This window comes from Microcebus murinus, chromosome 16 (genome assembly GCF_040939455.1).
Source record: "Microcebus murinus isolate Inina chromosome 16, M.murinus_Inina_mat1.0, whole genome shotgun sequence".
In the NCBI taxonomy this organism is placed as follows: Eukaryota; Metazoa; Chordata; class Mammalia; order Primates; family Cheirogaleidae; genus Microcebus; species Microcebus murinus.
Genome location: NC_134119.1, coordinates 27,456,557 through 27,528,262, shown reverse-complemented (window position 1 = coordinate 27,528,262; position 71,706 = coordinate 27,456,557). Strand labels below are relative to the sequence as shown.

At 45.7% G+C, this 71,706-nt stretch overlaps 1 protein-coding gene across 2 annotated transcripts; it reads left to right on the top strand.

The window, feature by feature from the left end:
* The first annotated feature begins 27,524 nt into the window (after nt 1–27,524).
* STK35 (serine/threonine kinase 35) lies at nt 27,525–68,613 on the top strand. Of its 2 annotated transcripts, XR_012923719.1 has the most exons (5): nt 27,525–28,106; nt 28,698–29,295; nt 39,871–40,620; nt 64,049–64,159; nt 64,415–68,613. XR_012923719.1 is itself a non-coding variant. In XM_012755169.3 (4 exons), exons 1-3 carry the CDS (start codon nt 27,810–27,812, stop codon nt 40,581–40,583), a joined length of 1,608 nt encoding a protein of 535 aa, XP_012610623.1. In that variant the 5' UTR covers nt 27,525–27,809; the 3' UTR covers nt 40,584–40,620; nt 64,049–68,613. The 2 variants fall into 2 exon arrangements, 1 of the variants encoding a protein (XP_012610623.1); XM_012755169.3 differs by having other exon boundaries at nt 64,049–68,613.
* The last annotated feature ends 3,093 nt before the right edge of the window (nt 68,614–71,706 follow it).

Here is a 71,706-nt window from a genome sequence, read left to right as displayed (position 1 = left end):
ACTGATGCTGACCGTCAGCTGGAATCTCAGCTGGGAAATGAGACAGAACACTCGCATGTGGCCTCTTCATGTGACCGGTGGCTGAGGTGCCAGGGTGAGGTACCCCAAGAGAGAGAGGGTACTCTAGGCAGAAGCCACCTTGCCTTTTACAGCCTAGCCACGGGGACATCAGGCAGTGTCACTCCCGCCACAGTCTGTCTGTCACGGCAGTCACAAGGCCCTCCCCAGGGCCAAGGGGCCAGTCACAGAGCCCTCCCCAGGGCCAACGGACTTACCTTGTGATGGGGAGGGGTGGTGTCCAGACGAGCATGTGCAACCAGAAACACTGCTGTGATCATATTTTGAAATACAATTGTCCACAGACCCATATATTCAGTGCGTACACCATAAAATCTGGACTATCATATAAAAAATAGTCAGTGATGGTGATTTCTGGGCTAAGAGGCAGTCTTTGATTTTCTATGGTGTTTGGATTTTTGTAACAGCCATACAAAGCACTATGATGACAGTACTTTTCAAAGGCTTGGTGTCTATTCTCAAGAAGCTTATGCTGCAGGTGAGTGCCCTGATCATCACCTGTTTCTTCTCCCGTCTCCATTTCTGCCTCTCTCTGCCCACTCTGCACCCCAGGAGGCTGAACTCTACACATTCTACCACCCGAGCTCCCTTATCCCCCTGACCTCTGGTTGGGATCAGCCAATGGGAGCAGGGGAAGGAAAGCAGAGGATGAGAAAAGACAGAGGTTGGGGTGTTTATTCTTCCCTCCCAACCTGTCCTTGGTCCCCACAATGGCTGTGTTCCCCTACAGCCTGTGGCATCTGCTGGGCAGTCCCTGTTTCACACCTGTTTCACAGAATTATCAAGCTAATTCTAAAATTTGTATGAAAATGCAATGGACATAGGAATAACCTAGACAATCTTGAAGAAGAACATATGCTACTAGATATTGATGCTTAATATAAAGTTAGAATAATTAAGGCAGTGTGATATTGGCACAGGAATGGACAAATCAACCAATGAAACAGAATTGAGAGTCCAGAATTGGACCCAAACATATATGTTCAGTTGATTTACAGCCTTCTCTGGTTCCAGTGGCAGTGCCTTCCTCTGAATCCTTCAGGCCCACCAGTGGTATTGGTTTGTGTCTATGGCTAGACCCGGGGTGCTCCATCCCCCTGTGGGTTCCCTTCATCCTATCTAATCCTCTCTTCGATGATGCTCTTTAAGTGTGCTTTTTGTGTCCTAGCAGGTCCCCCTCGGATCCAAGGCACTGATGGAGACAAACACACAAACCATGACGTTACGGTGTGCTGATCGCTTTGAGAGGCACGTACAGGAAAAGAAAATCTAGGCTTTCTTGGAAGAGTCAAAGAAGCCTTCCCAAAGAAAATGATACTTAAATTGAGACACAAAAGATGAGTTCGTGTTCATCAGTTTGTGAAAAAACTGACTTTTTTTTTTTTTAATGCCCCTTATCAGCACAAGAAAAAGGGACTTTCAACCCTGTGAGGTTTCCATGGATGAGTAAATAGGCCCAGAGAGGTTTGGCAACTTAACAAAGGTCACACAGTGAATAACGCACATTCAAGCATTCTGCTTAATCTATCACACTGCAAAGCAAGTTTGTTGTTTCAGTTGAGATGTTTTTGGCTGCAAGTAACCGGAAAATATGGCTAAATAAGTTAATTGTATTATATAATATAATAAGAAAACCAAAGTAAGACTACTCCAGGATTAATTAAATTAAATCAGATGCTTACTATCAAGAATAAGGTCAAAGTGTAATAAGTGGAGAGATAACCATGGATTGGAAGACTCAATATTGGTAAGATAATTCTCCTCAAATTGATTTATAGATTTAATCCAATCTCAGTCAAAATCCTATGAGGTTTATGTGTGGAAATTATCAAGCTAATTCTAAAATCTGTATGAAAATGCAATGGACCTAGAAATAACCTAGACAATCTTGAAGAAGAACATATGCTACTAGATATTGATGCTTAATATAAAGTTAGAATATTTAAGGCAGTGTGATATTGGCACAAGAATGGACAAATCAACCAATGGAACAGAATTAAGAGTCCAGAATTGGACCCAAACATATATGTTCACTTGATTTACAACAAAGATGACAGTGCGATTCAGTGGTTCTGGAGAAATTTGATATCTATATAGAAAATTATCTGTATGGAAAAAACAAATGGAACATTACACAGTGATCTTTTTAAAAAGATAACCTACGGTCACACATAATTATAAGAAAGAATCTCAAAAACATGTTGAGCAAAAGAAGCCAAACACAAAAGAGTTCATGTTGTAGTATTCCATTTATATGAAGGTCAAGGACAAGCAAAACAATTTATGAAAATAGAAATTAGAACAGTTGGCTAAAAATTGGCAAAGGACTTGAACTGACAATTTTCCAAATAAAATGGCCAAAAAGCACATGAGAAGAGCCTCAGCATCACTAATCTTTAGAGAAATGCAAATCAAAACCACAATGAGATATTACCTCACACTCATTAGGATGGCCACTAATGTGTTCTTTTTTTTTTTTTTTTTCAGCTTAGAGAGAAACTTTATTCCTTGGGGCCATCCTCAGGGCCAGCACAGCAAGAAGGCAGCAGGCTCAGCCCTCAAACTTCTTCTTGCGGCCCTCTATGCCACTCAGTGCATCGATGTTCTTGCGCCAGTCTCCCACCTCCCGGTTTTCCTGGGGGGATGGGGTCAGAGGTTAGCGTCTCTTCCTGGTTTCCAGTCCCTCCAGTATCCTCCATCTTCCCTCCAGCCTGCTGGGCAATTCTCTGGATGCCTGTCCAAGTATCTGGTGCCCTTCTCATCCCTAGACAATCTCTGCTAATTATCCTTTCCACTTCCTGTCTCCCTCATGCACTTCCTGTCTCCCCTCCACTAATGTGTTCTTTAAAACATGTTTGCCAGCAGCTGGGCGTGGTGGCTCACACCTGTAATCCTAGCACTCTGGGAGGCCAAGGCAGGAGGGAGGATTGCTCAAGGTCAGGAGTTCGAGACCAGCCTGACCAAGAATGAGACCCCATCTCTACTAAAAATAGAAAGAAATTAACTGGACAACTAAAAATATATAGAAAAAATCAGCCGGGCATGGTGACCACATGCCTGTAGTCCCAGCTACTCAGGAAGCTTAAGCAGGAGGATTGCTTGAGCTGGGGAGTTTGAGGTTGCTGTGAGCTAGGCTGACACAATGGCACTCTTCCTCGGGCAACAGAGCGAGACTCTGTCTCAAAAATAAAAAAATAAAACATGTTTGCCAGGCATGGGGCACATGTTTGTAGTCCCAGCTACTCGGGAGGCTGAGGCAGGAGGATCTCTTGAGCCCAGGAGTTCTGGACTGTTGTGTGCTATGCCCATCCAGTATCCGCACTAAGTTCAGCAACAATACAGTGACCTCCTGGGAGCGGGGGACCACCTGGTTGCCTAAGGAAGGGCGAACTGGCCCAAATCAGAAAGGGAGCAGGTCAAAACTTCCGCGATGATCAGTAGTAGGACAGTGCCTATGAGTAACCACTGCACTCCAGCTAGGGCAACACAGCAAGACACTGTCTCTAAAAAAAATAAATGTTCCTGGTGAAAATGTCAATAGGGAACATATTATATTAAATAGGAAGCCCATTTTATAGGAAAAATTATCACGCATTACATGTCAGCCAAAACCTCAACCAATTTCCTAAAATGTTACTAAAACTCAATGACATGCCTGTAAGTTTTCAAAAACCATTGTTTAGAGCATAGAGAATTTTTAGAGAAGTGAAGCTACCCTGTATGATACGACAATGGTAGATACATGTCCTTATACATTTGTCCAAACCCATAGAATATACACCACTAAGAGTGAACCTTAATGTAAGTTATGGACTTTGGATGATAATGGTGTGTCAATATAGGTTCATCAATTATAATAAATGCACCGCTCGGTCTGTAATGTTGATAATGGGGGAGCCAGGCATGTGTCGGGGCAGGAGATGTAGGGGGGAAATCTCTACCCTCTGCTTAATTTTGCTGTGAACCTAAAAGTGTTCTAAAAAATAAAGTGTATTAAAAAAATAAAACAACCTATTGTGTTAGAATGTAAAATGCTTAACGTCACTTCTAGATCACCAACAATTAAAACGGTTGTTAAACTCTTGTTTTGTGTACAGTAACATGGTCTCTCTCACTGCCAGCAACAGCCAAGATGCACAACTCCTTTGTTGTCACCTGGTTGATTTTCTTTAAACTCTTTTCTATTTAACACATTCAGGTATTTTTTGTTAGGACATGATACACTTTTATCATTTGGTTTTAGAAATAGATAAAAAAAAAAAGGGGGGGGGATGATAACAACTGTATCAGGATTGTGTTTAGAAGCATATGCAAGAAGCTATGACCCAAAAATGGCAAAACTCACTAAAAGGCTTATGTCTCATGTGACAAGAAGTCCTGGGTATGCCTCCTTTTTCCTTCTTTCATCTCTGCTGGTGTGAAGACTTTCATCTTCAGGCTTTGTAGCCTCACAGTGGTGTGATGTTTGCTGCACATCTGGGCAACACATCCACGTTCCAGGCAGGAAGAATGGGCAAGGGGCAAACAAGCAAAAGGAGGCAAACAAACAGGGTCTATTCCTTCCGTAAAAGCATTCCTAGAGGTCTCATCCAGTGACACTCACTGCACTTCATCAGCCAGAACCCTTTGGTACTGGAGGGTATGGGTCACTCGGTTGCTTGTCTACACTTCTACATGTAATTCTGATCTTCTATAAATTTGGGGGGGGATACAATGAGAAACTTTTCCCCCAAGATAATTTTAAAATATTCTATTGGGTCCTAGGAATATAAATAGAAATGTTTTTCCATGTAAAGTTTTCCCAAAAAGACATTGTTATTGAGGGACACGTATGTTCTAGCAAGTTTGGGTATTATAAACTGAGAGTGAAAATGTCAACCAGAGAAATACTCCCCAGGATATGGCCGAATACTGTGGAGGTATGTGCTTACCTGCAGCTCTCCCTCATCCTTGGCAACAGTTGTATAGTAAGCATGACATCGTATGGACACGCCATAACTGATGTGTCTTGTCGCCTACTGTCGAACATTTAGAATGTTTCCAATTTTTCACAATTATAAACAAGGCTATATTGAACATCTTTATACACATACTTTTACCCATTTGTCCAATTACTTCTTTGAAATAAATTAAATCCTTGAAATGAAATTGCTGGAATGACAGTTCTGCAAATTTAAAATTTTGATAATATTGCCAAATTGCCCTCCAGAAAGGTTGTACCAACTCCACTACTTTTCCACTGCTGGAGCAATGAACATGCGTGACAGGGGCACCCCGGCCCGCTCGGATGGATAGGAGGATGAATGGCTCCGTTAATGCAGCCTGAGGAAGCAGAGAGCTTCATAATTCAGACGCGAATTACATTTGGAAATGAGATTAGCACATGGGCTCTGCCCATTCATCTCTCTAAGAGTCTCAAGGTTCCATTCCTGGGCAGACGAAACAATAAAACAAAACCAGTGAAATGAAGTCAATGTGGAACCAGGACATTTACCTTGACAGATGTTTCCATTTAGGACCAACTTTCAGGGCAGCTTGCGTAGGTCTGACGTGAGGGAGCGTCACTACCATGCTCCATCCAGCTTCTGTCCATCATGCGTCCTTCTCGCTAAAACACGTGGCTGCATCTCATCAGCCCCTTCTCAGAAGTATGTCGTGATGCCCCTCCCCAAACATGCTGTTCAGAGTGATGCCCAGTGTCTTAGTAGAAGAGTTGCCGTTGTTTCCCACATAATATTAACGACAGCATCAGCAATAATATGAAAGTTAGCACTTAATGGGGAGCTAATGTTTAACAGGTACAGAGTTTCAGTTTGGGGGGATAGAAAAGTCCTGGAGGTGAATGGTGGTGATGGTTGCACAATAATGTAAATGTACTCAATGCCACTGAATTGAGGACTTATGGATGACTACAATCATAAATTTATGTTATATATTTTACCATAATAAAAAATATTTTTTAAAAAAAGTCACTGGCTTACGGTTCAGGTAAGGAGCTGGAAGGTATTTCATCCTAAAAAGTAAAAAACTGAACAAGCTGAAAAAAATCAACAACTCTTCTCGGATCCATCAGAGAAGTGAGATCACAGGACATGCCGCTGTCCCCCAAATTAAAGGCAGATATATAGAATCACAACTTATCAGAGCAAAAATCCCTGAGTATAATAGAAAACTCTGTGGGAACTAGTAGCAGGGTAGGAAGACCTGAGATGTGATTGATGAATTGCTGGAGGCTCTGTGAGGACAAGTCTGAGAGATTAAAAACTTCAGGAAGGCCCAGCTATAGGGAGGCCCCATATTTTTTGTGAGTTCTACCTCCAGGAGTTCTATCAAGTTCTCACAGTGAATACTGAGGAAAAATTCATTCATACTTCCTGCAGGTAGAGGAGGAAAAGGAACCAACATGAAATACAGGACAGCATTTTGTTTTTCTCAACAAGGCCCACCCTTAGGAGAAACTATTTTGCCAGATCCTAACCTATTGGGGTTTATCAGAGCCAAACTCGAATAAGTGGGGGAAAGGGAAATGAACAACTCTGGCCCATTCAGGCAATTTCATCCCACCTAAAGGGGGATGGGAGACCAAGAAGCACTTGTGCAGTTAACAGGTCATGGGCACAAGGTGAAGCCTGAGACCTAATCATAGGAAAATAGAACAATAGAACATACCTTACCTTACCACCTCACCACTAAAGGCCTGTTTCTTTTATTCAGTACATTATGCTCAGCTTTCCATATAAAATTATAAGGCATACTAAAAGGCAAAAAACATAGTTTGAAGAGACAGAGCAAACATCAGAACCAGACTTAGATATGGTTAAGGATGTTGGGAATTTAAAACAACTATGATTAATATGCTAAGGACTCTAATGACAAAAGCAGACATCATGCAAGAACAGATGGGTAACATAAGCAGAGAAACTGATATTCTAAGAAAAAATAAAACAGAAATGTTAGAGATTAAAAACCCTATAGCAGAAATGAAGAATGTCTTTGACAGGCTCATTAAGAGACTGGACATGGCTAAAGAAAGAATCTCTGACCTTGAAGAAAAGTCAATGGAAACTTCCAAAACTGAAAATTGAAAAGAATAAAAGGACTGAAAACAAACAAACAAAAAAAGGTAGAAAATATCCAAGAACTGTGGGACAACTATGAAAGGTGTAATAGGAATACCAGAAGGAAAATAGACAAGGTACAGAAGTAACATTGAAGCGACAATAATTGAGAATTTCCCCCAAATTAATATCAGACACCAAACCACAGAACCAGGAAGCTCAGAGAACATCAAGCATAATAAATGCCAAAAACCCAATAACAACCAAAAAAAAAAAAAAGACAGGTATATTTATACTGCAGAAAATCAAAGATAAAGAAAAAGTCTTAAAAGAAGTCAGAGAAAGGAAACAGCTTATCTATAGAGGAGCAAAGTTAAGAATTACATCTGACTTCTCTGTAAAACCATTCAGGCAGGACATAATAAACCTTAATGCACATGCACCTCACAACAGAGAATCAAAATACATGAGGCAAAAACTGATAGAACTGCAAGGAGAAATAAATGAATCCATTATTATAGTTGGAGACTTCAATGCCCATGTATCAGAAATGGACAAATCCAGCAGGCAGAAAATCAGTAAGGACGTAGTTGAACTCAACAGCATCATTTATCAACTAGATGTAATTAGCATCTATAAACTACTTTTTCCAACAATAGCAGAATACATACTCTTCTCAATCTCAGATGAATATTCACAAAGATAGACTATGTTCTGATCTAAAAGACATCCAGGCTGGGCGTGGTGGCTCACGCCTGTAATCCTAGCACTCTGGGAGGGTGAGGTGGGTGGATTGCTCGAGGTCAGGAGTTCGAAACCAGCCCGAGCAAGAATGAGACCCCGTCTCTACAATAAATAATAGAAAAAAAAAGAAATTAATTGGCCAACTAATATATATAGAAAAAATTAGCCTGGCATGGTGGTGCATGCCTGTAGTCCCAGCTACTCAGGAGGCTGAGGCAGCAGGATTGCTTGAGCCCAGGAGTTGGAGGTTGCTGTGAGCTAGGCTGACGCCATGGCACTCACTCTAGCCTGGGCAACAAAGAGAGACTCTGTCTCAAAAAAATATATAAATAAAAGAGATCTAAACAAATTTAAAAGAATAAAAATTATACAACATCTACTCTCAGACTACAATGAAATTAAACAAGAAATCAATAACAGAAAGATAGCTGGAAAATCCCCAAATACTTGGAGATAAACGACATACTTTTAAATAACACATGGATCAAAGAAGGAATCTCAAGAGAAATTAAAAATTGTTTTGACCTAAATGAAAATGAAAATACATCTTATCAAAATTTCTGTAGGATGTAGCAAAAGCAGTGATTAGATGGAAATGTACAATATCTAATGCATATATTAGAAAAAAAGAAAGAATTAACATCAATAATCTAAGCTACCACCTTAGGAAACTAGAAGAAAAGAAGAGCAAATTAAATCCAAAGTAAGTAGAAAAAAATTAATTTAAAATAGAGCAGATAGCAATAAAATTAAAAACAGGAAGTCAATAGAGAAAATCAACAAAACCAAAAACTGGTTCTTCGGAAAGATCAATAAAATCAATATACCTCTAGCCAGGTTATCTAAGAAATAAAAGGGAAGATAGAACTTACTAAAATAAGAAATGAAAGAGGGGCCATCACTACAGAGCCCATGGACATTAAAGGGATATTCTGAACAATTCTATGCCCACAAATTTGATAACCCAGAAGAAATGGGCCATTCTTTGACAGACACAATCTGCCAGAACTCCCACAAGAAGAAATAGTCAATTTGAATGGGATATATTAAAGAAATTGAATCAATAATTAATAATCTTCAAAAACAGAAACAACCAAGCCCAGATGAGTTCCCTGGTGACTTCTACCAAACATCGAAGGAAGAAATTATACCAATTCTTTTTGCTTCTCCGAGGTCCTAGAAGGAGTTGAGCCCTATTTCCTTTAGGAGCTATCTTAAGAATGCACCCTTCATAGACTTTTCCTCCTTCCCTCTACAATTCTCCTTATTTCCCCACACCTACTTCCTGGGGCCACCTCCCAAATAAAACATCTCCCCCTGAGGTTCTTGTTTCAGGCTCTGCCTTCAGAAAAACCCAAAGGAAGACAGGAACTCTGCAGTGGGAATTCAGGCTGAAACTAAAAGTACAGGACAGGTCCAGGAGGGACACCTCTTATCTGGGGAAGCACTAGACATGGTGTAGTGCACAACTGACTCCTCCTGCCTGGGAGCCTGGCTGCTGCTGAGCACTGTGGCCATCCCTGCTGCAGAAACATGAATTTCCTGTGACTGCTGCCCCTTTAAGCAAGGCTTCCTCACCATCCTCATTTCCGGTGTCCCTTGCTTTTTCCCTAAAGTGTGGATGAGTATACCTTGATTGGCAGAGCCTGGGTCACATGACCATCCTATAGCTGCAAGGGAGGCTGGGAAATTATATCTCTTTTAAGGCTTCAGAATCTCAAGTGGTGTCTGCCTCCCCTTAAGACTCATAAAGTGGAGAATTCTCCAAATACAGCAAACAAAGGCAGGGGGTCCCCAAAAGGAATCATGTCTACTCCATCTATCCTGTGGGTTAGGGCTGAACCCACTTGAACACTTCAAACCCCTGTCCTGACATATGCTAGCATCTGGCATTGACTCAGAAGGTCAAGATGTTGCCTTGTCCTTGACTTCCCCTTACAAGTTCAAGTTCAATTTTACAGTATTCATAAGAGCCTGAGTGAGCCCAACCCAAGTAGGGAGCCTAAGGACAGACGCACAAAGAGTTTCAGTAATTGCCCTGTATTGCTCTTTTCCTTTTTTCAGTCAACCCACTCTGCCTTCTTTCTGCTGGGCTTTGAAGTGTAATTCAAAGGAGTGAGCTGATTTACTCCTATCCATTCCTGCTCTCAGCCCAATTAACCGGTGCTTCATCCCTGAGACTGGGGGCACAGGTGCCGCTGGGATGTCATTGCTCAGCTCTCCAGCCAGGCTGTTGGGAGAAGATGGGCTTTTTCACCTAGAGACAGCAGACACATCCTCTAAGGGAAATGGGGAAAGTTCACAGAGGGCTGGGGAAACACCAAGCGGTCACCTAACCCAGACAGGAGCTCAGGGGTCAGGACAGACTTCCTGGAAAACCCAATATTTCAGACAAGTCTGCAAGAGAGTAGGAGTTAACTCCACCTAATAGGAAAAATGTGGTCCAGTCAAATTAGCTGCATGTGCAGAGGCCTGGAGGTGTGTGAAGGCAAAATATATTCAAGGAACAAACTCAGGGAGAGAGCTTAGAGACTCAGTCAATTAGTGGTTCATCACTCTTAGGGGACCTGAGACCCCGTTGGACAATCTGATGGATTCTAACCCTGAATTGAGTCCACATGCACACCTACCCAGAAATTGGCATACACTGCCAAGCAGTGTAGGGATCCCAGGCTCAGAATCTATTATGTAAGTCAACCCTTCATTTGCAGAGGCCCAGACAGGCCCAGAGAAGGCCAAAGTGGCAGTTGCGGCAAAGCATTGCCTCTGCAACAACATTTTGTTTAGTCTCTTTCCTGCAGGTGGGAAACTTAACCTCAAGTGACTAATGATCTTTATTTCAAAGGGAGGCACGTAAAAGCTGATGGAAAGCTTTGCAAGCATGTAAAGGGCTTGACAACTGCTGTGTTTCATTGTAGGGCAACTGAGGGTCCAGCCTGATTTTTCACAGAGGTGTCCTAAAGGTCGTGCTTACAGGTCCTTTCTCAGGGGCAGTAGGTTTCTTAATCGGAAGAAGTTCCAATCCATTGCCTGTGCGGGAATAAGGTATGTTGCTTAACGAGCCTAGATGTAAATGTCCTGGAGGTGGGCTGGGCACAGGCTTGGGGTGTCTGGAGTGGATTTAATAAGAAGAGAAGTGCAGGCCAGGCCTGGTGGCACATGCCTATAGTCCCAGCTACTCGGGAGGCTGAGGCAGAAGGATCGCTGAGCCTAGGAATTCGAGGCTGCAGTGAGCTATGATGATGCCACTGCACTCTAGCCTGGGCAACAGAGCAAGACCGTGTCTCTAAAAATATATATATGATAAAAATAAATAAACTACAAAAAAAGAGAGAAGTGGACAGAAATAAAACTCAGCCCTCCTCGAATATGCTTAATGCTACTGAACTATATGCTTAAAAAGAGTTAAAATAGTAAATATCATGTTATATGGGTTTGTTTTTTTTTTACCACAAATTAAAAACAAGACAAACAAAAATCAGCCGTCTTAAAACCAGAAGTGTCCCTACTGGGTTTCCCATGAATTTGGAAAAACAAGCATGACAAACCATTTCCTTATAAATCTATTTACATGTAGAACTTAAACATTTTAATTCCTTCTAAACAATTTATTGAGACTATTACAAGGACTATCTAGAGTGATGCTTCTTAAACTGTGGTTCCTGGACCAGTAGCCTCAGTATCACTTGGAAACTTGTTAGGCAAGCAAATTCTTGGGTCCTCTCCCAAACCTACTAAATCAGGAACTCTGAGAGCAGGATCTAGCAATCTGTGTTTTAAGGAGCCCTCCATGACAAAAGAGTATTAGCTTTCTGATGGCTGATGCACCAAGTTTGAGACTCACTCATCTAGAACACTACGGGGGAAAAAAGAATGAAAGCAAGTATAGGCTGAATATCAAAGAAAGGATCTAACTCTACAACCTGGAGAAAAAGTAAAGGAAATCATGAAAGGGGAAGAGAAGGTGACTACCATGCACTGACTGCCTACCATGTGCAAGGAACCATTCTTGCCACTTCACATACTTATTTCATTTAATCTTCACAGATCCCATGAAAAGAAGGATTTATGTCCCCCATTTTACAAATAAGAAAACTGAGGCTTAGGGAAGATAAGTAGCTGAGCTAGTTAAGAAAGATTTCAACCAAGGTCAGCCTGACTCCTTAGGCCCTTTTATTTATTTTCCACACATTCCTCTTTTAAAATTCACCTCATCACTGAGAATATCACTGACTATGGAGGATCAGAGAAAACAAAACAATTTCTTCCTTGCTTGATAAAATCTTATTCATCCTTCAAAGCAGAATTCAAATGCCACCTCCTCTGGGAAGTCTTCCAGGTCTGCCTTGTTCAAGGTTAACCTTCCCATGGCACTTCACACATACCTGTCCTGGAGTACTTCACATACCTCATTGTAGAAGTTCTCAAAACTTTGGTCCCAGGGCTCCTTAAAAATAATGACATTCATAGGAAAATATGAACCATGACCTGAAACTCACACCTTATACAATAAATTAATTCAAAATGCATCAAAGATTATATGTAAAACATAACACTAAAAAACTTTTAGAAAAAAATAGGAGAAAATCTTTAGGATATGGGGCTACAGTGAAAGGCTCTTAAACTTGCCACCAAAACGTGATACATAAAAGAAAAAAAATTAGTAAAATGGATCATTTAAAATGAAAACCTTTTGCTTCACTCTGTGAAGAGGACAAAAATCACTAAGAAAATAATCTTTGCAAACCACATATCTGACAAAGCACTCATATCTAGAAATATAAAGAACTCTCAAAACTCCAGAGTAAGGCCAGATGCGGTGGCTCATACCTGTAACTCTAGCACTCTGGGAAGCCCAGGAGGGAGGATCACTTGAGCTCAGGAGTTTGAGACCAGCCTGAGCAAAAGCGAGACCCCATCTCTACAAAAAATAGAAAAATTAGCTAGGTGTGGTTGCTGGTGGTACGTGCCTGTAATCTCAGCTACTCGGGAGGCTGAGGCAGGACAATCGCTTGAGCCCAGGAATTTGAGGCTGCTGTGAGTTATGATGACACCACTGCACTCTATCTGGGGCAACAGAGTGAGACTATCTCAAACAAAACAAAACAACAACAACAAAAAACCACAAAAAAACCTCAAGAGTAAAATCAAGCAATCTAATTAGAAAATGGGAAAAAGACATGAACAGACATTGCACTGAAAAGAATCCACAGTTGGAAAATAAGACCATGAAAATATTTTTAACATCATTATCCATTAAGGAAATGCAAATTAAAACCATAATGAGATATCACTACATACCTATCCAAATGGCTAAATAAAAAATAATGATAACACCAAATCCTGGTGAGAATGTTGAGATTGGTGAGAATGGATCACTCACAAATTGCTGGTAGGAATATAAAATGGTACAACCACTCAGGAAAAAGGGATGGCAGTTTCTGCTAAAATTAAACATTTGCTTACTCTATAACCCAACACTTGAACTTTGGGGCATTTATTCCAATGACGAGAAAACTTATGTTCACACACATATGTTCATACCAACCTTACTCGTAATAGCCTAGAAAACAGAATAATCTAAATGTCCTTCCACCAGTGAACAGTTAAACATCTGTGATACATCACTACCAGGGAGTACTACACAGCCATAAAAAGGAATGAACCATGGATAACATGCAACAACTTGGATGGATTTCAAGGGAATTATGCTGAGGGAAAGAAAAAGGTTACATATTTTATTATTCTATTTATATAACATTCTTGAAATGACAAAATTAGACAGAGAGAACAGGGATTAGGGAAGGGGGAGGGTAAGAGTTGGCTGTGACCACAAAAAGGTAGCATGAGGGATCCTTGTGATGGAACTGTTCTGCATCTTCACTGTGGCGGTGGTCACACAAAGCTACATGTAATAAAGTTGCATAGAATTAAACACACACACAAATGCTCAAACATGCACATGAGTGCATGCAACACGTGAAACCTGGATAAGGCGAGTGCATTTATCAGTGCCTGTTTCCTGGTTGTGATATTGTACTAACGTTATGCAAGATTGGGAGAGACTGGGTGAGGGTGCATAAGATCTTTCTGTATTATTTCTTACAACTTCATGAGTCTACAATGATCTCAAAATTAAACGTTTTTAAAGGATTGAGGACTGCAAAGAGATTTTGTTCATGGGGACCCTATTAATTGATATCTATTTACTATATTAGAAATTAAAAGGGAAACATTTTACAAGTATTTCTTAATTTTAAAAACAATAATACGCCCATTGCATGTTAGTATCAACATTTTTACGAAATGTAAGCATATTTTCCAAACAATAGTGAGAAGAGTGACATTGTTTTATATTTCTTCAAATCTCTTTAATATCTGGCTTTATAGACAGCTGGATTCTCATATCTGCTTCTGCATCATAATGTGTCGTGACATTACACATAGCTTCTGGGAGTTTTCTGGAGGTATACTGTTGCCTCTTAAACAACATGGGTTTGACGTGTACAGGTCCCTTAGACACAGATTTTTTCCAACCAAACACAGACCGAAAATACAGGTTTCCCAGAATGCAAAACCTGCGTAACACTGACTTTCAGTTTCAGAGGGTTCTGCTGGGGCAACTGTGGGACTCGAACATGCGTGAGTTTGGGTATATACGGGATGTCCTGGGACCAGTCCCCCACGTATACAGAGGGACGGCTGTGTATGCATATGGGATCAATTCTGGGGCAGAACCCTCTGTATACTTGTGAAAGAATGAGAGTGAAAAAGGCAAAAAAGTCTTAGTGTTATTATGAAATTAATTTTAACCTCACAGATCCCCTCAAAGTGTCTCGGGGACCCCCAGAGCACACTTTGGGAGCTCCTGCATTATTGTGATCATTTGTCTGCATGTGCCCTGCCCTTTGAGGGCAGGGAGAGCTTCTTCTTTTCTTTTCTCTTAATTTTATTTTAATTTTAATTTTCTTGCCTGACCCATCACTGCCAGGGAGAGTATCTTTTACATCCCTGTATTCCAAGTGCCTCGCATAGTACCTGGCAAAGCTGATACCCAATAAATATCTGATGGCCCAATGGCATATTAATACCTTGTTTGCACTTGGCGGGGGAGAGCACCAATCTGGTTGACAGTCTATCGCTTTAGACTTCTAGTTCTGAGTCAGAGTAAAGGTCAGAGTGTTCTGCTATGGCTTGGTCCCACGGAACAAACATTGTTCTGAAAAACCAGGAGGCTCCTGGGGCATGAAACATGGGCATGCGATGACTGAGTAGCCTTTTGAGAAAGGTCACGCTGGGTAGCAATTTCTCACAAGTCTTGACCTTGAGGCCTCTACTCACCGATCAGCCCAAGCATGGAGAGAAAGGGGCTCGGTGACTTATGCAGAGATATAACAAATTATTTTCTCCTGATGTATTACCTTCTTCACAACTCCTAACTCCCTAGCTGTTCCCAAAGCACCCATTAGTGGCCAGTCTCAGGTCACTTGGTCCAGAGCTACTCTGGGAAGAGGAAAAGAATTTCAGGCCACCATTTCAGATGATGAATTGGTTCTCAGTTCTCATCTGAAGTATTCATCAAAGCACAATTTAGCAGGGAGCTTAGAAAAATGCAGATACTGACTTAAAATTGCCCCTGAAAAATGTTTGTTTGTATCTGCTCCATGTCAAGACATGAAGCCAGACCTGTGGGAATATTCTAAGATGACCAGGCTCGGACCCTGCCTCAGGAAGCTCCTGGTCTCATGGGAAAGTGACATGACGCCACGCTGACCAGCAACAAGGACTCTAAAATGGAATGAGCACACAGTGGAGAGAAACCAACTCTTCTAGCACCAGGGAAAGGAGGTACATTTGATTTCGTCCTTGAAGAGAGGGATGTGGCCAGGTAGCTGGAGGACAGCACACCCGAAGATATCCTATTAGGGAGGGTGCAGTGCCAGCTGCTTTAACACAAATCTAAAGTCACCGCGGTCAAAATGAAATGGAAGTTTCTTTCTGTTATCTCAGTCCAGGTTTATGTATTCTACGGTTTCCAGGGTGACCCCACAGCAACAGGAACCCACACTCCTTCCTTCCCAGTTCTCTGCCACACTGGCCCTCGTGTGTTTCCATGGTCCCAAACCAGCACACACTTATTCCAGCCAGCGGAGGTGGGGAAGGGGGATGGTAGGCATGCTCTTTTTTTCTAATGACACAATTCAGAAGTTGCATACCTCCCTTCTGTGCCCATCCCATTAGCCAGAGCACAGTTGCAAGGGAGGCTGGGAAACACAGTTTTAAAATGTGGGCTTCTGTTGCTCTAGAAGAAACTGGGGGACAACTAGAGGTTTCTGCCCCAAGCACTGAGATGAGAAAGTGGAGGAGGTTTTAGAAGAAGCCAGTTGTTAGATGTTTTAGACGTTGTTGGAGGGAGGAAGGAAATATAGCAGGAAAGGTGAGTTGGAGCCACAGTTACCAAGGCTACAGACTTTATAGGTCAGTTGTTCTCAAATTCGAGCCCACATCAGCATCACCTGGAGGGCTTGTGAAAACCCAGATTGCCAGGACCCAAGCCCAGAGTGTCCGATTGCATAAGTCTTCCGTAAGGTCTGAAAATATGCGTTTCTAACCAGTTGCCAGGTGCTGCTCATGGCACAGGGACTTTGAGAAATGTGGAGCCAGAGAAAGTTTTGCAGAGAGTGATGACGTCTTTATTTCAGAAAGTCGAGTCTATTACAGTGGTAGAGAACAAGCAGTACTGAAGCTTCCCAGAGCACTAGAGCTTCACACCTTCTTAATCCTTCATGTTCCTGAGAAATTGCACTTAAGAAAAACAGGAATGATGTAGAGCCTGCAGAGCAAGTTCATAGAATTCCCAAGTACCCAGTACCCAGGGGTCACTCCCCGCTTTCCGGCAGGGCTCACGGCACCAGACTCAACCTAGACACCACGTTTCTTTGCTTTGTGTACAGAAGCCGGGATATGGGTGGTGGTGGGCAAGTCCCTTTCCTCCATGCAAGTGGGGTTCCCCATCAACAATAATAATGAGGATCGATTTAGCTGTCCGAGGTGCTAAAAACTATCAATGGCACATATCAAATGTTGGACAGTGTCCCAAGGCTGTGGGGACTCAGGCACTCGCCTACACTGTGGATTACAGAGTAAATTGGCGCACCCCCTGGAAGGCAATTTGACAATCAAACTGGAATTAAAATGCTAATATCCTTTGACCTAATAGTTCCATTTCCAGGAATTGAGCCTACAGATATATTCATGATTATGTGCAAAAATAAGGTTATTCAATGTCAATAGTTTGTACTGGCAAGAGATGGGAAACAGCTTAAATGTTATCCACAGAGGGCTAGTTAAATAAATCATATAATAATACTCACTGTCACACACACACACACACACACATATCAGAGCACATCTCTGGAGGGATTTAGGGAAACCATTTACCTTTCAGGATAGGAACTGGAATATAGGTCCAGATTGAGAAGGAAACTTACTTTTCACTGTAATCTTTTGTTTGATTTTTTTGCAGCCTAGAGTAAGTATTACCTATTTAAATACATAAACATACAAGCAGGGCCAGGTGTCTTATATGCTTTAGCTCATTAAATCCTCGAAATAACCTAGAAGGGAAGCATTGTTACTATGGCACAGAGAGGTTAAATCATCTGGGGGACAGGGGAGGGGGAGAGGAGGGAGGGAAGGAGCCTTGGTGTGCAGGGCAGCCGATTTCCACGATTTCCACGGCGGCGTACATGCTGCCACCGTGGCTGATTTCAAGCTACGAGCAGGATGTCCCTGAACAGCAGGGGGAAGAGAGGCACACAATAAGCTCTCATGAGCCCGGAGGAACCAGCCCCAGCACACCACTGTAAGGAAACTTGCACTCCTAAGGAAGACACCAGTGACTATTCCCGCTCCATGCTTGAAAGAGTTGCTTTTCAAGAACAAAACAAATGTAAACAAATATACCACTTCAAGACCTAAGAGCAGCTTTCAGGAATCTTTACAGATAGATACTGGGAAGTTTACTTGCAGTGTTAACACCCTGCCTTGTTTGGCAATGGATTTGAAACAGGCACCCAGAAATTAAAATTAAGCATCTGAGTTTTATATTTGCAAATTGCTTTGCCATTTTCTTTATGAAATACTGCACACAGCTATACAACCATAAGGCAATAGAACAATAATAAATTAATCAGTGTTAGCATTCTGTCGACACAGCTCTGCATACTACGAGGGACAGCAATCTAAATTAGGAAAGCGGTTTAGAAACTTTCTCAGTGCTTTAATGGGAGAGGCGGGGGTGAGAGAATCACATAGGCTTAGATTTGAGCTGTGTCCCAGTTGTGCCACTTGCTAGGTACCTTGGATAAATGACCCCACCTTCCGAGTCTCAATTTACTCATCTGTGAAATGGGGATAATTCCACCATGCAGATCTGTACACACAGGTTTTTCGTGTTTAATATATGAAGTTAACATACAGGATATACCTGGATATAAAGCAGGTGTTTTCCCCCCCAAAGTAAGAGAGTGTTGCCTTATATTTAAGTTCTTACAGTAGCTCACAGACTCTTTCACATTCCCTAGACTGTCTCAATTATTTTCTTTTAAACAAAAAAGTATTGTTGGAGGAAGACCAATTTATAAAAGTTATCTGAAGGGAATAGTTTAAAAAAATAAAAGTGAACAGTTTTTGACATAAATGTAAGTCATTACACTGAAGGTTGACCTCACATCTCTTGTAGAGATGCAAGCCTTATGAAAGAGGCTTTTAAAAGCAACACATTAAATGTTAGGAAGTTGTGATCACGGCTATAAACCAATAGGGGAAATGGAAAGACAACCTGTCCTAAGATTAAGTGAATTGGGACTTTGAGGATAAAATATTTCAGTGGCAGCACCATGGAAAGGCTCAAATAGGGCTGGATCCCGATTTAGATAGGAGTGAAAATTATGTGAGAAAGTGAACAAGTGATGCAGAAACCATCTCCAGTGATAGCAAAGATACTGAGATCAAAGGGGCCCAGGAAGAGATATAATGAAGTTGTTTTGTGAAATGAGAGAGTGGGAAAAATACCCTGATATTTCTAAATAATCTTGAACATGTGTACGTATCTAAAATAATACATTAAATATTATACATAGACATTTGATTATTTCGCCTATAATCTTAAGAATTTATATAGTCAAGTTGACATCAAATATTTTCTCTTTGGCAATCTTCTCATTGTGAAAAATGGGAGGGACACCTTATATTTGGGACCAGCCAATACTGACACATGTTTAGTATGTGAAAGTACTTTATTTATTTATGGGGTTTTTTTTTTGCAGACAGAGTGTTGCTCTGTTGTCTAGGCTAGAGTGCTGTGGCATCAGCCTAGCTCACAGCAACCTCAAACTCAGGGGCTCAAGCGATCCTCCTGCCTCAGCCTCCCTAGTAGCTGGGACCACAGGCATGTGCCATCATGCCTGACTAATTTTTCTGTTTTTAGTAGAGATGGGGACTTGCTCTTGCTCAGGCTGGTCTAGAACTCCTGAGCTCAAGCGATCTGGCCTTGGCCTCCCAGAGTGCTAGGATTACAGGTGTGAGCCACCACACCCTGCCAAGTATGTGAAAATACTTTAAAACCCACAAAGCTCTGTGTGATTTGTGACAGGTCCTATTATAGTGGTTGCTATTATATTGTTTCTATTATGATTGTGCTACCACAAGCTGGGCTCTTTGGTTATATTCTTTTCTTTCTTTCTTTTTTTGTTACACCTTGCTATGTGGAGAAATCTTTGGTTATATTCTTATGAGCACTTTTCCAGATTGGAATCCCCTGATCTCCCACTTTCTAGCTGTGTGATCTTAGGCAAGCTGCCTAACCTCTCTGTATCTCAGTTTCCTCATCTGTAAAATAGATCAGTATCTCACAGGGTTGTGGAGCCAATAAATTAGTATGTATAAGAAGTGTTTGAAACAGAGCCTGGTAAGTGTGTCTTAAGTGTTAGTTATTGTCATTATTTTCACCAAGGGAGAACTGTAACTATTTGTAGACACATCAGTTTTCCTCTTTATATGGTGAGCATTTACCAGCAGGGTCCCTGTCTTAGTGATCCTGGGATCCCTAACTCACACATGGGGCCTAACACCCAGCAGATGTTTGTTGAACCAACAACGATTTCTATTGAGAAAGAAAGGTAGCGTGTAACATTCAGAGCCCAGCACAGACCCTGGTTCCCATGAGCTGAAAGAGGCACACTCTGAGTCTAGATACCTCCAGCTCTTATTTCTCACCGGCCAACCAAACTCTGAAGCTAAATCGCAATGTGATAGAGCCAGAAACGATTCTAGATTGGATGTTTTTTTTTTTCTTTGCAGCCTCATTAGACATGAGTTCCTCTGTGAAAGGAACTGAGTTCTTTTCCTCTCAGTCCCCCATCTGGCAAACAGTAGGAGCTTAGTAAGTACTCATTGAGCAAATGAGTGACGAGGTGCATTCTACATTATTGCATAGTATTTGTTTTCTTAAACTGAATTTTATGACTTTTTCATACCCACAAAAAAATTGCTTAAAATTAATATCCAAAATATATACATAAAAAGTTTGAATCACACAAAATTATGTTGAAAGTGAAAGAAACACCTAGAGAGAATTCTCCTTGGCATCTAAAGTATCGATTTATCCAAATGTTTCCATTATGTAGGCATAAACTAACATGCAGGTCCAAAGGCTGTGTCATCTGTGGTTAAGTAGTTCAAGACCACAAGCTTTGAATCAGATATGCCTGGGTTTGAGTCCAAGCTCCATCACTTTTGAGTGGTATGGCCATGAGAAAGTCACACAACCTCTCCGTGTCTCGGTTTCTACGGAAAATGGAGATAATACTAAAATCTACCCTATTGGAATAATAAATTAGTTATTACAAATGAGCACTTAGGATGGCCCCAAATACAGAGAAATAACTCAATGAAGGCTAGCAATGAGATATACATATTTAAACAAAATATGAATTCATACTTGTTTATATTTGTTTTCCATGTAACAAAATATTGTGAATATTTGTTGTATGGTAGCATATACAGAGCTAATTCCTTCTTTTTGGTGGCTATATTGTTCTCAAATGTATGACTCTATGTAACAAATCCCCTACTGTTGGCACTTAAGTGTTTCTAATATTTTATTATTATAAATAGCCACAATAAAAATCATTGTTACGCATATATTTTTCCACACTTGGGCATTTCTATAGGATAAATTCCTAGAAATGGAATTGCTGGATCCAAGTGTTATGAATTTTTAAATATATTAATAAAGAATGAGTTATCAAATTGTCTTCCTAAAAGGCTGTATCGCTTTACACTTTGATTAATGAGTGTACTTTGTAGCCTGATGGTTGTGTATCGCACATTTGAACCAGACTCCCTAATAATTTATTTCAAATGTTCCAGTAGTTACAGAATTAAGGACTGTGCCCTGCCAGTCCTGCATTGCAGTCCTTTATCTTTCCAAAAATCATAAACAACTCCTAAGAACTTAGCAACCAATTTCCTGCAGCAAATATTCAGATACGTATAGCCCGACAAAAAATCTTACACCATCTCCAGATGGAAGAGGAAGAAATGTTGGAATTTCTTAGCTTTTCAGAGGCTGATAGGAAGAACGTTTGAAACTAGAATTATCCATTAAGTTTTGGAGACAGGGTGGCTGTATCTGCACCCATCTCCGTTTTCTGTGACTGGGACTCTCATTTAATAGATAAGAAGCTCCCTCTTTTGAGTCTTACTGGGTGCGATGTCTCTGATTCAGTGTTCCCGGGAGAGTGATGACAGCACTGCTGGTCGCCCTCCAGATAGGCAGTACAAGGACAACAGGTGAAGCTCCTGGCCAGAAGCTGAACAGCGCCACCAAGCTGATAGGCTGCTTCAGTGGTAGCTGCAGCCCACACACATTTTTATTTTTAATTTTGCTTTTAATCCAAGTAAGAAATATACTAATGTTTAAGAGTTAGATACCACTGCAAGTTAAATACTGCTACAAAGCTTGTAAAAAAAATCTCCTGACCCACTCCTAATCCATCCCAGAAACAATAACTTTAATTCTGTAGTTACTTTTGCATGCCTCATTATGGTATCACTTCTTTACTTTCAATTTTTTTTTTATTTTTAAATTTTTTTTAGCTAAGTACCTTGTCTGAGAATACTTTTAAATCTTTTAAATTTTTGATCTTTTCTATTAACTCACAGCCATGGAAGATAAGGATTTAGTGTTCTCTCTCTCTCTCTCTCTCACACACACACAGACACACACACACACACACACACACACACACACACACACACGTACTTCCCCACTCCATCTCTCCCCAGAATAATTCTGTCATAATTTTTAGTTAAACCAATGTGCTGTTTTACATTATAATGACAATGTAATATTGTTTCCAGCTGAGCATTGTAGTTGATGATGATTACAATGTTTTTCTTATAAATTGTTTTTATTTCTTGGCTTTAATAATCATCGCATGTCTTCTTTGCTTAGTTTCCTTTGTCATGGCCAAATTCATTGCCAGAACTCAAATCTTCCGCCTCTGCCTCGTGCTCAGTCTAGAAGCATCCAGTGTTCCTAGCACGGTGCTTCTCAGAGCGTGGCTCGTGGCTCACAGACAGCAGCATCAACATCAGCACCACCTGGGGCCTTATCCCACCTGCAGATTATTAAACCTCACCCAGACTTGCTGAATTAGCTGCACTGGGGTAGGCCCAGTAATCTGGGTTTTAGCCAGCTGTCCAGGTGTGCAAACGGGAAGGGCACTCGAGCTTGAGAACTGCAGGTATAATGGTTAAGAACTTGGGTACCCAACCCTGAGGCTGCTGGGTTCAAATCCCAAATATTCCACTCTTTTGTGCTGTAACAACTTCCAAGCCTCACTCTTCTCTTAAAATGGGAACAAAAACAGTGTCACCCACACAGAGTTACTGGGACTGGCATGGTGTTAGGCGTCATGACAAGTTCTAGTTCTTCCTGGAGCCCTTTGAAATGCAGCACCTATGTGGGAGGGGACCTCTCCAAGATGGCCACACGGTCTTTCCCCAAGCCCCCCAGGGTCTCCCGCTCAGAGCATCTCCACTGAGGCACTCACCTCAAGCTTGTGTCTCCAGCGTCCTCCTCTCTTCTTTTACCTCCTCCCGCCCTCAGCTCTCCCTGCTACAACCACCATGCCACATGATCTCAGGCCACAGCCCCATGCCACTCCAGCCTCAACCCTCAGCCCTCAACCCTTCCTCGCTCCCCCAGCCCCTCTCCCAGCCCCCTCGAGCAGTCTCAGCCCCCCATCCGTCACCCAGTCCTCCACTCCACCCAGCCCTGCTCTCCCGGGCCAGAACCTCTTGCTCTCCAGGGCTGGCTGCCCCTTGGGTGTTCTCAGTCCCCGGAAGTACGGGGATGGGTCAGGGGGATAGATTACCAGCCCCAGCCTCACTGTCCTGCCTTCTCACTTGGGGGACATTCTTAACAGAACAACCTATCTGAGCCTCCGCTCTCTCATCTGTGGGAGGAGTAGCAACAGCATCCAGCTACATCACTTACCACGGTGCTTGGTATATAGTAAGTGCTCAGTAAGTCCAATGTCCTTATCACGGCCCCCAAGTCCCTGGCTCATTAAGGGGCCCCACCACCTCGCTGTCTCCTTATTTCCACTACTTTCCCCCCAGGAACTTAGCTGCAGCCACACTGGCCGCTTCACATGCCCCCGAGCACCCCTGACACAGAATGCTCTTCCAGTGGATACACAATCACTTATTCTTTTACTTAGATCAGCTCTCTGCTCAATGGTCAGTCACCTCCCTAGAGAGATTATCCCAAACCATCCTAAAACCAACTTCCTAGCACATACGGTAGTTAAGGTTCAAAAAACATTAGTCAAAAGAATGATTTTTCTTACAGTTAATGTAGCCATTGCCTTATTCAACCAGTATGGAAGTGAGTTCTCGCATATAGAGAACATGACTAGGCTTGGGCGCGGTGGCTCACACCTGTAATCCTAGCACTCTGGGAGATCAGGGCAGGTGGATCGTTCAAAGTCAGGAGTTCGAAACCAGCCTGAGCAAGAGCAAGACCCCCGTCTCTACTAAAAATAGAAACAAATTAATTGGCCAACTAAAAATATATAGAAAAAATTAGCCGGGCATGGTGGTGCATGCCTGTAGTCCCAGCTACTTGGGAAGCTGAGGCAGGAGGATTGCTTGAGCCCAGGAGTTTGAGGTTGCTGTGAGCTAGGCTGACGCCACAGCACTCTAGCCTGGGCAACAGAGGGAGACTCTGTCTCAAAAAAAAGAAAAAAAAATAGAGAACATGACTAATGTTTGACATTCCACATGGCCCTCTGTACTCAGCATCCCAAGTCTACTGGAAGGGCCTAAAGTCTCACTGCCACTCTTGCCTTTTTCCTTTATTTCTTCATTCACTAAATATTGTGCTCCATTCAGGTGCCTAGCACCATCTGAGCCTCCTGGCAGGCGTGTTTGTGGACAAATGTAGAAGAAAGGGCTTGCAGTAAGGGTTCACATTGCTTATCCTGGGGAGGGGCTGAGCAAGATAAGGGGGTATGAAGTGCCTGGGGCCTCATTTCCAACCCTGGCTATGCAACCTTCAAGCTCAGTGTCTACATCTGCAAAGTGGAGCTCATGAAAGTAACAAGTTCACAGGGTTGTCATGATAATTCTTTGTTAATCCCTGTGCCTCGCAGATGGAAAACTTTGGTGAATATTGGCTATTAATCATAATAATAAGTAGAGGTTGCTTTTGTAATTTAAGCAAAAGCAAAGTAAGGAATAAAAATGTGGTCAAGCCAACAGTGATTTCTCAAGCAGTCTGGTCCTTCTAATAGCATAAAAAGGGTTCATACTTCCTGTGATCCTCCCCAAACTTTAAACTCAATCTCTCTCAAAGTTCTGGTGGGGAAGCTGGGTGAGGGAGGGAAGGAAGGAAGGAAGGAAGGAAGGAAGGAAGGAAGGAAGGAAGGAAGGAGGGAGGGAGGGAGGGAGGGAGGAAGGAAGGAAGGAAGGAAGGAAGGAAGGAAGGAAGGAAGGAAGGAAGGAAGGAAGGAAGGAAGGAAGGAAGGAAGGAAGGAAGGAAGGAAGGAAGGAAGGAAGGATTCAGCTGAGGAAACTAGCCTGGAGAGACATTGCTGGCCTTGCTCAATCTATGGAGCCAGTAATGCAGAGATGAGAAACATCTAAGTAAAGACACAAGTGTTCATGGCTGCAGGGTTTTTGTTTTTTTCACCTTTTAGTTAAACTCTATTGTAGTGTAATTTATATACAATAAAATTCCATCACCCAGAAAATTCCCTTGTGCCCCTCAGCAGTCAATTCCCACCTGAAAGACATTGACTGATATGAATTCTGCCACCATACACCATTGTTGCTTGATTTTATATTAATGGAATCATACAGTATTAACATGTACTCTTTTTCCTCCAATATTTTTACAGTTTTATTGGAGTGAAGCTGTAAAACTGATGTGCATAAACTATACCTAATCTAAAGGGCACAATCTGAAATGTTTTAACATGTTCCCCATTTTAAACTATCACCACAGCCCAGATAATGAACATGTCAATCACTCCAAAGTTTCCTCATGTCTTTGTTTTCCATTCCTCCCTCCCCACTCCAACTACTGCTCTGCCTTTTCTCACTATAAATTAGTCTTCGTTGTTAAGCTTTGTATATAGAATCATCTAGTATGTATTTTCTTGTGCCTGGCTTTTTTCATTCTGCATAATTATTTTGGTTCATCCATGCTGTTGTATCAACACTTTATTCTTTATTTTTTTCTTGCATAGTATTTCATATTAGGAGAATACCACAATTCATTTATCCATTCATTTACTGATGAAAATTGGAGTGTTTTCCAGTTTGGGACTCTTATGAGAAAAGCCACTGTGAACATTCCTATACAAGTCTTTTTGTCAACATAAGTTTTCATTTATCTTGGGTAAATACCTAGACAAGGAATTGCTGGGAGCAAGTAGGGAGAAACTCTGAAATGATTTGGGAAAAAAGGATATGTTGGCCAGGCGCGGTGGCTCACGCCTGTAATCCTAGCACTCTGGGAGGCCCAGGCGGGTGGATTGCTCGAGGTCAGGAGTTTGAAATCAGCCTGATCGAGACCCTGTCTCTACTAAAAATAGAAAGAAATTAATTGACCAACTAAAAATATATATAGAAAAAATTAGCCGGGCATGGTGGTGCATGCCTGTAGTCCCAGCTACTCGGGAGGCTGAGGCAGTAGGATCACTTGAGACCAGGAGATTGAGGTTGCTGTGAGCTAGGCTGACGCCACGGCACTCACTCTAGCCTGGGCAACAAAGTGAGACTCTGTCTCAAAAAAAAAAATAAAAAAAGGAAAAAAGGATATGTATGTATTATATATCATACCATATACATGCATACAATTTGTATTTATGTGTGTGTTTACACATACATGCAAGAGATGTAAATATATGCAAGATAAAACAATTGGTTATTCTGGCTGAAATATAGTATGAGTTCTTTACGATTCTTGCAATTTATACGTAAATCTGAATTTTTTTTTTTTTTTTTGAGACAGAGTCTCACTTTGTTGCCCAGGCTAGAGTGCTGTGGTGTCAGCCTAGCTTACAGCAACCTCAAACTCCTGGGCTCAAGAGTACCTCCTGCCTTAGCCTCCCGAGTAGCTAGGACTACAAGCATGTGCCACCATGCCCTGCGAATTTTATATATATATTTTTTTAGTTGTCCAGCTAATTTTTATTTCTTTTTTTTTTAGTAGAGACGGGGTTTCACTCTTGCTCAGGCTTGGTCTCGACCTCCTGAGTTCAAACGATCCGCCCTGCTTGGCCTCCCTGAGTGCTAGGATTACAGGTGTGAGCCACCAAACCGGCCATAAATCTGAATTTTTATCCAAAATAAATGAGAGGCTTTCGGTGATCATACACACCATCAGAAGTGGCCTGTCCCCCACCCCAAGGCACTCTTTAGCTCATTCTTCATCACACTTAATCGCTGGCAAAAATTATCCTGTGCATTTATTTAATAGCAATACCTAACTCTTATTGTGTGTCAGACTGTTCTTTTCTTAGTGCTTTAACTGCAAAACTTCTGCGAATCTCCTAACTACTGTTCCCATCTTACAGGTGAGGAACCAAGACACAGGAAGGTTGATTAACTTGCCAAGGACACTCGTGGCTTGTCTCCTCCAGAGACACAGAACCTCAACTAAGGCAGAGACTATTTTGTCCACTGCTCTTTTCCCAGGGACTTACTTATTAATACAATGGTGCCAAGCACGTTATGGGGGTTCCATACTTATCTGTAGATTCAGTTAACAAATACGGCACACCCATTAGGCATTGGGGTACAAAGCAGTGAACAAACTATTCAAAACTCCATGCTTAAATGGAGCTTTGCATTGAGAATAACGTTCAGCTCCACACCTGGTTAGCCACCCCTCGCTTTCATTTGGTTCAATCCCCCCTGACAATTAAGGCCCACTCTATCCATTTTGCAGAGGTACCAGGATCAAGGTGGGGCAATGATTTGCGCAAAATCTCTGGGCTAATAGAAGGGAAGGTCGGGATTCCAACCCAGCCCGCGAGGTTCCCAGGCCTGAGCTATGAATCAATCAAACAGACAAAGCCAATCACCGCATCAGTATTTATTGAGCGCCTACTGGGTGCGGTTAGTCCTCATGCAGGCCAGGTGAAGAGAGGAGGTCGTGGAGCGCAAGCCGCCGCGGAGACAGGGAAGCCGCCGCGGATCACAGGAATTTGGCGCCTATTTTTTGTCGGCTGGGTGTTCTCGCCGGTGATTGGGCCCCGGCGCGGCGTGCCGGTGCGCCTGGCCGCGGCTGCTCCGTCGACCTTGGCGGGACCTGGGCGGCGCAGAACTCGCCTGGCCTCCCGGGGGATGGGCCACCAGGAGTCTCCGCTGGCCCGAGCGCCGGCGGGAGGTGCGGCTTACATAAAGAGGTTACGTAAAGGGCTCAGCTGGCGCGAACACGTGGAGAGCCCGGAAGGCTGGGCCTCCCCCGCGAGCGCCGCTGCCACTGCCCGGGCGGCAGCACTACCCGCCGCACGTCCGAGCTCGGCCACCGCCGCCCGCGCGGCTCGGTCCCGGAGGCACGCAGGGCCCGGAGCGGACCATCCCCGGCCGGGGGCTCCAGGGGGGAAGCGGGCCGCCCGGAAGTGGAGGTGCGCGGACCAGGTAAAGGCGCAGTCCCAGGAGTGAAGGCAAGCGCCGAGACAGGAGTCACCCCGCTTCCTCGGCGTTCGGGGAGGGCAGGCGGGACCTTGGAGTGTCGCGCTCGGGAAAGCTGAACTTCTAAGCCAATCCCCTCCACCCGCCGCCCTCGGGGACTTGGGTCGGTCCGCTGGGCTCCGCTAGGGCTCGATTCAATGGACTGTTTACACCGGGAGGAGGCAAGGCGGGACGCGGGGAGGGGAGTCTCGAAGGGGGCCAGGCAGGGATAAAAACTTCAACAGTCCGCAACGCTTCTTAAGGCGACTTTCATAAATCGTGAAGGCAGCTGGTTCTCGTTTTTCCTAGTACTACACGATGAACTAGCTGAGACAGCGGGAGAGTTTTTCCTTTTCTTTCCGGTTCCCCCTCCGAGCCGCGGCCCCGTGGTCTCGTCTTTCCCGCTTTCCCCTCCCCTCCCCCGATCAATCCGCGGCGCTGGCTTTCGTCTTAAAGGGGCCGCGGCGGCCGGAGGAGGAGGAGGTGGGACGCTACGCGGCCTGCGCTCCTTGCCTCCCCGCCTCGGCCTGGTCGTTTAACCGATTCTTTCGCCCTCAGGTCACAATCCAAGGTCCCGCTCCTCCGCGTCCCGGGGCCGGACGGAGGGATGAGGCAGGGGCGGGCCGGGCAGCGCCGTTGCTGCTCCCCCCGCCGCCTGCAGCCATGGAAACGGGGGAGGACGGCGCCCGCAGAGGTACACAAAGCCCAGAACGGAAAAGGCGAAGCCCAGTGCCGCGGGCGCCCAGCACGAAGCTGAGGCCGGCGGCTGCGGCCCAGGCCATGGATCCAGTGGAGGCCGAGGCCCCGGGCGAGGCCTACCTGGCGCGGCGGCGGCCGGAGGGCGGCGGCGGTTCTTCGCGGCCGCGCTACAGCCTTTTGGCGGAGATCGGGCGCGGCAGCTACGGCGTGGTTTACGAGGCAGTGGCCGGGCGCAACGGGGCCCGGGTGGCGGTCAAGAAGATCCGCTGCGACGCCCCCGAGAACGTGGAGCTGGCGCTGGCTGAATTCTGGGCCCTGACCAGCCTCAAGCGGCGCCACCAGAACGTCGTGCAGTTTGAGGAGTGCGTCCTGCAGCGCAACGGGCTAGCCCAGCGCATGAGCCACGGCAACAAGAGCTCGCAGCTTTACCTGCGCCTGGTGGAGACCTCGCTCAAAGGTAGGAGCACCGCGGGCCGTCCCGCCCACGCAGGGCCGGACCCGCTACTCTCTGGGCTGCTCAGTTCAAACTGTCCCGGGTCCCCCTAGGCCTTGGTCCTGTCACCCTGGGCCCAGACACACCCTCGTTTCCCCGGGCCCAGGCATTGGGGCCTCGCTCTCTTCTCTGGACCCAGGGCTAGTCCTTGGCCCAAAAACTAACTGGGTTTTTCATAAGAAGACCTCATTGGAGTGCTAACCATTATTTTAGTAAGTGCTCTATAAATGTGAGCCATTGATTATTGAGCGGCTAGCACTTTTAAGATCCGGTTGGGAAGTTGAGGGGGTTGGGTTCAGAGTTGGTGGCAGAACTACAGAGCCCTCTCACCCTTTAGTACCTTTTCTTTTTCCCTCCCAAAACAATCAGAAAAAACTTTACCAAAGCTATCTACACCCTCTCCCTCTTGGTTGTAAGTTTCCTGACATCCTCCATCTCCACCTCCCAAACTCTTGCTTACTAGCCTGCGTTTTCCTATGAGACCCACAGCTCTTCATATCAGGCACTCGAGCAAAACGAGTTTTCTGGCTTGGTCCTCTGAGTTGTGCAGGCTAATACCCCCACAGGTGGGCCTAGAGCTGTCACGAAACAAAATCTCTAACATCTTTTCCCTTCATTTTGCATTCTTAGTCTTTTTCTTAATCTCTGAGGCTGGCTGGGAAGTGGATTTACTTATGAGGAAAATGAAGTTCATTGAGACAAGGGGTCTTGCAGACCTGGAAGACTAATAATCCTGGTATCTGGGTTTTAACTGCAGTTATGGAATGTGTTTCATCCTAAGTGCTCAGTACTCCTAAGCCACCGTCAGACTGCAGGTAGCTGGGGATTTACTCAGGACAGGGGCAGTGGGCTAGGAAAGTCTGAGGACACTTCGGAGGCAGGAGAATCCCGGAGAAAGGTTACTAATCTGTGTCCCAGCTGTGGTCTGAGCTCTGACATAATTTTAGGTAACAACTTTAAAAGTAGATTCTGTCCCCTTTCTATAAATAAACTAAGGCTTACAGGAGAACAACTAATAACTTGATTAAGGTTAATCCACTTGAAAGTCGGACTGTACTCTTGATTTACTTGTACTTCTCATAGCTTAAGTGATGTGAACTCACCACTGTCTTAATTCCTTTGAAGGAGTAATGCTGTCCTCCCTAAACCTTTAAGAATGGGTAGGATTTTGGGTGAGGTTGGAGGGTGTGGTTTCCTAAAATTGTGTTTGGATGCAACTTTAAGATCCCACTTAAGCCTATCCTAAGAGAACTCTTCTCATTTTAAGTCCCCTGCTTGACAATAGGTTAGGAGATATGGTCAGTATCACCTGAGGTTTTTAGACTTCTACCTTATGTACATCGCTGCCCCATCCATTCTGAAAAGCCTACTCTCCTGGGGGGAGTTTTTTTCTGAAGAGATTATTTTGATCTTTTTTTTTTTTTTTTTTTTTAAAAAACCTTTTATATAAGAAATGGGGTCTCTTATGTTGCTCAGGCTGATGATCTGGGCTCAAGTGATCCTCCTGCCTCAGCCTCCCAAGTAGGTAGGATTATGGAATGCACCACCACATTTAGCCCCAGGAGTTTTTTGTTTGTTTGTTTGTTTTTTACCTTACCTGTGTTCTGGAGCTCATCACTTAATTTGAAGTCCTGTTCTCAGACTGTCTCCTGCTAGATGGTTAATGAATGGTCTGGACTTCCATATTACCGTACTGCCTTGGGGTGTGGGGACTTGCTTAGCCATATAGTGCATCTATCCTCAGTTCGTTGATGTCAGTCTTGGAACTTCAACCTCAGTTTGAAGCCCTTGCTTACTTGCCCAACATAGATGTAATTTAGACTTTCCTTACATGTAGAATTTGTCAAAACTTCTGCAGTAAACAAAGGCACCGTAGCATAGCGATTAATACTATGGACTTTAAGGGTTAGACTCAGACTGCATGGGACATGGGACAAATTGTAAAACCTGTGAGGAGCATTCCTTTAGATAGGGGCAGTTGTGGCATAGGGCTGCAGGGAAGACTGAGGATGTCCTGATAAGTGCTCTAGATAAGGAGGAATTCACTGCCTTGATAAATTCAGGCTACCTTTCTCCATCCTCTTCGCCATCACCTTCAAGGTTCATTGTTCTTGTTCAAGTTTCCCAAACTTGTTTGACCATGGAACACACTTTATTTCCTGTGTTGTCAGCATTACCAAGTTGACAAAAACACTTGTTTTCATCCTCCCTTTATAAGCTAAAACTGAGACCTAGAGAAATGAAATATTTTGCTTTAGGCCACATACTAAATATGTCTCTTTCGGTTGTTCATAGAGTCTTAAGAATATTTGAGTCTCCACAATGTTCACAGATTGGAGATAGAACAGTGAAGAAGATTTGCATTGTCTCTGCTTGTGAATATGACATTCAAGCTTACATATCGTGTTAATTTAGCAAGTAGTAAATAGGCAGTCGGGTCTTTTTGCTTGTTTATTTTAAAGTGGAGAACAAAGATTCACAGTACTCCAGGTTAAGCTTTCTGAAGTCTACTTTCCAAAATTTAGTGGTCTTGGTCTGGCCTGGGGTCCTGCTTGCAGCATGCATCATAATACCACCAGCAATGTTAGAGCTGGGGGAGGGATCCTAGAGATAGCCTGGTTCAGCTCTCTAGCAGAAAAGTCCTTTGCAGTAACCCTTTGCCAGGTCTCCCGAAACTTAGAATGATTTTGAAATAGACCAAAAAATGTTAATCTGCCTTGAATTCTCAACTTCACCCAATGCGGAATTCATACTGTAGTATTTGAAGAGAAAAGAAAAAAAACCCAGAGAACAAATCATTTCTTGCCCTAAAGGAACTTACATTTGAAAAGCTTGAGGACTAGAAGACTTAATACTATTCAAGGTCACTGGAGGAAATGGCAGGTTGGCTCATTAACAAGGGCTTTGTACCAAAATAAGAGGAAGATGGGCTTGCAAGATGTGTGCCTAGGATCGTGGGTAGGCAAGGAAGAAACAAAGTGAATCTATTTTGCTACTGGGCCAGTAGATTTGTTTTTTTCCCTCTTCAGTCTCCAACTTCTTAGTGAATACATAGAAGGCATTTGTATAGTCTCCAATTATTGATGTATAAAAATTCCAATATGAAAAGAAACTTCTGGAAATGAATGCTGTTCTCAGTCTTGCTCATTTTGTTTGAGAGACTTCTGCTGTGCGTTATGTCAGTCCTTTCCGAGCATGGAGCAAACATGTCCTACTCAGAAGCATTATAAAGAGACCAGAAGCTATAGAGGGTTAGAAGAGGTCTTAGGTGTCTGATCTGGCCTTCTTTTTCACAAGGAAGAAAACTGAAGTCCAGAAAAGGAACAGGACTTGTCTGAAATGAGTTAGTAGTAGTGCTCAAATCAGCCTCCTAGGCTTTTATAAACCAGATTAATAGCCCTGTAAATTATTTAGTTGTTGGGTTGGTGCCTGTGTTGTCTTTGTTTAACTTTGAAGTACTTTTCAAATAAAAAGAAGAGTGAAGGCATCAATGGTTTGCTTTTGTCGCCTTGTTTTCCGTTGCTAAAGGACCCTGTCCTGAATGCACCTTAAAACAAAGTTCAAGATATCACTGCCACTTAGACAGCAGGCAAGCCTGATTGATTCATTGTCAAACTCAGAAATTCTGTTGCTTTCTCTAATGCACGCACTGATCCTTCTGACAAACAGCAAGCAAGGCCCAAAAAAATCCAGTACCAACTTTAAGCCTTATAAAACTGAATTAGAAGTTTGGAAAAATAGGAAGCCTAGCTTATCCTCAGCTTGGTAAGACACTAGTCTTGCTTTCCCAATTGTTTGTTTTCTGTACTCAAGATGACTTTACGTAGCTTGAGATGGCTGGGAATGTGGGCTTTGGTAAGTAATCTTTTTTTTTTTTAATAAATTAAAAATGGGGTCTCACTCTTGCTCAGGGTGGTCTTGAACTCCTGAGCTCAGCTCAAGTGATCCTCCCGTCTCAGCCTTCCAGAGTGTTAGGATTACAGGCGTGAGCCATTGTGCCGGGCCCTGAGGAAGTAAAATTGCCTGCACACTAAGTGGCTGCTGTGAGCCAGGTCACTGTATTTGAAGAGCTTCCTCCATGAGGCCTGCAGGGGACACATGCCCAAATGAACACAGTGCAAGGTCACAAGTGGCAGCATCCTAGAAACAGTTTCTCTGTGGGAGTTTAGTTGGAGGCTTTGGGTAGCAAAGGAAGTAGCTGAGGGAGGAACTAGTGTTCTAGTTGGGGGAGACCAGGGATTTAGCAGTAGATTAGTTGTCAGCCTGCAGACTCCTATGGAAAACAGCTAAGCAAATAACCAGGTCAGGATTCAAGCCCAGGCATTCGGACTTGAATGTCCTGTCTTAACCACTATGAGGACACGCGGCTTACATTCTGAGTTCTCTTTCTTGGTTATAAAATGGGCATAACCATATTTTACTCAGAAACTAATGACTATTTTTAATTGTGTATTAATCAATGCTCGTGGCACTGCCAGTTTCCGCTGGTGCCTTCCGTGCTTCTCACCTGCCAGGGACTCTACCAGCTGTCTGGTGTACTCTTTTGAATGTCTTGAGGCAACCATGCGGACTTCACTCTTGCTCTTGACTGCCTGCCTGCTTCTATGCATTGGGGATTTTAGGTTCCAGCCCCAGGAGACGGAAAGAGCCCTTCCTTAATTGAGAGCTTTGGTTAATTGGGGTTGCACTGGGTAGGGCTTTTTATAGTGTAAACTCTCAAGGAAACCTTAGCTTCCTTCATAGAACATTGGTTCATTTTCACTTCAAATTCAGCCTTTAGTGGTATCCTTAGGGCTAGGTACCCTCCTTAGTGACTCAGATTCTACGTCCTGACCCAGTTGTCTTTATATATTCTGCATGCCCTACCACTACTTTCCCTATTCTTTCTCTTATTTATACCTCTACAGCTCATGATTCTTACCATTATGGAATGCCTACTGTGTGTGTACATGGTGTACTGTGAGGAGCCCAGAGACTTGATTTCATTCCACTGGCAGTGCCCAGTCTAGTGGAGGAGATGGTTACGGAACAACAGACATTACTTCACTGCAGCCTTTGAGAGGTGCTCTAGCTGCCAGAAATGTGGACTAAGTTTGGGGGAAGGATGACTTGTAAAAGGGTAAATCAGAAACAACCCTGGCAAGAGCTGAGGCTTAGGTGTGTGGCAGGGACCATTGCATATGGAGAGAGATGCCTGAGCCCCAACTGCCGTGGGTTAGGGTTTCTCTCTCTCTCTGCCTGGCGGGTGGAATCCACGTTTTAACTAGTAGTGATAAGCTATCCTTTTATAGCATTCTCATATTCATTCTCTTTTAATCTTCTCTACTATGAAATTGGTGTTTTTATAACCTGGTCTTACAAGAATATCAAGGTCAAGTGACTTGTCCAGTACGACACTAGGGAGGGGTCGGAGTCTAAGATTTACATCCAGATGCTCTTTCCAATTTCCATGTTCTTGACGTACTGTCTTATGACTGCATTGGATGACTGTATTGGATGCCAGTGGTGTCCCGAGACATTAACATTATTAACACCCAGTAGTTGCCTGTTCTTCTGTCCAAGCACCATGCAAAGTGCTTCATATGCCACAAGCCTTACAACAGTCCAGTGATGTAGGCGTTTCTTCCCAATTTATGGAAAATGAAAGATTTTTGAGGTCTTAAGTTTGCCCAGGATGATACAGCCTTATAAGTTGGGGGGCAGGGGAAGTGTTGACCCCACGCCTGGTTGGCTCATCAGCCCTTATCCTTTCTGTTAGGCCCATGGGTTCATTCTTGTTCTTTATAGAACACTGTATCTTGCCCTGGCAGCCACTATAACAGATCTGTTTGATTAATCTTAGGAGTACCCTGAACATAGCCTGTGGTGTTTACAATATATCCAGCTTCTTTATAGTGACATGACACTACCTAAAATTGAGCATGGACCCACCCACATGCTCATCTTTGAGAAGACATGCCAGGATGAGTACTTGTCATCAACCTCAGGACTGAGCTCTTTAAATAAAATATTTTAATGTACAACTCCTAATGAATCAAAAACAGGGATGGCCATAGTCACAACTTGTTCAAACTTCACTTTTCTGTGTTTTCTCTAATCCTTTTTCTTAAACATAACTTAACTTTATAATCTTATATTCTGCCTTTTTTCCCCTTCATGCTAAAACTTGCTCGTAATGTGTTATGTGACCTTCTCTTGGCTTTTTAAGTAAATTTCTGTTGAAGTATTACATGACCCTTTAAAGCTTTCAACCAATTGGCAATACCATAATGAACAGTTACCCATTCTTGTATAGTTTCCAGTCCTTCACTTTTACTATGCTGGATGGAATACCAGTTATGGATGTTTGAGAGGATTGGGTAGAGTACTGTGAATTCTTTTTCATCTTACATGACAAGTTACTAAATTCTGTTGATCTTAAACCTCTAAGACCTTTCTCCCATCCCTTCCTCCCCTGTCCTCCTTGCCTTCTCCCTTGCCAGCCCTCACCTCTGTGGGTTTCAGAACCTCCTAATGAGTCAGCTGGCTGCTAGTCTGTCTCCCATCTTATCTCTGACCCCTTGTGCCTCCAGAGGGAACTTGTTTCATCAGAGTTAAATCAGAAGTTGACTTGGTCAGTTGTATGTCAGAGTGCTGTCAACAGCCTGTATGGCTTGCTTAAATGGTATGTCTTGAAATCTTAGATTCCTTAAGCAGTGTATCATTTTGTAATATATTAAGCACTTTTAGCTCCTGCCCATTTCTTAGGGTCGAAGTCTGCTATACAACATCACAGCCTTATTCCAGCCCATCTACTGCAATCTCTTCTGTGATTGACCCAGGCTACTTGGGGCTCTGGCACATGCTCACACCCCAGTGCTGTGTGCCCACCCTGCTCATCCTGGGAGATGTGGCTGAGGGGGCCTCTCATATCCCAGCTTCCTCCCCCACCCCTCAGGCAGAGCTGGGCCCTCTTCCTCACTCTCATAGCTGTCATCATTCTGCTTCTAATGACCAGAAACCTTTGTTGGGGCAGGGACAGACTCTTAACTCACCTCATCGCTGATATCTGACAAGCAGTGTGTGCTCAGGGGAAGTGTTTAAATGGAGTTGACGGGAACCTGCAAACCTAACTTCTGCAGGATGCTTGGGAGTAGGCTTGTCCGGTCCAGGACATTTTCTGTGCCTTTCCAGGAGGTGCCTGCCTTTCCAAGCTCATACTGATTTGGCCTTTTGCTGGGCTTGCTGGCACCAGGTTTCTCAGTGAAGCAGGCCCCATTTTACTGGAGACTTCAACACTACTTATTTCTATGAGTGAGATACAAGATACCTGCTTGGTTTTTTTCCTTGTTTTGTGTGTGTGTGTTTTTTTTTGTTTGTTTGTTTGTTTTTTGGCATATTCTCTGTCTGCCTGTGAACTATGACATAGAATGTTTTGAAATTCATAATTTTGTGGTCACCTGTCTATCAAACCTGAGGGGAAAAAAGTAGTAAAACCATCCCAGAGGTGGACCTTCCTCACCTTAAAAGTGTGTGCCGTTAGCCCTGTGCGAGCTGGGCGACAGCACTGTCTGTGGAGGGACATGTTGTGAGGGCTCATCCTACCCACCTACCTGTGGCAATGCTCTGGGACAGGTTACTTAGCCTTTTTCAGCCTCGATTCCGCCACCTGTAAAATAGTGTCTGGGAAGATGAGACAGCTCACATCATGAGCTTTTAAAATAGTGCCTGGAACCCATTGGTTTCTCAAAGGTTAATTTACCTCAAATGCTTATCTCTAAATAACACTCACTGTTTTCTCCCTGTCTGAGAAGAAAGCTAAATTTTTTTCTCTTACTAATCTTGTAGAACTGTCAGATTTTACCAGACAAGGGAATTATAAAACTTAAGTAAATTTCGTTTCTGTCAGCTCAATAACTAAGTTTCACGTGGGGATTTTAGCGGTTGCTCCATATGTCTGTTCCGATTATATATCCTGAAACTGGGGAAATAACCACAGGGTGGGGTTGGGGACATGCTGGGCCCACTGTGATATGGGCCTGGAATAAACTCCACTGACACAAGACAGGGGCCTTGGCTGGTCAGAAGAGGGAAGCTACATGGAAAATCAGGCATGTGCAGAGTAGACTGGTGTTCAAGCTGGCCTTAACGTGTACGTTCTGTTACATCTGCAGAATGGGGGTGTCATCTTTTTAGGTAGATGTCTTCTGTTCTGCAGAATGTGGCTCATATCTATGACTTAATTCACAGCAGTCATGTGGTGAAGGTGCCATTCTTTCATTTGATAGCTGAGAAGACTGAGCTGCCGATAGGTTCAGGGACTTGCCCAAGGTTCTAGCCACCTTTCTGTCACACCTCGGCCTCTCCATATTTTCCTTTGAGCCAAAAGTCCACCCAGTGAATGAGTAGGCAGAGCTGGGGTCTACAGCCAGACTCCTTGCTTCCTGGTCTTTGCTCTTTGACATCCCCAAGTGCCTGCTGAATGCCAGGTACCACCCATGTCTCCTCCCTCCATCCCTCTGGTTGTGAGGTAGCTGAGAAGAGAGCCCAGGTAGACGATCTGCCTGAAGTAAAGAACTAGAATTGTAACGTGTGTCTTCTGTTTTCTCATGGGTAGCTGGTGAAAACATGTGCTCCAGCTTCTCATGGAATAAGCCCAGGGCCCTTGCCTGTGCAAAGAAGGACTTTTGTCTCTGGGATGAGGAACCGCGATCCCAGTTTTCCATTCTGTCATGGTTGCTGATGTGCCTGATTCTGAGAAGACTTCTTCCTGTCCGGGGTTTTCCTCTCAACAAACAGCCCTTCCTTTAGCATGTCCTGAACTTAGAACCCTCCTCAGAGCAAGCTCCACGTGCCAGGGGTCCCATCTCCCCCACCCACTGGTTAATTTAGGGCACTTTTGTTTTAGTTTTTCTTTATCCTGGATTCTCATAACCTGGACTTTCATTATAGTCTGTTGCAGACTTTTCTTTTTACTTGAGTTGCCATAGTTACCAACTTTGTATATAAAATAATCATCATTCCCCACCCTTTATTCTCCCACCAGAAATTTCACTGTTTTCTGCTGTGACCTTTGCAGAAGGAATTTGATGACTTCTTAATCCTTTCCTTTCTGGCTGTACCACCAGCAAATGTTTCTTGCTCCCCTTCTTATGGCTCGTTACTCCAGAGTCTAGATTCGCTTGGGCTTCAGCTGGCTGCTTCATTTTGCAGTGTTTTTAGGTACAGAGCCACAGCCCACTCAGCCAGTGACCCAGAAAGAGGATTATGAGAGGGGAAACAACTGACTTAAAAAAAAAATCTGCCCTAAACTGGTTCTACCTGTATTATTTTGATTGTGAGTAATATAAACAAAAATTATATAATTACAGGGGAGGTGAGGTCTGTCAGATTGTGGTCAAAAACCTAAAGCTTTTGTGTTGTACATCAAATCATCTGGATTAACCTAGAACTCCCAAACCACTGGCTTTGGTAGATTGTACGGGTTGGTAATTTCAGGGCTGTTTGGATTAGTGGGGTATCATCCAGATCATAGGTTCTCTCTATAGTCATCAAATACCTTCCAGGTATGGGCTCACTGTGCCACTAGTTGCTTTATAAATATTGGGATCTGCTTGAAGATGGCTGTCACCAGTTTTCCTGGAGTTTCAAGCCCACACAGCTTAGTACTACGTTATACATTTACTTCAGACTCCACTGTTCCCTCCAGACTTCTGTTCACACCTTTCTGGTCTATTTGTCCTGTGTTCCATCACCCATTTAGTCTCTCAGACTAGAATTCCCTTTTTGCTTCCCCTGGCTGACTTACTGCCTGTCCTTCAAAGGGTATCTCAAGTCCTGTCCCTTCTGACTTCTTCAGGCCTGGTGATTCCTGCCCACCTTCACTGTTCAGAGAAGTTGACCTTGATGCAAATGTGTGGCTTATGATGGTTACTGCTACAGTTAGCCATCATTGCCTTGAAACTAAGCTTCATAGAGACAGAGGCATGTTGTGTACCTACCTCATTTATGCTAGGCATATGGTAGGCTTGCAGAAAATGTTGATGGATTGGAGTGTACTTCTGAAGTAAACAGAACTGAAGTACCATCCCAGTTGCATTAACAAGAATCATTCCCTCTCACCTTTCCTGATGTATATAACATTTGCCTGGCATTGAGTAGCAGTGATAGAAGCAATAGATATTTGACAGCCATCTCACTTCCTTTACCTTGTCTCATCTTCCCAGCAGCCCTGGGAGGTGAGGGTGGCCTGCTGCCACCTGTGTGGAACAGTATAGTGAAACAGAATGGTTTTGCAGTCAGGCAGACAACAGTGAACCTGAGGTTTCACCCAGGCCTCTTAATTCCAAACCCCAGGTGCTTGACACCAGCCCCTAATGCCTGTGACATTCCTTGACTTGTCCTGTGTGAGTAGAAACAGGGCTTAGTGCTGATTATGTGGATCCTCTTGGAGCAGTTTGTCACATCTGTCACTCTCACTATAATATATTGCATCCCTTTAGTCTAAACATAGTGTGTATGTGTTGATCTCACTTAAGTTCTTATCTTCCTTTGATTTAGGAGAAAGGATCCTGGGTTATGCTGAGGAACCCTGCTATCTCTGGTTTGTCATGGAGTTCTGTGAAGGTGGAGACCTGAATCAGTACGTCCTGTCCCGGAGACCAGACCCAGCCACCAACAAAAGCTTCATGCTACAACTCACAAGCGCCATTGCCTTCCTGCACAAAAACCACATCGTGCACAGGGACCTAAAGCCAGACAACATCCTCATCACAGAACGATCTGGCACCCCCATCCTCAAGGTGGCAGATTTTGGACTAAGCAAGGTCTGTGCCGGGCTGGCACCCCGAGGCAAAGAAGGCAATCAAGACAACAAAAATGTGAATGTGAATAAATACTGGCTGTCCTCAGCCTGCGGCTCAGACTTCTACATGGCTCCTGAAGTCTGGGAGGGACACTACACGGCCAAGGCGGACATCTTTGCCCTGGGCATTATCATCTGGGCAATGATAGAAAGAATCACTTTTATTGACTCTGAGACCAAGAAGGAGCTCCTGGGGACCTATATTAAACAGGGGACTGAGATCGTCCCTGTTGGTGAGGCGCTGCTAGAAAACCCAAAGATGGAGTTGCACATCCCCCAGAAACGCAGGACTTCCATGTCTGAGGGGATCAAGCAGCTCTTGAAAGATATGTTAGCTGCTAACCCACAGGACCGGCCTGATGCCTTTGAACTTGAAACCAGAATGGACCAGGTCACATGTGCTGCTTAAAATTCAGGGCTAAGCATCTTGGGTGTTTTTAAACTAGGTGAGTGCTCTTTTTGTTCACACACACTTTTACTGGCCTGGGTTCTTCATCCTGGGCCCTGGGGTGGGCCCTGGAGTTGCAGGGGATGGAGGGAAGGCTATTGCAAGTTTGAAGAAAATTTAGTGTTATCAAAGATTTCCCCAAGTCTTGGTAAGGAGATATGTGGAATTAATATCTGAGTACAAGTTGGAAAGTCTAGGTAAGTCTTCTGAGAGGAGATTGCATTTGAGCTGAATCTCTTTAAGTTTTTAGAAATACCTGTTCTCATTAAGTCATAAACGCTGACTGTAGAAAATGTGCAAAAGAGGTACAATTTTTCAGAGAATAAGCACTATTTCCAGTTGTCATATCCCTGCTTCTCAGACATCTAGTTCTGTGTAATTTAGATCTTGCTGTAGTTAAGAGTTTTGTTTCTTGCTTTTTACTGAGCATTCCCCATGTCATACTTTGAAAGTGTGGCTTTTAGTGACTGTATGGCACTCCATTATATGTACACTCCATTATATGTATCATAATGTAACCAGTCTCCTGTTTTAGATATCAAATTGTTTATTTTTATATGGAAGTCTTTGCTTATTTAACAGATTTATTGTGAGTTTTTATTTCTCAAGTAGTCATGCACCATGTAAGATTTAGATGAGTTGATGGACTGCATATGACAGTATGACATATGATAGTAGTATAAAACTATAAGGGACAGTAGTAGTATAAAACTCTAAGGGAGCTGAAAAATTCTGTTGCCTAGTGATGTCACAGCCATCATAACTTGAGCGTGCTATGCATCACCTTTTCTGTTTAGATACAAAAATACTTACAGTGTGTTACAATGACCTATGGTATTCAGTACAGTAACTGTACTGGTTTAGAGTAACTGCTGGTTTAGAGTAACTGTACTGCTACAGAGGTTTATAGCCTAGGAACCATTAATGGGCTATACCATATAGCTTAGGTATGTAGTAGGCTATACCCTCTAGGTTTGTAAAAGTACATTCTATGATGTTTGCACAACTATAAAATCGCCTATCAGAGCATTGCTTAAAACACACCTCCCTTGTTAAGTGGCACGTGATTTGCCATGCTAGCTTCTGGGGTAATATGATAAGCAAAATCAGAAACTTGCCCCATCTTGAATGCTGCTGCTTAATTAAGGAGAGATATGTTTATCGATATTTATCATAGTTATTTTACCATGAAGGAGAAGAGAAATTAACCTTGCAGTAGTTGGTGCCCAGAGTTAAGAGAAGGTAACAAGGATAGAGGGGAGCATCCCAGGCAGAAGGATTAGCTTCTGCAAAAGACCTGAGGCCAGTGGGAGGCTGACTAGACCACCATGGGTTAGTAAGGAACATATAGACATGTGGACATCAGAAAGGACAGGAACCTGCCAGGAGAGGGAACAGTATGGACAGAGAGGTTGAGGTAGAAAACCCAAAGGTACCAGGAGCAGCAGGGTAGTTCAGCTGGACTAGAGTGGGACGTAAATAAGATGAGAAATTGGCCATCGTGTATGCTAGGTATTTACACATGTGCCATTTCATTTCACCTTTAGGAACCCCTCAAGGGCTTAAGTGACTTACCCCGATCCTCCTAAATTAAAGTCAGGTCTATCTTAGTCAAGCAGAGCCCCCCCCCTTTTCTTTCAATGTCAATATGACAGCTAGAAATAAGCTGCTGTAGTATTTTGCTGAAGCCTTGAGGTGAGCTGATAGAGGTGGTGTTGATCCTGATGATCATAGGGAAGGAGCCTCAGGAACCATCAGACACAGGGCTTTCTGTCACACAGGTGGGTTCTTAGTCCCTTTCCTTTCATCTCCCTCGGATTTCTAGGGTGGAGTTGGTTCTTACTAACTTAGGCCTTGTTTCTTCTCTTTGTGAATGTATTTCTGGAGTGAGTCACCAGTTCAATTCTTCATTCCACAAACATTATTGAGTACCTTCCAGGTGCCAGGCCAATTTGTTCTGCTACTCAGTGGGGAAGAGAACAACATTCCCCAAAGCTAGGTTTGGGTAGTGCCATGTTAGAAACCAAAGGGGTTGGCTAGACAGTGTTTTAATTGTATTTTGTGCTGTCACTTCCTATTTCCATCTCACCTTTTCTTCTTTTTGAAAGACTACTTAGAATTGAAGTTTGCTCTGTCATAGGAAGGTTATCATTGGAAGATGGACCTGAATTTGGGTTAGGATCATGGGGTTGTCACAACTAATTGAGATCAGGGCATCCATTTGGACAACCACACTTGGGATTTGTGCTGTTTTGCAGGGCAAAGTTTTAGCTAAATAGGAGTGATTCCTTCATCCAAGAGAAGAAAAATTAGGAATGGAGTTATTGGTTAGTGTCCCAGGCTGTTAGGTTAATTCATTTTGTGGTTCTGAAAGCTAATTAGTACAGCAGTGGTGGTGCCAGTTTGGCCATCGCCTATCCTACCCCGTCCTAGGTGGACACTTAGAATTGCGGGCCTGGGCCCAGATCTGTGACCAAAGCCAAACGTATGGTGCCAAAGCTTCAGATCAGTTGTGTTGTAGATGAGCTGTATCTGGCTGGTCAGAGGCTGGAGTTGGGAAGACCACTGAGTCCAACTTCCCCTCCCCCTGCCAGACTTCTTAGATGGACAAACTACTTCAATTTATTCCACATATTTAATGGGAAACTAATTGTCAGAGGTACCATTTTAGACACATGATTCATTAGTGAACAAAACAGATAAAAATGTTTGTAGTGTGGAGCTTAGCATTCTATTGAGAAGACAGACAATAAACATGGATGATATATTAGAAAGTGCCAAGTGCTAGGGTGGGAGGATGAGAGCAGGGCAGGAGTAAGAGAGATCTGAATGGTGGGAGGTGGCTGGTGGGTATTGTGCACTTAAATGCAAGACATTAGGGTGGATCTCCTGGAGACATTGACCATGGAGCAGAGGTTAGGAGTTGAGGGAGTGAATCCTGAGGATTTCTGGGGAAAGAGCATCCCAGATAGAGCTAACAGTCAGTATAAAAGGCCTGAAAACTCTACGGTGAGCAGGGAGAAGTATATAGAAAAAGGCTCGAGAGTAAGTAGGAGCCAAGTAGAGCAGGTCTGGTTTAGATAAGATTTTGACTTTTATTTTTGAGCGTGGTGGAAAGTCATTGATGTATGTTCAGTTGTGGGATATCTGATCTTTTGAAAGGATCACTTTGTCTTCTATCCTAAAGATAAACGGTAGGGGAGCAAGTGAGGGGATAAGATGGGAGGCCACTGTAATAATCCAGGTAAGAGATGATGTTGGCTTGAAGCAGTGGAATGGGGGGAGGGCGATGATTGGACTTTGGGTATGTTTTGAAGTCAGAGCCAATGTGGTTTCCGTCTGGATCGATTGAGAGGTGTGCGAGAAAGGAATTAAGGATGATTCCAAAGTTTTGGTCTAAGCAATTAGAAGGATAAAATTGCCATCAAATGGGATGGGGAAGACATTGGGAGGAATAGGCTTGGCTGGGGAAAGTTGGGTTTTAGTCATCTGAAAGTTTGCACCTATTTGGAATCCAAGCACAGATGTAGAGTAGGCAGTTGGAGTTCAGGGAAGGGGTTCGTTCAGGGGAGGGGTCCAGCCTAGAGATACAAAATTAGAGATTGCCAAGTATTGGAGTGAGTGTAGATAGGTTAGAGGACTGTTTTCTGGGTTGTCCAACATTGAGCTTGAGGAGAAAGAAAGAAGCCAAAGATGGGAAATGAATGCCACAGAATATGCTGTGGCATATTCTGCTTGTGGGTTGAGGGAGATGAATTGACCATTGGCTTTAGTAAATGGAGAGTCCTAGTGCTCATGGGCAGTTTTGGTGAATAACGGGGGCCCCCTAATGCAGTGGATTTGAGAGGGAAAGAGGAGAGGAATTGGAGAAATAGACCTATAATTCTCAGAGTTGTTGGTCTGAAAGCCTTGTTACGCTCTTGAAATTACGAACTCCACAGAGCTTTTGGTTTGGATTCTAACTGTGGATATTTGCAGTATTAAAAATTAAAACAAATGTTTTAAATGTTCCTTTCAAATGAATGAATAAATAATAAACCAGTTGCATGTTATTGTGAATATCATATTTTATGTAATTATTTAAAATGCCTCTCACTATTTAATGTTTGCAAATCTCTTTAATGTTTTAATAGTCAGCTGGATTCTCACTTGCATTATAATCTGGTACCATGTCACTCATCATGTTACTTCTGGAAAACTCCATTGTACACTTAGGAGAGAACGAAAGTGAAAAAGACAGATAAAGTCCCGCTGTCGTTATGAACATGTTTGGCTTCACAGACTCCTGAACCAGACCACGTTTTGTAGATGTCTGTTTCCGAGGAACTTTGCTGTGAAGAGGAAGAAGTGGGTGATAGCCAGAGACCTAGAGAGAAGGGGATTACACAGGGTCCTGAATGAAGGAAGGGACAGAACCTGTCCGTCCGGACTCCTTGGCCTGCTTTCGCATTGGGCTTGTTGTGGCTTGCACTCCAGCTGCAGATGGTAAACAGCACCAATGTGATGAAAAACACCTCAGTATTCTAGGATTGTAGATTCACAGTAACATTTAGGTCAGGGCTTAAGTGGTTTGACTTTTGTTAAAGTGAAAGGAAATGCACTTTAGGTTGGAAACTTGGGATTCCCCTGGAAAGATAGTTGCCTAGTGGCCGTGTAGGGATTGAGTCCTTTGTCTGCTTTACTGGCTGCGTGGCCTTCGGCAAATTATTTCACCTTTCTGGGCCTCAGTTTTATTAATGGAGTTCGTATTTATCTTGTTGAGGTGGTTGGGGGAATGAATCACAACACGAGGCTGTGAAAGTATAAATGGTCAACGTTTTACGTGGCATACAGTAGAACTTTGGACACGCCTTCTGGCCTGAAGTGGAAATACTGTCTTCCATTCCCCTGAGACACTGGTCTTTAGTATTGCTTCTGAAACAAAGCTGCAGTCAGGCCACCGTGTCCAATCACTTGTTCCAGACAAATATATCTATTTTTACAGGTTACTCAATGATGGGTCTTATCTGTGCCTTACTTGTCACCTTTGGAAGATATTTAAGAATTCTTAATGCTTCCTCCCAGCTAGCCACACGCCTTACCCCAAGCAGGAAGCCAGCCAAACTGATGTTCCAGGTGCTGCCACCGGCGAGTTACCAGGGAGAGTGTTGTGGGATGAGGGAGTCTGCATTCGTGGCCAAGTCTGCTGTCTGATACACAAACCTCCGTTACTAGGGCCTTTTGAAGCCAAAGCCCTTGAATGACGTCTTTTTGGAGTGGGCAGCTAAGGCCTGCTGAAGGAAATCAGATGTTGGTGTGACCTGAAAGGTCACGATAAATAATTCTATGCTACATAAGAGATCTTGGTGTAGCTGCTTAACACCAGAAAAGGAAGTCAGGCCTAATTTTTGGAGTAATAGATGATATATTTGTCCCTGGTCTGGGGTCCAGAGATACGGCTCTAAGCTAGCATGTTGGATGACCAGGTTGGCCCTTGACCCAGGCTGCAGGTTTTACTTCTGTTTTATGAGAGTTGGGGTTTTACCCTGGGAGTCCCCAGACTTCTAGTGCATCCCTAACCCTGTTACAGGGATTCATAAGCCTTTTCTGTTGCCTGTTTATCTTACAGGCAACAAACAGCATATTTGCCTGTTGAAGTCATAGAAGCCAACTAATTTACCAACATCCTTTTGGCTGGAATTATACCCAAATTGTGTCACGCTATAGGTGTCAAGTTAATTAGCAGTGATACTAAAAAATGGAAAAGAGATGCTTAATTAATGTGGTTAGACTTAAACAGCAAAGCCTTGAAACAGTCCCTGGAGGATAAATTAAAACATAGTTATAGGTGTGAGAAATTGGGACCCCAGGACTGGATAGGTCTCCAGGCCCCTTCTCTGAGTATGACAGCCCTGCTGTCAGGGTGGCTATAAACTAGCCCCTGCTTCACAGGACTGCCATCTCTGTGGGAGGCGGCAGCATGAGGCCATGGGTGAGACTTCCGCTCCTGGGGGAGCCTTGCCCCTCCTGAGTTGTAGGTGCCTGTCCCAGGAGTGTGGTGCTCTACGGTTAGGCTGTGAAGAAGGTGACAGTGCAATGACCAATGATGATGATGGTGATTATGACTAATGGGTGTTCCTGAGCTCAGTGCTTTATGACTTTTTCATTTGATTTTTTTCAAGTAAATTCCTGAAGAGTCACAAAAATAATAGGGATCTAAATCCATGGCTATAACCAGTGTGGTATATTGCCTCATTGGATCATCTATAAATTTAGAATGCTTTTGTAATTGAGTTCAACAAGCTCTTGAGCATGAAGTTAGAGGAGATTTCCTACCCACCAGGCCTTGAGCATTCTGAGATGAGTGGCGTGGACATGGGGCAGGTAGCCCAAAGGACAGTATAAGCAGGGAGAGTTCTTCCTACTCAGAAGGTGTAACTGCCAAGGGTCTGAAGTTATTGGTTTGGTTCTGTGCTCCAGAAGCCCGTCCCAAATTGCTGAGAGGGAGGATGGGAGAAGGGAAATGCCGACCTGTACCTTGAGGTTATTATTAGATCCCCGAGAATGGGGCTTTTTTAAAGCAGAGATCATTGGGGTGGGGGGGGGTTGGAGAGGGCATATATATGCATCTATTGATTATCAGTTCTTAGATCCAGATGGATCTAAAACCCCTGAGCCTCTTTTTTAGTCCCTGTCCCTACAGTGGGGGCACAGCCTCACCTGTCTCAGGAGCACTTCACAGAGCTGTGCTCGAGGGGAGTGATTGGGCATGAAGGTTCAGTGCTCGGTTCTCTTTTCCCCCAGGAAATTGAAGCTCAATATTCCAACTGTGAAGACCCTGGTGGCTCTTGGTACCTATATACAAAGAGATGTGTCCCTTGGGGCCTCCTCTGCTGGTGTTTTCTGAGGAGTTTTCTTTCCCAGGTGGGGATGGCTGGTATTTTTGTAAGGCCCAGACAACTCCCCAGTGGCCTGCTGTTGCCATCTCTTGATTGCTCCTGCTGCATCAACAGCAGGAAGCTGAGCTGTCAGTTATGTAATGGGCTGATGGCCCCCAGGGATAATCTGTCCCTTGTAGCTCTGCAGGACGAAAGCATCCATGAGGGGACAGGCCTGCCCGGGGGCTGTTGACGTCAAGGCCCAGTTGCTGCTCACATGTTCTTCCTCCCTGGCATCCTTGGCTCCACCTAACCTAGATAGCATCCCTTTGGGCAAATCAGAGTGGCTCTTGGATCATCCAGCTGTGAGCAAAGCTGCCTGATGTGTTTAGGGTCTTTCCAACTCCCATTTCCTCTTACCTCAGGGGCACAAAGACACCCCCACCAACAATAATAACTACTAGCTATCAAAACCTGCTGAATTTCAGGGGACCCTCTGACTCGTGCAGGGCAGAGTTCCTGTCTTTTTATCCGCAGCCCTGAATTTAAGCACTTCCACATATGTTGTCATCATTCATCATCTGTGTGGCTGTTCTGTTTTGCCCTCATTTCTGTAGGTGAGGAAGCTAAGAATCTCTTTCCTGAGGTCTAGAGTGTCAGGATTTGAAGCAAGATAAATCTGGCTGGAATCGATGCCATTCTGCATTCTATAGCCTCTTAATGGGCAAGTTTTGATGGGTTTCTAGTTTGAGGCAGGTGGTGGGTTCCCCTCCAGTAGCGCTCCATAGACGGCCCCTCAGGCAAGCATCCAGGGCTGATGGGTGTCCTTTGTAGTGTGACCACTGATCTCAGCACAGAGGCACACTGCAGCAAGGCCACCAGCTGCTACTTTAGGTGAGGTCAGCCTGCATGTGGCTTCCTCTTGTCGCACTGATACAGCCCCGAACATGGGCAGAGGAGGCTGGGATGGTGAGGTGCCCGCATAACCAAGGGTGAGGCAACAGAAGAGGGGGCAGAAGCCACACAAGCAGAGATCAAATTACCAAAAGATTGGAAAGTGGGAGGCCCGGAACACAACTCTACCCACCAGTAGCCAAAAGCATCAAGCACTGAAAGATGCTGTCAGTAGAGCCATGTCTGGTACCAGCTACAAGCAAAGGGCTCTGCAAGGACCCGAAGGCATCCTAGTTGTGTTTGGTCCTGGTGCCCTGGCAGAAGAAGCCCATTCCAAGTCAGATTTGGTGTGCAAGAACCCTTCTGACATATGGCAGGCACTAGCCTGGTGGTGACATTGATGGTTTAGACCCCAATATTGTCCCGTAGAAACATGGTCTAATAGTTTGGGACAAGATGTGGACACTCAGTTGTAGTAGGTTGTGGCTCAGTAAGGATACAAGGAGACTGAAGAGTGGAGGGAAGACTTCCTGGAGGAGGTGGTATTTTAGGCTGGTTCTTGAAGGTAGGTTTAAGGGGGTACCTTGTAACCCAGGTGAGACATGAAGAGATCTCATTCAGGATACAGACTCAGGTTTTGTTTATTGTTGTACTCTCAGCTGCAAGAGGAAAGGGTACTGTTCTAGTAGTGAAATTCCTAACAGCCTGGGGGGAGTGCCCGAGCTTCTGTCTTGATAACTGGGGCAGCAGCATACGTGCTCCCAGGCCCTCTGTTCATTTCCACTAGCGAGTCCTCTGTGGTATTACAAAACCAGAGGAAATGGAGATCTCCTCCAGCATTTCTAGGATTCAGAGGCATGGCAGGCCTTAAAACTGCCAACCAAGTTTAAAATAAATCAATACTGTAAAACACTGCAATGAATTTCCCAACTTTAAAGGAATTTCACTTTCAGTTAGAGGTGCCAGGGGAAAGCTATAACTCAGCCTGCATTGTACACAGGTCAGAACTCTATATTTTGTTTCTTTGTTAAAGAAAGCGATGCCTAGGGACCTGGGAGGAATGGATTAGAGCCACCCAGGCACACCATAGGGCAGAGTGAAGAAGATGAAAATGCTGCTATTTTCCCAGGCTGCAAAAAAGGTTCTTGACATGGGATCTGGGGAGGTAGCCTTATGAGTGGTTACTTTGTTTTTTTCTGAATTCAGAGGCATGGTACTATAGCAGTAGTGGGAAGCAGATTGGCTTTGGTATATCATGTTGTGTTTTAGTATTGATTATTTTAATGGGAAAAAAATCACAAAGATGATGTGAGCCAGTTGACTCATTGTGCATTTACTTCCGTCCTTTTGGGAAAAGGAAACCCTCAGCCATATGTAGCACCCCTTTTTTTCTTTTCTGCTCTTTTCAGATGTGCCCAAGACATGCCCTCCCCAAAAGCTGAAGTGTAGGGCAAAAGGAAGACGTGTAGTGGGAGTGCAGTGTTGTCAGATCTTGGCAGGTTGCATGGGCATTACCAGCACAGCCCAGCCTTGTACCAGACAGAAAGAGAACTGAAAGTCACAAGTTAAAGACTCATTTGTTGTTAGTAACCAGATTGCATCTTGGACCTGATGAATGTTTGGAAGGAACCCTTGGTTTGCATGGAGCAGCAGAAATGAGTATAAATATACCACACCCCAGACAAACAACAGGCTGACTTTTACCTTTAAAAAAAAAAAGTTATTTGGGGTTTAGGCCAAGTGCCTAAACTGAAATCCAGATGTCACCACTGACATGGTCCAGAGGTCGTCCTCCCTGCCCTTCCCTCAGAAGGCCTGGGCACCAACAGGTGTAGCAGGAAAAGCCTTCAGAGAGCATGTAGTTCCACCCTGCTGCTCTGGAGGTCTGTGGCAGGGCAACATCTGTTGCTAGAATGGCAGACTCCTGTCTGCTTAGAATTGGGATTGAGACCATAGCCAGACCCAGCTGTGAGCCTTCTGCAGTCTAGTGACGTGTGTGTGACCCTGCATGAAATTTAACCATAGAAGATTACTTTCATTTTATCAGTGGCAGGCACTGAGGATATGAGTAAGTCAGTGTGGTTCCCAGACCAGCAGCACCACCTGGGAACTTGCTAGAAATGTGTGTTTCTGGTTCCACCTCAAACCTACTGAATTGGAAACTGGGGAAAGGGTATTTATCCAGCCTTCCAGGTGATGAACACAACATAAGAACTGCCCTAGCAGGGCAAAGGCACAATCAGGCACCCCACTGTCTTTTAAACATGCAGACCATTGCCTTTATCTTGTATCCCTTCAGTCCTGGCTGCTGTAATTCCATGGGTAATTCTATGATTACCCAGCTCTGTGACTTTGGTCAAGTCACTCCTCCTCTTGGGCGTTGGTTTCCCATCCAGAGAACCAGGGTAACTGCAGGGCCACCCCTGGCCCCTTTCCCCCTATTGCCTCAACCCTGACATGTTCCTATTCCCAGGGAAGTGGTTCTAGGACCTGGGACGACTGACTTGTGCTCAAGACCCTCTTAGGACATATGTCTTGAGGGTGAGGTGAAGCCCTGTGGCCTCCTGCTTCTAGGAGGAGGAAACAATTTAACTTTTCCATGGGCTTCCCTGGCCTGGGGAAGTGGACTTCTGAGCCATCATAGCAGTGAATGCCTTAAGATGGTCCCAGGTGAATACTATCGGGGTCACAGAAGCCCTGTGACATCTGAAAGGTAGGAATAGAGCTCACCTGTAGAAAAGGGGGAATTGAGAGGCAGTGGAGCATAGGAACCAGGGAAGCTTTGTGACACACAGGTAGGCATTTACTCTCTAAGTGGAGTTCTTGGACGTGGCTTTCAGTCTTGGCTAGCAAGTGTCATTTATTCCCTCCATGGGCATGTGAGCCTGCTGTGAGCCCAGTTTGGGCCGTGGAGATGAGAATAATTCCTGACCTTGATCCATTTAAACACTGGGCATCTCTCTGAGCCTCACTCCGTGTTTGTAAAGTGCAGTTGCTGACAGTTATGCCACAGGCTTGTCACGAGGATTAAGTGGAACGTTAACATAAAGCTAGCATAGTCCTGCCGTCCCTTCACACCCATTCTTGGCCACGCTGGTAGCAGAACTAGAATTAGCATCTTGGAATGTGTGTAGGTGCGTGTGTTTCCCACCCTGCCCCACCAATTAAATGGGAAAACATGCTCACCAGAGGGAGCCTGTTAATATTTTTGATTGCCTAAGTACGAGGCACCGGGGTGGGTGCTTCTAACACATGGGTCCCACCCTCGAGGCACTCAAACCTCAGTTTGTTGAGCGACACGTCCTACAGGAATACCGTAGATATAATTGCAGCTGTGTATGGATGAAGAAAGTAGCAGTCAGGGGAAGTCTTTGTGAGGAGGTGACACTGAAGCTGAGGCCTGAAAGATAAGACAACTGGAGCAGAGGGGGAAGGAGCTGGCCTTGAGGGGGAGGCCAGGAGGAGAGGGGGGGCGGCTGACCAGGCGGGGCTTTATAGGTCATGGTGGATCACTGAACGGTGTCTTTAGCCATTGGCATCATGTTTAGGGGATTCCTGGCTGCCATGTGGCTGGTAGAATTGGAGAGCGGCAGGCATGGAAACATGGAGCCCAGTTAGGAGGCTGCAGCTGTCCAGGTTTAGGAGGGATGGTGAAGGGTGAGGGGATTCAGGGTGCATTGGAGATTTCTCAAAGGCTCTCAGATGGACTGAATTAGGAAGGTGAGGAAGGGGTGGCTCAGGGATGACTGTCATCTGTGGCTTGAGTAACTAGCAGTCAGGGCAGAGCCACGTAAGAGATAGGGACCGTTGCAGGAGGAGAGGGTGTGGGAGATGGGGAGATACGTAAGAGTATCTTGGATATTCGGCCATAAGACCATTCTTTCTCTCCTGCATGGGTATTTGTGGTAAGTTGTGCCTGTTTGGGTCTTTTTGGAGGACTGTTGAATCTCAATTTTGGTGAACAGGGAGCACTTTCGTGGCATGAAATGGCCCCTTAGACCCCAGGGCTGTGTTCTCAGCCTTTGGTGGCTGAGTTTTGCTGCACTTCGATTCTTCCCTTTGTAATCGGCTTCTCATTAGGCGTCTGATATGTCTGGCTATTCTGTGTCTCTATTTGCATATGCACTCTGCTATAATTGTCTTAAGAACATGGCGTTCTGTTGTTTTTGTATCGTTTTGCTTTTTAGAGCTGAAAACCTGTGCAGGGTCCTGTCACATGGGCATCCTGGTGATTCTGTCACGGGGCAGCTTTTCTAGTGCAGCATCTCTTTATTTATTTATTTTTAGTAGTTATATAACATCAGGACCATGATTGCTGGCTGTAAAATTGATTTCAAGAACCACTTTAATTTGTAAATTGGGAAATACTTTTCTATTTTGGGTTAAGAAAAAGGAGTACAGGGAATGGAGGTGGGGTGAGAAGGTCTCTGGCCTCAATCGCCTTCAGGTTTCTAAGTGCGAGTACCAGGAGCTGAGGGGTGGCCCTCCAGGCTTACCTCAACATCAGCCAGTGGGGAAGGGGCTTCAGAGACACTCCTTGAGCTATCCTCCATCACCTGGGTTTGAGTGTATATAGGGCATGGGGCTATTCATGCACTAACTGTTCACCAGACCCCCTTCCCTGGAACCCAGGGGACCTTAGGTCTTTTTTTGCACTCATTTAGCACATTCTTACTTGAGAGCCTTTGAAGCTTGCTAGTGAGTGGTCCTGCATTCATTATGCAGTCATGTGTGTCCATCTTAAATGATGGGGATAGTCTGAGAAATGTGTTGCTAGGCGATTTTGACCTGTGAACAGCATAGAGTGAACGTGGTCTAGCCTACTGCATACTTAGGCTGTATGGTATAGCTAGCCTATGGCTCCTAGGCTACAAACCTGCACAGCTCATTACTGAGTACTGTGGGCAATTGTTACACAATGGTATTTGTTATCTAAACATAGAAAAGGTACAATAAAAAATACGGTATAAAATATAAAATAGTACATCTATATAGGGCACTTACCGTGAATGGGGTTTGCAGAACTGGAAGTTGCTCAGGGTGAGTGAGTGAGCGGTAAGTGAGTGTGAAGGCTTAAGACATTAGTGTTCATACTGTAGACTTCATAAACACTGTACACTTAGGCCACACTAAATTTATAAAAAATATTTTTCTTCAGTAATCAACTTTAGCTTACTGTAGTTTTTTTGCCTTATAAACTTTTAAATGTTAACTTTTGATTCTTTTGTAATAACACAGCTTAAAACACAAACATAGGGCTATATATAAAATTCTTCCTTTATATCCTTACTCTATAAGTGTTTTCCTATTTACAAATTTTATTTTACTTTTTAAAGTTTTTTGTTAAATACCAAGACACAAACACACATTAACCCAGACCTACACAGGGTAGGACCATCAGTGTCACTATCTTCCATGTGCACATCTTGTCCCACTGGAAGGTCTTCAGAGGCAGTCACAGCATGGAGTGGTCATCTGTGGTAACATGTCCTCTTCTGGAATATCTCTGGGCCTGCCTGGAGTCGTTTTACAGTTAACTTTTTTTTTTTTAAATCGGAGTACAGTCTAAAATCAGAGAATATAGTATAATACATAAATCAATAGCTATCATTATCAAGTATTATGTACTGAACATAATTGCATGTGCTAGGCTTTTACACGACTGGCAGCGCAGTTGGTTTATTCGCAACAGCACCACCACAAACACGTGAATGTGTTGCGCTGCAGCATTATGGTGGCTGAGACATCAGTAGGCAATAGGAATCTTTAGCCCCGTTATCTTAATGGGGCCACCGTCGTAGTATATGTGGTTCATTATTGACGGAAATGTTATGTGGTGCATGGTTGTATTTGTTTCTGGATACGTACAAGCCTGGTTCCAGCCACAGTCTATCATGGCAAAGCATAAGAGGGGGTTGTGGGGGGATGTCCCCCCCGCCACCTGAAGTTGCCACTGGCAAATGAGTTGCCACCTGCCTGCTCAAGGGCTAGAGCTCCAGCGCCTATGCTCCTTTCTTTGGAGCTGCCAAAGAGAGGTCAACTGAGCAGGTTCATGGTGGCACAGCACTGTCTCAGTGCCACCAGGAACTCAGAGGGCTTCTGTTGAAGAAGTGATGGTAAAATATAGGACATGTGACTTAAGTTGGACCTTGAAAGGAAGACGGGTGAGGGTATTCTCAGGGGACACGGCACGAGTGAAGGCAGAACACTGGAATACGTGGAAGAGCCTTGAATGCCAGCCTGAGGAGGATGAGCTTCATCCTGCAAAAAAGATGAGGGTGGTGGGTGGTGGTGTACAAGGCTATATTTTAGGAAGGTGAGTCAGTAACCATGAGGGGAGAACTGTCAGCCCCCCAGGAAAGGGAGATGAGATGCCACACCAACAGTACACGTCTCCAGAAAGTGTGAGACTGCGCAGGCACCTTCCTGAGCATATGAAGGCAGAAAGGGTGACAATCACATAGGAAGATGAGAATCCCTCTGCTTTCATATTGGTATCAAGGCACTGAGGGACTTGCCGATGAACACAGTGGACTGGTAAACGTAGGTTTAAACTGCAGCTCTACCCCTTACTAGCTGGGTGACTTTGGGTCACCTACCTTCTCTGGGCCCCCATTGTCTTGTCTGTTAAATGCAGAAGCTGATGCTCACCGAATCCGGTGCAGTAGCACATAGTGAGAATTAATAAATGGTGGCTCTGTGTATTGCCCTCATTCTGCCACTTTGTTTGTTTTTGCCAAATCCTCATAGGCATCATTTTCACTTTTGCCTCTCACCAACAATTTGTGGTAAACTTCTTTCCCCTAAGAGATCTCCAAACCCCTTGGTAAGTGCCCCAGTGAGTTCCTCTTGGCATGCTGGGCTTTGCACTGGTTGCTGTAACCTAAAGTCCATATGGACCACTCCAGGCATGACCTTGTTTTAGTCTTTCCTTTTATAACCACAAATTGTCTTGCCGCCATGTGGAAGAATGACCCCTTCCCTTTAGCTGGTCACGGCACCTTAGACATCTTCCTCCTGGCAAAGGGCCCTGAAGGATCTCGGCCTTTCCCCTGAGCCTTTTCTCTGCTAATCACAGTAGACACAGCTGAACCCATCTCTTTAGGGACCAATTGAGGCAATTGGCAGCTTTTATTTCAACTCCACACTGAATAAGTTGAGGAAGGGAATTAGTTAGGGTATCCACGTACTAACTGCCAATTACCAGGGCTGTTTCTAGGGGCAAATAGTTCCTTGGTCTTGAGTTATACCAGAATGTGTTTATTAGCTCAGGTGCTTGGTGGAGACACCACCAAGCCCAGAGCCCTATCAGCCTCTTGACTTCCAAGGCCAGAAAGACCAGGTTTAAGTGGGACTGGGTTCTCAGACACAGAGCAAGACTCAGTGTGCAGCCCTGCCTGCTGCTGGTCACCATGGAGACCTCCAAATCTCAGAATCATTGGTTTTGCCCAGTGTTTCTTCCTTTCGTGCATTTGGCAAACTTCTTAATACTAGCATTTTTGGCAGCACACTCCAAGGAATCAAAAGGTTTAAAACAGTATTAAGCAAGTCTCCATGTCTAAGAGCTTGCTGCACTGCTGACTGATGTTTCTGGCGCTCTTGAGCTAAAGCTGACATCTGTTCACGGCAGCATACTGTCTTGGCATTAAGCTCTGCCCGTACCCTTTCTCTCAGTAAGTCCTGCCCTGGATCAAACTCCAGCTGGTACGGCATTTTACTTTAGTGTCTCCTAATAGGTTGCCACCCGGGAGTACATTCCTGAGATTGTGTTTGTGCTTTTGTAGCCTGCGCAGCAATCTGTGTTTCAGAAACTCCATGGGGCTGGCTTCCTCTGGACACACCTAATGTAGGTGAACAGGACATGAAAGATGGGGGCCAGGGGTTACACAAAGGGTGAACCCCTGGCTGTGCAAGGGCTGGTGCTCGGTCCCTGGTAGGGCTGCCCTCTGTCTGCAGCCACCTCCTCCAGCAATCTCTGTATCTTGAGTGTGGTGTATGGGAGATCACCACCATCCTCCGCCACAGTATCTGAGCCAGAGTTCCACTGCTACCTCCTGTGGCATTTGTTAGCTATGGAGATTTGGAGGGTGGTGCTGCTGTTTTATGGATGGCTGGGTCTGGAAGGAGACCACGGTGGGTCTTTACTGTCTAGAGAAGCCCATGTTTTTAGGCCAAACCCAAGTTTTCTGTCCTAACTCTGCCTTCTCCTTAACCTCTTTTTGTGACTAACTTAGACTTGGGGGACATGTTCTGAAGCCATGCCAGCCAACCCCTACAGGGCCCTCCCCACGTAGAGCAGAGTGTATTTGCAGGCCATTGGCTACCCTCTTCCCCTCTGAGAAGAGGGCCAGCTGTCGGAAGGTTGGCGAGGGAAGAGTAGTGGGGAGAGCTGCGATCGAGGCAGGAGCCGCCGGTTCCATAACCGTGCTAGCAGGAAAGTCTCACCCCTCGCATGCCTCCTCTCCCGCCCGGCTCTGAAGACGTGAGAGGAGCGGTGCAGCACAGCATGGGAGGAAGGCAGCACAGGCTTCAGAGTTGGACCCAGGCCCAGCTCTGTCCCCTACCAGCTGTTGAAGTGCGGAGAAGTGGCCCAGCTTTGTGAGGTGAGGACGAGCCTCGCTCTCCGCACCTGGCTCGCTGGGATGTGCGGTGGGAACGTGTGCAGGGTGCTTGGCAGTGAGGCAGGAACTGAACGAAGGACAGATCATTTTTTATAACCATGTTTTCATGTTAAAGCCTGTCATGTTGAATGAATGATTCAGTTAAGTTCATAAATTAATTTTTTATTGTTGTGTGTTAACTCTCAGTTTCTATCAGTCACCTATTATTTGAGCTCCTTCTAAAAACCTGACAGTGCGTGGCAACCTGAGAGGCCTAAGAGGAGCAGCGGGCGGCCCTGTCCTCGAGGAAGCTCGTGGTCTGGGGGTGGAAAGGTGGGAGCTCGCAGCACGATCGTGAGGTCTGCGGCCCTACGATGCCTGTTTCCGGGAGAACAGAGAAGAGTCCCTGTAGAGACTGGGTCCTCTGGACGTGCTTCCTGGGGGAGGCATGTAGAGGGGACACTCAAAGGATGAGTGTGATGGGGGGGGTGTTGCCAGACCAGCGGGAGTTGAAGCCCAAAGCAAAAGAGAGGCTGTCACCTCGAGAGAAGACGGACTTGAGATCAAGTTGTCTTGTCTGGAATTTTTGCCTGAGCAAGTGACTGCTGAGAGGTTTTTGTGGGTTTTGTTTTGTTTTGGATGTGATTTAAAGCTGCCATCATAGCTTATTAAGTATCTCTTGTGTACCTCACTGTATCCATTACACAACCGGCTGCTGGTGTTCATACCCAGCAAAGTAGACATTTCCTCATTTTAAGTTGAGAAAACTGAGCCTTGGGTGGCCTTGACTTGATAAAGGCTAGAGTTTTGGATCGTCCTACTCCAAAGCCCATGTCCTCAAGAGAACAACAGCTCTTTGAATAACATTCTGCCCACATTCAGGGCCTGCTCTTCATACCCACCTGTGGACGAACTACTTTGGTTTGGTCTCCTGGTCAGGACTCAAAGGCCAGAAAGCATGGGCCTATGATCTTCCAGATTGTCGTGGACCACTATGAGACTCTCATTATATATCTTTATGATCCCTGGCCTCTTGTTCCCCTTTCCCTAACACCACGCCCCTTCTGTAGACTGAAGACCGAACTAAATATTTTCCCATTTGTCGTCTCCACCCCCACTCCTTGCACCGTGACAACAGGCACGCTCACAGCACAGGCGTCCTTGTTTTTGCCCTACTTTAAGCTGCACAGTTGCGAGCTCGGCCTTAGAGGAGTGATGCATCAGAACACGTGGTTCACTGGCCTCAGTGCTTCTGACTGATTGGAATAGACAGCAGTGCTGGGGCCGCCAAACCCCCCAGGGCTGGCATGCTGATGTCTGAGTGTGAGAAGCCAGATGCTTTGGTGTACCAAACAAGTGAAGAGTGACTCATTTGGATGCTAACCCTAGACGGGGGAGAGGACTGCCCTGTGCACCTGGGTTGCCTGCTTGCTCTATAGCACCATATGCTGGAAATTAACCTGAGTCTCAGTTTGTTCATCTGTAAAATGAGGATAACTCCAACATGGTCCTTTGGACAAAGGAGGCATTGCATTTTAAGTCTTGCATGGTGTCATTAGCTACAGTAGTAATACCACTACGCAAGACTGCAGGGGAATTTAGGGACGAGTGAATTCTTGGCTACCCACCCAATAATACCACGCTTTGAGTGTACACTGTGTCTTTGGCTACAAATATGCCAGTAAGATGACTTTGTTTTCTGGTAACTAGATCTGAGAGGCAGGATAGAATAGAGAAAACAGGGCCTTAGGTGTGAATCCCAGTCAACCACTTACTAGATATTTACATGGCTACTTAATTACTCACCAACCTTTTACAACTTGCTAAGTGATCTCCGAGACTGAAATCCCTCCTCTATGGAGAGGAGGAGGACATTTTCCCACAGATGAATGTGTATACATAAAGGGGAGGGTAAGTGAGGGCATGCACCTGGCATCAGGTACTTAATGTCCCTGTCTACCTTAGCAGCTGCCCAGTGCCACTCTGAAGCCTGCAGACCAGTGTGCGAGCTGCCTTAACAGTGCCAGTGGTCACTGTTGGTGCTGGCCCACCCTTCTCCTGGTGGCTGTGATGCTTTGGTGCAGTACCACAGAATGGATCCTAGCAAGCAGCCAGGTCATACTGCAGAGTTCTGGGTTCCCAGGCTCCTTCATCTGGGCTTCAGAAATCCCTTGGGTGTGAATAGGTTGAAAGGTGCTGAGAATACTTCTGCCACCATCTGGCTATCCATGGGGCCATTGTGGTAATGGTGGGACAGAGGCTTATGTCCTTCTGAATGGGGATTAGAAAGCTGCCCTTTGCTTCCTTCATTCTCTCGTCTCTGTATTCAGGGAAGTTCCTGAACTAAGCCATGACTCAAGATAGGATGGACAGTGCAATCTGTGACACCCTAAGAACCAAAATGACCACAAACACAAATAGTAGCGTAGGTCTTACTGAGTGCCTCACTCTGTCCCAGGTGTATGATAGGCAATTACTAGCAGGCCCCAAAAGGGTACAGAATGTCATCTCCATTTTTAAGAAAGGAAAAGGAAGCTCAGATTATGAAAATGGCTAGTAAGTGGTAGAGCTCGCATTTGGCTTTCTGGGGTTTTTTTTCTTCTTTCCTTTCCTTTTCTCTCTTTTCCCCCTTGTCTCCCCCTCCCCCTCCTCCTCCTTCTCTTTTCTTTTCTCTTTCCATCCAGCTGAGGTTGGAAGAGCTTGGATTTGAACCCAGGACCGTCTGCCATAAAGCATGTGTGCTTTTCCTGATAGAGCACTGGGGTCAGGATGCTGAGTTTATAATATGGTTTTAAACCATATGACTCTCAGATATATGTGGTAATCAGACTTAATACATTTCCTAAGATAGTACAATTTTAAAAGCCCAGGGAGGGGGACAATTTAAGCCATTCTCGTTAACTTTCATCATCATTTCATTAAAGAAATGACATTTTGACACCAATGAGGTAGGAAGGCCAGGTGCTCTTAGAACGAAAGCTAATACTTTGTTCACTGTGTTCTGTGCCTGCAGGTTGAGGAAGGGGGAAGGAGGTGGACGCATTGAATGTTCATCCTCAGCCCCGTCCTCCTGTTCCCTGCTCACCTCAGCTCTCCCAGCCTCTGTTCTCCAAGCTACTGATGGCCTTAATGGGAGCAGTTTGGTTCCCCTGTGTCCTTAGACCAGACAGTTGCCTGGCCGGCGGAGGAACTTGCCAGAAGGTTGGCACCACGACCCCCTTTGTGCCCTGAGCACCAGACCTGTGCACAGGCACCTAAGCCAAGCCTCCCAGGAGCATTTTTCTGAGCGATTCTATTTATAAATGAAGGGATTAAATGGGTTTTAAATTCTACTTAAGTTCTTATCTCTCTAGGAAGGGATTTTACGTGTTTATAGTTACGTGTCAAAAGCAGGGGCTTTGGAGAGAGACTGCCCGGAGTTAAACCTTTTTCTCTGCTACTTGCTAGCTCTGTGGCCCTTCTCTGAGCTTCCGTTTCCTCATCTGTAAGACTTAGTGACAATAGCTCCTGCCTTAGAGTGTTACTGGGGTGAAAGGAAGCAATAGATGTAAAACACTCAATTCTTTTTGGGACACAGTGATTGGAGTGCAACATAGGGGAGTTGAAAGTTGCCTTACTGGGTTCTTAACCTACAAAGCACTTGGAACTTGGCTGGTACATATTAACTGTTCAATAAGCGATTGTGTTATAATTATAGAGGATTAATAAGAATGAGGAATATGCTAAGAGAATTTAGTCCAAGAACTGAAATGAGAAAAGTAAGGATTGCAAGCAGACCTTCCCAGATACACTGACACCTTCTGCCCCGAAGACCATGTTGGATGCACACTCTCAGAACCAGCCTTGAAAGCACCAAATGAAGACTGTCAGGGTGCAAAGACCTTGGGCAGTGAAGCTAGAAAGTTTGGATTAAGTGCTGGTTCTGCAGCTCAGCAGCTCTGTGATGTCCAGCAAGTTGCTTCATCTCTTAATCTGGGCCCATTCCCTTGTTAGAACCTTTTCTGACGGGAGATAGGAGAGGAACCCAAAGCCGAGGTTCTCTCTGTAATAGAGAACCCTTTTATTTTTCTTCTCCCTGCACACAAGGGAGAACCAGACTCAGACCTGTGGACTGTCCCGAGGCCTACAACGGGAGGGCCACAGCCAGTGCCAGAGCTGGAGGGAGGGCGGGGGAGCCTTTGGGAAATGTCAGCCTCACATCCTGGCAGGGACCCGTGATTATAGCGGTCATTACAGGCTGCTGTCTCAGGAGCTCCTGCCGAGTACTGTGCTATTGGTTTGACCTTCTGCAATCACACTCTGTTCTACTGTTTATTATGTAAAAAGGGACCTCTGGCTTCTGAATGTCTCTGCTTCCTTGTCAACACTTTTTCAGCTGCTCTGTGCTCCCTCCTGCTAAGGGGCATTCTTTTGAGGAAGTTGTCCTCAGCTTAGGTCCTACCAGAGAGAAGAAAGGAATGTTAAAGCCATAACTGGTCCCCAAAGATGACTTTGACATCACATGTGACCATACAATTTCCCTGGGCTTTTTTGTCATTAGATAATAAGGGTCCCTGTAAACACCTTCCTTCATCTTCTGGTTGATCTGCTTCATGTACTGAAAGCTCAGAGAGAAAGCAACAGGCATGCTAAATAAAGAAAGGTAGGATTTGAGATGGCCACTGCCTCTTCAGGGAGTATATTTATGGTCATTTTATTTTTCCAAGTCAAAATCTAGGATACAAGACCCGCAGATGGATTTTTGTTAAGAGGGATTAACAGACGGAGCAACAGAAGCAGCCAGAGTAAAAGGCTGGGCCTGAGAAATGCTGTTTTCTCTTCAGATCACACACTTTCCCCAGTGCCTTGATCACCCCCACCTCCCTCCACACAGACACTGGGTCATTCTGCACCTGTGCTGCGGAGCAGGGAATCCCACAGCCTGACCTCTCTCGTTTGACAGGTGTGGAAAATTCTCCATTGTGGAAGAGCCCAGACCAGAGCCCACGTCTGGACCTTCCTGTTGGAGCTGCCAACTTTTCTTGTCTATTAAAGTATCCTGTTTTTCCTATTAAAAAGTAAAGTGTGACAATGTAGCGTGTGTTCAATATTAAAAATCAGAAGTGGGGAAAGAGGACAAGCTGTGCATGACAAGTACAGTGACATTTGTTGTATTTCTTGCCAGATTGTCCTACGCTGGAGGGTTTGTTTTTTTCGGGCAGTTACAGTCATGTTATATGCCACAGAACTTTGTAACCTCCTATTTTTCACTTACCGGGGAAGTAGATCCTACCATAATGCTCAAAATGCCACATGACTATCTCATTTCCTCTAATAGATCATTGAGTTGATGGGTCATTTGCCTAATTGTTCCTTATTTTTGGACTTTTGAGTTATCACCTCATAATTTAAGTAATACTTCAGTGAACATCTTTATTCATAAAATCCTTTTTATACTTAGGATTATCTTTAAGCTTAACTTCCAGGAATGGAATTGTAGGAGCTACTGGTCTAAACATATCTAAAGCTCTGAAATCCCATTGCCACACTGCCTTCCAGAAGCGTTTTCCACTCCCCAGTGGTATAGGGAGTGCCCCTCCCCTGGCACCCTCACCGCTAGCTCGAAGCAGTTTTGATGGTTGAATGGCTGAGAACTGTGGCCTGTATAAATCTAACACATTACGGTCTCTGGTTGGGGACAGCTGGCTGAGAAGGGGTGGGCTCACTGAGGATGTCAGCACCAGCTGTGGTCCAGGTGTTTCACAGTCACCAGTCCACTCAGACCTCGGAAGAACTCCCAGTGTTCAAAGGAAGAAGCTAAAGCTGGAGCTGACAGGAAGTAAATTGCCCAGCATTGCCCTACTCCGCTGCCTCTTGTGAGGCTAGGCGCCTCCTCGGGAGCCAAGGACAACAGGCCATCTTGTCAGATAGCACAGGTGTCAAGTGGTGGTGGCAGGGCTGCTGGCAAGGAGGACACAGCTCAGGCTGCAGAGAGCGTCTGGTGCTACCTCACGGCGCAGGGGAGCCCTGCAGGGGTGCGGGCGCACGGAAAACCCGTCGGCTTGGGGTGTGGCTGGGCACTCAGCTGCAGTGAGGCTGGAGAGGCTGGAGCTTCGTTGTCCTGGATGTCCTGCCCCACCTAGGACAGGGCTATACTTAGCGCTGATCGGGTGGCTCAGAGTGGGGGCTGGCCTGAGACTAATCTCTCTGTAGGCTCGTGTTCTAGGCCTCCACTAGAATAAGCCCCTGCAGGGCGGGCTACTTGTCTTATTCCTAAGGCCTGGCACCGAGGTGGCTCCCAAACAATAGCTAATACTAATAGGATCAGGCACTCTTCTGTTTTATATGTATTAGTTCACTTAATTTCTGTAGTAGCCCATGGCATAGGTACAGATGACGAGACCAAGGAACAGAGGACTTAAATTCACCCGCAGTCAAGTGGCAGGGCCTATTTACCGGGCCAGAGGTTCTGGGTCTAGAGCCCTCGTCCTTAACCCCAGCGGCAGCGGGCAGCATGGGGAGGGGGCGGAATCCAACACTGGCCCTGGCTGTGGGACTCTAGCCCCTCTTAGACATTGGCAGGTAGCCTAGTTCAGGTTCTCAGAGGCCCGAGCCTCGCTTTTCTCTAAAACAGGGTAACTAAACCTCAGGGGTTGCCATGACGTTTATTACAGCATAATTAGTCATAGAGGCTGGGGAGGAAAGTATGAGAGTCTGGCGAGGTCTGGGGACGGGCTATCCAGGGTGGGGCCCACACTGTCTTTCTCCTGGCAGTACAGGGAAGCTAGGATGGGAACGAGGGATGGGCTTCATGATCATATTGGTAGCTGGAGCCAGTGTGCCAGGGTTCCCAGCCAGGGTCTGCCTGTAATCGGTGTGACCTTGGCTAAGTTACTTAACCTGCGCCTCAGTTTCCCTGTCCGAGAAAATAATAGCATGTATCTACAGCAGAGCAGTTGTAGTGAAGCCAGATTGACTTCGTATACATAGAAAACTCCTTAACCAGCACACAGTTTCAGCGTCCCTCTGGGTTGGGAGCTGGAGCCTCAGGCCCACTGACCCAATGTCCACTCCTTGCTTGCCTTCTGTCTTCCAGGTCGATCCCTCGGGACCCACAGTCTCACCATGTCTCGTACAGAGGACGGCAGAGGGGACAGGTGGTGGCTTGGCCGGTTGGCGATCTCCTGACAGCTGGATCTCGGGCAATGTGAAGCTTTTGTTTGGGTTTCCCCCTTTTAGTTTTGCTTTTTTTTTTTCTTTTTTGTCTTTTAATTTAAACTATTAAGACTTCAGAGGAACAGGAAGCTATGCTGTGGACAGGCACCAATTTCTTTAAAGAAATTCAATGTGGACAAGGCATATGTACAAATTTCACTTTTAATTTTTATAGGGGGTTAGGGAGCTACTTTTGTTTTTGTCCTTCACTTTCCCTCTTGTCTTCCTTCTTTTACACCTCTCTCAGTTCTGCTTATAGCATCTCACTTCATGGAGAAGGCCTGCCTCCCCATAGAAAATTTGGGGGTTTCTCCTAGAACGGGGCATGAAGACATAAGGCCTCTGGGCTACCTCCCTACCAGATGCAGGAACTGCGGGACTCGTGGTCAGCCGCCCTGGCCAGCCTTGTGCCTCAGACGCAGAGGCGAAGAACCATCTGGAAGAGAAAGACCAGGGTTGGCCAAGGAGAACTCGAGAATGAAGGTCTAAACTGCGAGTTTTGTTCTCTTTAAGCTGTTGGGAGCCCCTGGCCACACCAGGACTTACAGTGGTGGGAATTCCTTCCCTCTTCTGCCCCCCGTGTAGCTGGGAAGTCAGAGGAGGGTAGAGGGTGACCATCTCCCACTTGCTGGCGGTGAAGCGCCTACCCCAGTTCTATAAACCTACCTTTCTGTTAGGAAACACTGTTGTGTGCCAAACTCTTTGCCTGGGACACAGCCGGGCCTTCAGCAGGCATCTGTCACTGCTGTGAGGTCCGCACCCCTCACCTACTATCTCCCAGATTCTCATCTTCCCAGACGTGTCCGAAAGTGTCCAGGTGTCACAGACTGCCTAAGGCCCTAAGATCCAGTTGTGACCATTGCCATGATAACAGGGTGTCCTGAACTGGCTGCCATTGCCGTCTTGCAGCAAAGGGTGTGCCCTGTGTGCCAGGGTCCATGGTGTCACAGTGACACATACTGTCCAGCGCCATCTCCCTCTCCCCCAGGGACTTACTGTTAGGTGCCCGCCCTCAGTATAAATATGTCAGACGGTTAGAGAATGGACCTGCCTAAAACAGGGAGGCGTCGTGGGACCGGGTGGCCCCCGTGGCTGTTAGGTGCCCATCTGTGGGCTCGCCGCCCTCACTCTTCCCCAGCCACCACCCTGCCAGCTCCCCTAGCAACAGCGTCGTAGCCATTCTCGCACTCTCCGGCAACGCTCCTGCACCCTCCCCAGGCTGCTCCTCTGAACCCATCTACCCCCACCCCTGCAAGGAGGAGGGGGCGTGTTCTGTGTTGTCCCCCTCTCTCTGGACACGACTTTGGCCACTCCAGAGGCTTTTCACCCCCTATGGCCAAGTAGGATAATGTCTCTGGGGAAGGGGAAAGGAAGTCTCCTGTTTCCCTTTTTGTTTTCTGTTTTACCTAAACCGGCATAGGATCAGTGGGGGAGATAGTTGGAGGGCATTTTGGTTGGTACGTGACCAAGGGGGCCTTACCCCCAAAGCAGCAGCCCTTTGGCCCTGAGGGTTTGGGCGAGACCAGCACAACACCAGCCCAGACTCAGCAATACGGTTCTCACGTTGTTTCCGCCTCCTCTGAGTCCCCCAACACCACGGCTCCTCTTCATGGCCAGAGAGTGGGCTGCCGTGAGGAGGGTCCCTCAGGGCTGCAGGTGGTGACCAGGCCCTGCCCTTCCTGGGCCAAGTGAGCCCATGGCCACTGCTCGTCTCTCATCTCCAACGACTTCTCAGTACCTTCCGAGTCGCAGCCGAGAAGATGGAACAGCAGCGTCCCCTAATCACAGTGCACGCTCCTTCTCTGCCTGCCCCTCCCGGGGCAGCTGTCTCTGTCCATGAGCAAACGGGAAAACCTCAGCACGCCCTCTGTCCTGGGCCGCAGCCCACGCTCCAACATCCCCGGCGAGGCTCCAGTCTAACGAGTTAATTCATTTTTCCCTGTTTTTTCCCTCTGCCCTCCCCAGGTGCTGTAGCTCTGTCTAAAGTTCTTAGAGCTGTAGTGCTTCCCCGTGCTGTCTCTCTTGGTGTCAGAGTATCTCCTGTAGGTCAGCCGTGGGCAGCATGGTAGGGCACCAACTTCCATGCCCCCCCATATCTTTGGGACTCCTGGCCAGCTCTGGCTTGGTGACAGAGCTCCTTCCCTAGCTCACGTGAGGGCCAGCTCTTCAGCCCCAAGTGCCTGTCCCTCCCTGTCCTGCTTTCTCTACTTTGCCCACCTTGGACACCCAGCTGGCGACGTGGGCATCAGCCCAAGTAGTTGTCTCTGCCCCAGTCGGTGGACTAGCTCCGGCTGGCACCCGTGGTCTCGTAGTACACCTCCGCCTTGTCCCCATGGGCCAGCTTCCTGATTGTTGCTGCCCTCTGCCTGCCACTTCACCCGGGTCTCTGCCTGCCAGCAGCTCCCTGTTCATCTCAGCACCACTGTGTTTGTTAGACGTGTCCAAGTTCTAGGAGTTTCTAAATCTTCCAACATGGGTCATCCATTCTCTTCTCCTTGGCTCTGTGACAAGGCTGGCCTGTCGGAGGGAGGATCTTGGCCTCAGCCGTTTCGGGTCTGAGCTTGGTTTCCCTGTCAGTGAGAGGAATCAGCAGGACAGATCATAGTGCCTTATTCCATTGTCCTCCCCCGGCCAGACCTCCCGGCTCTGCTGGAAGGCTGTGGCTTCTATCTGTGTTCATCTGTCACTTGCACTCTCACTCTCTCCCGCTCCCAGAGAGCCACGGGGGAAGGATCCCCCACCCCAGCCTCCCTTGCCCTCTTCCTGAGGGCTGTAGCCAGATCCACGCAGCACAGGGCACTCACTAGCAGCTCCAGCCCAGGATAGAAAACTGTGCTTCAGACAGGTGCACACTCTCTGCCTCTTACTCCCCAGCAGGTCCCCTGCCTCTTACCTCTAGCCAGGAGGATGCCGCAGTCTGTTCACTCAAGACTGGCTCCATCTGACCCCTTTCTGGGCACCGGGGACTAAGGTTGCAGGCCTCAGCCTCATCTCATCCCAGAGGCATTGGGACAGTAGAGTAGGAATCCTTTCCTCCCACCCAGATTCGGTGTGCCCCCATGGCCTTTCTGTGGGGGTGTGTTAATGTTTACTTAAGAAATACCCTGTTTACAGCTGGAGGAGAAACATGCCCAACACTGGGTGGAGATGTGATTCTCTGGACAGGGCCTGCCCTCTTGTATGGCGATGCCTGGGACAGAGGCGAGCACCCCTCACTCCCTCTGCTCCCTACCCTGTGGTGCTAGGACCACTCACCCTCTTCCCTACAGCCTCCTTGCCCCTGCACATTCCCACCTCCATCATTCCCTTCCTCCCGCGTTCTCAGCTCTCTAACATATCAGTTGTCTCTTGTCCTAGAAAACCAGTGTTGAAGCAATAAGATTATTTTTGCTTGAATCTTTTTCTAAGAGAAGTAAAAGTTGGCATTGTGGGAATCTTTCTTTTTATGCCATTGGCTGTTTACCCTTTTAGAAGACAGATCTTAACAGGATGGATGTCTGCATTATCTTTTGGAAATTTGGGAAAGCAAGAGTCGGGCTGCCACCGCCTAGGGAGGGGTCCCTAACTCTCTGCTCTTGCCTGGCTCCATACCGCCCCTTCCAGCCCTGTCCACCAAGTGTCCCTCCTACCACCAGTCCTGCTCCTGCGCCCCTCCTCCCCCCACACCTGGGGGCACTGGTGGCTCTTATCCCTCCCCTTGACCTATTTTCCCCTCCTAGGGCCTGACAACCTCAGAGCAGCCACACCACTGGGTTCTGAAGGCCTAGAGATACTGCCTCTGCCATCCTCCCATGGCATAGCACAGCCGAGACAGCACAGGTCCCTCTCTGATGCTGCCCTGCCTAGGCTGGGGGCTCCCATCTGGAGAGAGATGCCCTCAGTGGGTAACCAGTAGGAGTGGCCAACGTCAGCATCTGCAGCCACCACCAAGAGATGAATCCGCTGCCGTTGGTTGCCCGAGGGCCCCTAAGATTGCAAGGGTATCAGAAGGGGAGCCCCATGTATTTTTCCAGGAGAGGCCACAGGAGGAAGGGAGCCTGTTCAGGGGCATCTAAAGAAATCTTTGGTGCCTAGGGGCTGCTTTCCATCGGAGCAGGGGCGTATATTTCAGTGACTTTTAAAATGTTGTTGTGGAATAGACTTGAGTGTGAGGGAGGGTTTAAGCCAGGCACAAAGTTAGTTTCAAATACTAGTTAATCTATTTTTCTTTATTTCCTTTTTTTGCACAGAAGCTGGTAATCTAGGACCTACCTTGTGAACAACTTTATATGAATATTTTTTGTACTTGGTTTACTTGGGTTGGTATGATACATTATATTTAAGTTCCTTGAACACTGTGGATCCCCCTAATATGTATGAATGACTGAGGCTTTGTAAATTAAGGGACGTTTGTGTGAATAAAGTTATTTGATGGGGTCAAAGAAGCCATACGTGATTTGAAAACAAGTGTTCTGTGGTTTGTTGCGGCTGTTGGGAGAGGCCGGAGACTGCAGCCCCTGCTGCATGCGGCGCCCGGTCCCGGCTGGTGGGTGGATGAGGAAAGGACGCCCGGCTGCTTGAGAAAGCTGCCCGGTGGCCTTCAGCTGCCCTCGCCTTCTACGCCGGGAAGCAGGCGCTGGGCAGTGGAGGAGCCTGTTTGAAATGGTGCAGTGGGTACAGGGGACGCCGGACGCAGACGCAGCCTGGCTGCTCTCCCAGGGCATCCAGGGCCTCAGCAGACAGGGTGGGCCCCTCCAGACGTCTCAGAGCCCCTCGACCCCAACCCTGCGGTTCAGGTTCTACCTTTGAGGGGTTTTAAATGTGGAGATGGGACAGGTGGGTCTCCATACCACAGCAGCAAGGGTGAGGGTCGAGTTCTGGAGAAGCTCAGCAGAGAGGTGGGTTTTGCCAGAGGTCAGAACAGCTCCATGGGCGGAGGGAGGTGTAGCATCCGAGAGTGGGGAAAAGAGCACCCAGCCTGTCCCTTTTCTGCCTGGGCCGACAAAGCCACATCCCATGCGGAAGACAGACTGGAGTTTATTAAAGGCCAGGCGCCTCTGCTGCCTCCATGGCGCCGCGTGGTGGCCGTGCTGTGTGCCCCTCCACTGATGAGGAAACGAAAGCCCGGAGACATCGAGACTACAGGGCAGATGCTTGGTAGGGGAGACGAGCTTGTGCCGCTTGCCCGCTGGGACAGGTAACAGCCTCACTGAACATCTACCGTAAAGTGGGGGTGAGGAGAGCCACCTTCGGGACAGTTGAAGGCTAAATAAGAACCTCATGTCCGGCCCTGCACACAGCAGGCACCAACAAATGGTCCTATAGTTTCCTTTTCCCAGAGGGACAGGTGTGAGACTCTCCTGGCACCTGCTGAGCACTGAGCCCTGACTGCTGGCACTGCGTGTGTGCCGCAGCATAGTGTGACCAGGGTCGTCTGAGGTGGAGCGCGCCACTCAGTGGCTCTCTCAAGGGGACCTGGTGAGCCCAGGAAAAATCAAATTCCTGCAGGAGGACAGAGTCAGGACTTTGGAATGTGTGAGTTAGAGGAAAAGATAAACAGGCTTCCTGCCTGCTCTGAGAGTGAACAAGCTACATTCCAGGCCCGGGGTTTGGTGTCCAGTGGCTGCTGGGGACAAAGCTTCCTGTAAAGGCTACTTGTGTCCTTAGCCTGGACAGTCAACCCGCAAGGTTGTTTTTTTATTTAAAGATTTATTGGAATAATTCACCCTTTTGAAGTATACAATTCATCTTCCAGGAGTGATTATCAAAAGAAAAAAAACACCATGAAGTATACAATTCAGTGGTTTTGGTATATTTATAGTACGTAAGCATTACCATTATCTAATCCCAGAACATTTGTATCACCTCAAACAAAACCCACACTTACTAGCAGTCACTCCCCAGTTCCTCATGTTCTTTTTTTTTTAGTTGTATTCATTTACTTTATTTTTTTTTATTTTAGCTTATTATGTGGGTACAAGTGTTAAGGTTACTTATATTTCCCACGTCCCCCTCCCCCCTCTAGTAAGAGCTTCAAGCATGTCCATCCCCCAAACCTTGCACATCTTATTCGTTGTGGTTGTATATACCCTTCCCACCCTCCCGACACCCGATAAATGTTTCTCCTATATGTCTACTTAGGTGTTGTCCCCATGTTCTTAATCTCCTTAGGTACATACTGAGCAGTGGAATTGCTGGGTTATTTGGTAGCTTTAATTTTTTCAGGATCTTCCGATTGGAAGATTTCCAAGGAGGTAGCACCACTGTGTATTCCCACCAGCATGTGTGAGAATTCCAGTTTCTCTACATTTTTGCCATGCTGTCTTTTTTATTATAGTCAATGAGCAGGTGTGAAGGAGTCACAAGTTGTTGCAGATGTCTACGCCATCGTACCATGTATTAGTGTCGGATAAGGGGGAGTAGCCAAGAGATAGATGCTCTAGATCAGGGGTCCTCGAACTTTTTAAAAGGGGCCTGTTCACTGTCCCTCAGACCGTTGGAGGGCCGGACTATAGTTTAAAAAAAAAACTATGAACAAATTCCTATGCATACTGCACATAGCTTATTTTGAAGTAAAAAACAAATGGGCAAAAATACCCGCATGTGGCCAGTGGGCCGTAGTTGAAGGCACCTGCTCTAGACTTTTGCTTGATTCAATCGCTAATCCAGCAAGTGGAAGGTGCATAGCCCTTGCCTAGCAGATTTAAAAACACAAACTGGTTCTGCTATTTACTGGGTCTTTGACCGTGGGTCAGATCGCTTTTCCTTGTTTTCTCACACAGTAGTAAATATCCACAGGATGGTTAGCAGGACTAACGATTTTTCATGCAAAACCACTTCGATGAGGATTCCCTTCTCTGCCTCTGTCCTAGGCACTGTGGGGTTAGGGCAAGGTTCACAAACGAAGGGACTTTGAGGAGCTCACAGCATGTTGTGTTTGGACACGGGTGCTGAGGAACATGGGACATACCACGGGAACACACGGTCAGTTGAGCTCCAGGCTCTGCACAGGTGAGAGGTGTGTTACCCAGACCCTGGAAGGAAAGATCTGGAATACCAAACCAGGCCAGTGTTCTTGCCAGTGGAAGGGGAAGTTAGGCATCTGGGCCCTCCTCATCCTCCCCAGCCCGCTGCCAGCCGTCCTTCCGGCTCCAGCATCAATGTAGTGGTTCGATAAACTCCCGTTCCTAGCCACCTGCTCAGTGCTTGTGAGTCGGGCCTGCCAGCAAGGTGCTTCTGGACCAGTGAGGGGCCTCAGAGAAGATACGCACGTCACCGCCGCGGGCCAGGCCCCACACGGGAGTCCAGGGGCTATGGAGCACAAAGGCCCTCGTGCTACCCCTGGGGATAGGGGAGACTTCCTGGAGGACATCAGGCCGGCGTGACCACGCTTGGTCCACTCTGCTGCCTGTCCTGCCTCTGCCCCTCAGCCCGCAGCGCCCTGGCCGACTGCTCACCTGCTCAGAGCTCTGCTGCGCAGTGCGCACGGCACCCTTGTCCTTTGCTAGCCTTTCAGCTTGGAGAGCTGCAGCATCTACCTGCCTCCCAGGAGGTCTCTAC

Excerpts from the sequence above, each read along its gene's own strand:
- STK35 (XM_012755169.3), top strand. The coding sequence starts at position 27,810 with ATGGGCCACCAGGAGTCTCCGCTGGCCCGAGCGCCGGCGGGAGGTGCG. Across the intron at positions 28,107-28,697 it reads AGTGGAGGTGCGCGGACCAG|GTCACAATCCAAGGTCCCGC; the intron begins GTAAAGGCGCAG and ends TTTCGCCCTCAG. Across the intron at positions 29,296-39,870 it reads GGTGGAGACCTCGCTCAAAG|GAGAAAGGATCCTGGGTTAT; the intron begins GTAGGAGCACCG and ends CCTTTGATTTAG.